Source organism: Lolium perenne, chromosome 6 (genome assembly GCF_019359855.2).
Source record: "Lolium perenne isolate Kyuss_39 chromosome 6, Kyuss_2.0, whole genome shotgun sequence".
Lineage (NCBI taxonomy): Eukaryota > Viridiplantae > Streptophyta > Magnoliopsida > Poales > Poaceae > Lolium > Lolium perenne.
Window position 1 is genome coordinate 201,184,814 of NC_067249.2, and position 72,089 is coordinate 201,256,902.

Here is a 72,089-nt window from a genome sequence, read left to right on the forward strand (position 1 = left end):
GTGATGACAAGCTAGGTAAAGCACATCAAGCAAGATAGATATAACAAGGTAAAGTGCATAGGTTAAGGAGTTCGGGTTGAGAAGTAATCGGTGCACGAGGAGACGACGATGTATCCCGAAGTTCACACACTAAGGTGCTACGTCTCCGCCTGGTGCGGTGATGTCTATGCACGCTTCTATTCCTGTAGACAGTGTTGGGCCTCCAAGAGCAGAAGTTTGTAGAACAGCAGCAAGTTTTCCTTAAGTGAATCACCCAAGGTTTATCGAACTCAGGGAGGAAGAGGTCAAAGATATCCCTCTCAAGCAACCCTGCAATCACGATACAAGAAGTCTCTTGTGTCCCCAACACACCTAATACACTTGTCAGATGTATAGGTGCACTAGTTCGGCGAAGAGATAGTGAAATACAAGTGGTATGAATGAATATGAGCAGTAGTAACGGCGCCAGAAAAGTACTTGCTGGCGTGCAGTTGATGGTAGTAATATTGCAGGAAGTAAAGATGCAGCAGAACAGTAAATAAGCGATGATTGCAGTATTTTGAAACAAGGCCTAGGGATCATACTTTCACTAGTGGACACTCTCAACATTGATCACATAATAAAACCACTCTACACTCTCTTGTGGGATGATGAACACCATGAGATCCAGGACATCACGAGGAGGTCCGGAATAGTCCGGAGAATAAGATTCATATAAGGGAAGTTGATTTCTGGGTTTCGAAAATGTTCGGGATTTTTCCGGTGGTTGACTGGAAGGTTCTAGAAGGTTCCAGAAGGGTCCACCATGGGGCCCACGACCTAGGAGGCCTAGCATGGGCCAAGGGGATGCTCCCTGGCCTAATGGGCCAGGGGCACATGGCCCCCAAGGCCCAGGCCGGCCAACCCCCTAGGGTTTCCTAGGGGGGGATCAACTTGGGGGAGGGGAAAGCCCTCTCCCCCCTCTTGGCCGCCGCCCCCCCAACCCTAGATGGGAAAGGGGGCCACCTTGGCCGGCTGGCCCCCTATATAAAGAGGGGAGGGGGTGGCCGGCCATACCCCCCATCCATTTCCTCCTCCTCTGGCCGCCTCTCCCTCCACCATACGCTGCTCTGGCTTAAGCGAAGCCCTGCAGCTTTTCTTCCTCCACTACCACCACCACGCCATCGTGTTGCTGGATTTTGGCGGAGATCTACCACACCTCCGCTGCCCGCTGGAACGGGAGAGGAAGGAGCTTCATCGACACTGTACGCGCGACCGAGTACGGAAGTGCTGCCGGATTGCAGCACCGGGGACGATCGTCTACACCAACAACGAGATTAATCTCGTAGGCTTTGGAATCTTCGAGGGTTAGTTTCATCTCCATCTCGTTGCTTCGATCTTGTAGATTAGATCTTGGGTGTTCCATAGATTAGATCTTGGATTTATTCGTCTTTGCGGTAGGAAAATTTTTGTTTTCTATGCTACGAACCCCTTCAGTGGTATCAGAGCCATGTCTATGCATAGATCTGTTGCACGAGTAGAACACAATGGTTTTGTGGGCGGTGATGCTTTTGTTGCTTTAGTTTGTGTACTTTGCTTCTTGCGGGATGGTGGGATGAAGCGGCCCGGGCTAACTTTACATGACCGCGTCTCATGAGACTTGCTCCACGCTTGACATGCAACTTGTATTGCATAAGTGGCTTTGCGGGTGTCTGTCTCTCCCACCATAGTGAAGATTGCAATTTGCACTTCTATTGTCAACACTAGTATCACCGTTGTGGTTCATGTTCGTAGGTAGATTGGATCTTACTCGAAAACCCTAAACCACGTAAAATATGCAAACCAAATTAGAGGCGTCTAACTTGTTTTTGCAGGGTTTGGTGATGTGATATGGCCATGATGTGATGATGATTATATTTGATGTATGAGATGTTCATTATTGTATTATGGCAACCGGCAGGAGCCTAATGGTTGTCTTTAATTCTTATTAAAGACCTGCGTGTCTATTCATCATGTAATAGCTTTATTTCAAGTAGTTGTTATAGTAGCTATAAGTGATGGACAACCATGAAGCGGCGCCACTGACCTTGACGCCTTGCTGGTGATGATGGAGATCATGTCCGTGCTTTGGAGATGGAGATCAAAAGCACAAGAAGAAAGGCCATATCATATCACACATTATGAATTGCATGTGATGTTAATCCTTTTATGCATCTTATTTTGCTTAGATCGCGACGGTAGCATTATAAGATGATCCCTCTCACTAAATATCAAGATAATAAAGTGTTCATCCTTAGTATGCACCGTTGCTAAGACTTGTCGTTTCGAAGCATCTCGTGATGATCGGGTGTGATAGACTCTACATGTGCATACAACGGGTGCAAGCCAGTTTTTGCACACGCGGATACTAAGGTTGCCTTGACGAGCCTAGCATGTACAGACATGGTCTCGGAACACGGAATACCGAAAGGTAGAGCATGAGTCATATGAATGATATTATGAACACTTTGAGTGTTCGCCTTTGAAGCTACATCTTTTCTCGTGAAGATCGGACTTGGTGTAGTGGATTTGGTTCGTGTAATCACTAAGACAATGCGAGGGATGTTGTTTTAAGTGGGAGTTCACCTAGTTAATTTAAGAATTAAAACTGAACTCAATTTATCATAAATTTAGTCTAAACTCTTTGCAAATATGTTGTAGATCATGGCGTCCCCCTCCATCAGTTTTAACCAATTCCTAGAGAAAGAAAAGCTTAAGAGCAACGGTAGCAACTTCACCGACTGGTTCCGTCATGTGAGGATTTTCCTCGCTGGTGGAAACTTGCAATATGTGCTCGATGCACCGCTGGGTGCCCCACCTGCAGAAACTGAATCCGATGAAGTAAAGAATGTTTACGAGACTCGGAAAATTCGGTACTCTCAAGTTCAGTGTGCCATCCTGTGCAGTCTGGAAGCCGATCTTCAAAAACGTTTTGAGCACCACGACCCGTATGAGCTGATGAAAGAGTTGAAGACTATTTTTGAAACTCATGCGGCCGTGGAATGCTATGAAGCATCGAAACACTTCTTCAGTTGCATGATGGAAGAGGGCAGCTCCGTCAGTGAGCACATGCTCTCTATGTCCGGGCATGCGAAGAAACTCAGTGACTTAGGGATAGTGATTCCTAACAAGCTGGGGATTAATCGTGACCTCCAATCACTGCCACCTAGTTACAAGAACTTCGTGATGAACTACAACATGCAGAACATGAACAAGGAGTTACCTGAACTCTTCTCCATGCTGAAATCTACTGAGGTTGAAATAAAGAAAGAGAACCAAGTGTTGATGGTCAACAAGACCACCAGTTTCAAGAAGCAGGGCAAGCCTAACAACAAGGGCAACTTCAAGAAGGGCGGCAAGAAAGTTGTTGCGCCTCCGGAGAAGCCCAAGGCTGGCCCTAAGCCTGATACTGTGTGCTATTACTGCAAGGAGAAGGGGCACTGGAAGCGTAATTGCTCCAAATACTTGGCTGATCTAAAGAGCGGCCTCATCAAAAAGAAAGGTATATTTGATATACATGTTATAGATGTCTATCTTACTGGTTCTCATAGCAGTGCCTGGGTATTTGATACTGGTTCGGTTGCTCACATTTGTAACTCGAAACGGGAACTGCGGAATAGACGAAGCCTGGCGAGGGACGAGGTGACGATGCGCGTTGGAAATGGATCCAAGGTCGATGTGATCGCCGTCGGCACGCTCCCTCTACATCTACCTTCGGGATTAGTTTTAAACCTCAATAATTGTTATTTGGTACCTGCGTTGAGCATGAACATTATATCTGGATCTTGTTTAATGCAAGACGGTTATTCGTTTAAGTCAGAGAATAATGGTTGTTCGATTTATATGAGTAATGTCTTTTATGGCCATGCACCTGAGATGAATGGTTTATTCTTGTTGAATCTCGATAGTAGTGATACACATGTTCATAACATTGATGCTAAGCGAATTAAATTGAATGATAATTCTACTTATATGTGGCACTGTCGTCTTGGTCATATTGGAGTGAAGCGCATGAAGAAACTCCATTCCGATGGACTTCTTGAGTCACTTGACTTTGAGTCACTTGACAGATGCGAAGCATGTCTAATGGGAAAAATGACTAAGACTCCATTTTCTGGTACAATGGAGCGAGCTACAGACTTATTGGAAATCATACATACCGATGTGTGTGGACCAATGAGTGTAGCATCGCGCGGTGGTTATCGTTATGTTCTAACCTTCACGGATGATCTGAGTAGATATGGGTATATTTACTTTATGAAACATAAGTCCGAAACTTTCGAGAAGTTTAAGGAATTCCAAAGTGAAGTAGAAAATCAACGTAACAAGAAGATCAAGTTTCTGCGTTCTGATCACGGAGGCGAATATCTGAGTTATGAGTTTGGCATGCATTTAAAGAAATGCGGAATACTTTCACAGTTGACACCGCCGGGAACACCACAGCGCAATGGTGTGTCTGAACGTCTGATACGTCCAAAACGTATCTACTTTCCCGAACACTTTTGCTATTGTTTTGCCTCTAATTTGTGTGTTTTGGATACAACTAACACGGACTAACGCTGTTTTCAGCAAAACTGTTCTGGTGTCTCGTTTTTGTGCAGAAATCCAACTTTCAGGAAAATCCTCGGAATTTATGCAGAAGGCCCTATTTTCTCAGAATACTGACGGAGCCAGAAGGACAAGTCAGGTGGAGGCCCGAGGGCCCCACACCATAGGGCAGCGCGGCCCAGGGGGGGCCGCGCGGCCATGTGGTGTGGCCCCCTCGGCTGGCCTCCGACGCCCTCCTTCGGACTACTTATCGCCCTTGACCTAAAAACGCACGGGGAGAAGTCGAAGTGGCCAGAAACCCTCCAGAACGCCGCCACATCGCGAAACTCCATCTCGGGAGCCAGAAGTCTCCGTTCTGGCACTCCGTCGGGACGGGGAATTGGAGGATATCATCGCCGCCATCACCACCGACGCCTCTCCATCAACCAGCAATGTTTCCCCCATCCATGTGTGAGTAATTCCCCCGCTGTAGGCTGAAGGGGATGGTAGGGATTGGATGAGATTGGTCATGTAATAGCATTAGATTGTTAGGGCATAGTGCCTAGTGTCCGTAATTGGTACTTTGATGATATTGTTGCAACTTGTTATGCTTAATGCTTGTCACTAGGGCCCGAGTGCCATGATCTCAGATCTGAACATGTTATTATTTCATCATGATATTCATTGTTTATGGTCTTACCTGCAAGTTGTATACACATGTCGCTGTCCGGAACCAATGGCCCCGAAGTGACAGAAATCGGGACAACCGGAGGGGATGGTAGTGACGTGAGGATCACATGTGTTCACGGAGTGTTAATGCTTTGCTCCGGTACTCTATTAAAAGGAGTACCTTAATATCCAGTAGATTCCCTTGAGGCCCGGTTGCCACCGGCTGGTAGGACAAAAGATGTTGTGCAAGTTTCTCATTGCGAGCACGTACGACTATAATTGGAACACATGCCTATTGATTGCTTTGTACTTCGACACCGTTTTATTATTATCTGCAAATGCCCTGCTATGATTGTTACATGAGTTTCTCTCATCCATGCAACGCCCGTTATCCGTCCCCGTGCCTACAATATTTTAATCCTGTTGTTTACTATAATCACTACTGCTTTCTCTGCTACTCTGCTGCTACTATTTCACTACTGCTACTGCTATAAAACTGTTACTACTGATAAACTCTTGCGAGCAAGTCTGTTTCCAGGTGCAGCTGAATTGACAACTCCGCTATTAAGGCTTTCAAGTATTCTTTGTCTCCCCTTGTGTCGAATCAATAAATTGGGTTTTACTACCCGCGAAGACTCTTTGCGATCCCCTATACTTGTGGGTCATCAAGACTGTTTTCTGGCGCCGTTGCCGGGGAGCATAGCTTTATTTGGAAGTTCACTTGGATTGATATTGTTCGCTGCAAATTCTCCATCATGGGTAAAACTCGCGATCCTAAAGTCGCCATATTACCATCCACTACAAGAAAAGGTACAACTCTGAGTACCTCTGCTACACTTGATTCACCATCTGTGATAAGTCAACTTGTTTCACCGCCGCAAGCTTCACTTGCTGGTACTTCTGCTGAATCTGAAAACTCTCATAATATTGATAATATTTCTGCTGTGTTTGATGATAGTGGTTCATTGGGATCCTTTCTAGATGCTACAATTATTAGGTCTAGACAAATTGAAAATGCTGAAACTCCTAATGCTGCTACACCTGTTAATTCACCTGAACTTGATTATTCTAGTGATGATCCTGATGAGGATTATGTGGATCTTAATGATGATTTTATTAATAGATGCAATGCTACTACTGATGCAAGAAAAATTAAAAAGTTTCTCGCACAATATACTGTTAGACATAAGTTATCTCCTGATCCTGAATTTGCCACATCTCCTATATGCATTAAGGATAAAGATTATGATTTTTCTCTTGATCTATCTCATATAGCTATTGTAGAGAAAACACCCTTTTGTGGTACTGAAAAAGAAAGTGTTGTAGAACACATGATTGAACTTTCTTCTATGAGTAGCTTGTTTTCTGATGATGTCAAGATGCGTACTTACTTTGTCGCTAAAATTTTTCCTTTCTCATTAAAGGATGATGCTAAAACTTGGTATAATAATTTGCCTCCTGGTTCTATTAAAAGTCCAACTGAGTTGCGTGATGTTTTCTTTCGAAAATACTTTCCCGCTAGTGCTCAACATATTGCTTTACAGAAAATTTATAGGTTTGACCAGGGAGATGAAGAGAAATTGCCTGAGGCTTGGACAAGATTTTGTTCTCTTATCAGAGCTCGACCTGGACATGATTTAGAAAAGAATGATCTACTTGATATATTTTATAGTGGACTAACCATTGAATCTAGAGCATATTTGGATAGTTGTGCTGGTTGTGTTTTCAGAAAAGAACTCTGCATTTAAGTCAAGAATTATTGGCTAGAATAAGCCGGAATTATGATGATTGGAATATACCTGAACCAACTCCAATGCCAATATTGAAGAAGAGGGGTTTAATTGAATTGAATGATGAAGATATGAGGGAAGCTAAGAAGTCTCTCAAGGAAAAAGGTATTAAATCCGAAGATGTGAAGAATCTACCTCCCATAGAAGATATATGTGAGATAATTCCCCCTTCATCCATGATCGAGGTAAACTCCCTCAACGCTTTACTAGGGAAGATATTCCGTATTCAAAACCTCCTGCTCAATGCTTAGATGAGTTTGATAATTATATTGTTAAGCAAGAAAATTTTAATATGAGAGTAGAGAATCATCTAATGGAAAATTCTCAAGCTATTAGTGAATTGCATGATATTGTGGAGAGAACCTCCAATGATGTTAAGATGCTTGTTAAACATTTTCAAATGGTTCAAACTCAAATTGATCAACTCACTAAAGTTCAAAATGACTTGTTAAAAAATAATTCTAAAGAGAAACATGCTTATGAAGTAACAACTAGAGGTGGTGTCTCTACCCAGGATCCTCTATATCCTGAAGGGCATCCCAAAAGAATTGAACAAGATTCTCAACGAATTGAACCTAGTGCTCCTTCTAAGAAAAAGAAGAAGAAACATAAAAAGGTTGTAGAATCCTCTGAACCTGTTAATGATCCTAATAGTATTTCTATTTCCGATGCTGAAACTGAAAGTGGTAATGAACATAATAATGATAATGATAAGAATGATGCTTCTGATAAAGAATAGGTTGAAGATGAACCTGAAAAGCATGCTAAAAATAAAAAGTATACTAAAGAAGATTTTATTGCTAAGAAACATGGTAATGAAAGAGAACCTTGGGTGCAAAAGCAAATGCCTTTTCCTTCTAAGAAACTAAAATCAAAGGAAGAAGAACACTATAATAAATTATGTGATTGGATGAAACCTTTATTCTTGCAAATCCCTTTGACTGATGCTATTAAATTGCCTCCTTATTCAAAGTATATGAAAGATATTGTTACTAACAAAAGGAAAATCCCCAATGAGGAAATTTCCACCATGCTTGCTAATTACTCTTTCAATGGCAAAGTTCAAAAGAAGTTGGGCGACCCAGGTATACCTACTATTCCTTGTTCTATTAAGAATAATTATGTTAAAACTGCTCTATGTGACTTGGGAGCCGGTGTTAGTGTTATGCCTTTTTCGCTTTACAAGAGACTTTATTTAGATAAGTTGATACCTACTGATATATCTTTGCAAATGGCTGATAAATCTACTGCTATTCCTGTTGGTATATGTGAGGATGTTCCTGTTCAAGTTACTACTAACTGCTTGATATTAACTGATTTTGTTGTGTTGGAAATGCCTGAAGATGATAATATGTCTATTATCCTTGGGAGACCTTTTCTTAACACCGCAGGGGCTGTTATTGATTGCAACAAAGGGAAGGTTACTTTCAATGTTGATGATAAGGAGCATACCGTTTATTTCCCCAAGAGGATTGATAAAGTATGTAGAGTCAATACTATTTCTAATGTGAGAACTATCAAAATTGGAACAATTGATTGTCCTATATATGAGCCTAAAGAAGAATATCAAACTCTTATGATTGGATCCATATCAATACAATTCAAGGTAACATGATTGATTTGAGGTTTATTTCTTCTTATGCTATGTAAAATTTATTTGGTGGCAAGACTTGATCAACCTTGTTAACAAATACTTTTTATATGCATAGAGGGGGTAAACAACATCTCTTTCTTCCTCCACTTGTTTTACTTGCTGTAGCACTTTTTGATTTGCAAGGTTCCTTAGTTAATTAGAGTTTCCAAAAAATTTCCTGGCCAGTAATAATAAACTTAATACCCAGAAATGTGCATTTTTCAAAGTTTTCAAAAATTCACAAAAATTATACCGTTGGTCCTATTTTTCGAAGAGGCACCTGGGAGCACCTGGGGATGACCAGTGGGGCACCCCAGGGGGCCACCCCACCAGCCGGCGTGGCCAAGGAGGGGGGCGCGCCACCCTGTGGTGTGGGCCCCTCCTTGCCCCACTTTGCCATCTCTTTCTCCCAGAATCTTCTCTCTCCCGAAAAAACTCGAACCAGCTTTCTCTCACTCGCGTTTTTGCTCAAGAGCTCACGATTTTTCGATCTCTTTGCTCAGCCCAGATTTCTTGCTGAAATTTGGTACATTTGCTCCTTGGTATGTTACTCCTCCAATGATCCAAGTAGAATTTTGTTTGGTTGAGTATATCTTGAATATTTTGCTGCTGTAGGTAACATGTTAAGTGAGCTTGCATGCTTGTTCTATGATGTATAAACTAGTTTTGATGCATGATTAGTACTCTAGCAAGTTCCTATAGTAGTTTCCCTTGATTATATGTCACCAAATCAAATTTTATAATGATTGTTGAAAAATTTCAGAAAATGGAGTGGAATAGATATCAACTGAACCAACAAGAATTGGAGGTGCAACAAGTCATGAGAGTGAACCGCGAAGAGGGAGTATACCCCTCTTACTACCCGTGCGCAGATTTCATGAGAAGCGCAGGAATATTGGAAGATGTTCAGAGTCTAATTTCTCGTGCAGGGTTGAGTGATTTTGTTGATGGAGAACCAAGCCAATATGCAAAATTAACTATGTCTGTTGTGCAGGACTTTAAGTTCAATTGGTCGCGATCTAACCCCACGGTTCAGTATAAGATTTATAATAAAGCTGTCAACTTGCCATTCAGTGATTTTTGTGCAGCAATTAGAGTACCGCAATGGGGATCGTGCGAAAAGATGAGGGGATCGCCGCAAGAGTTCTTGAATCTCTACAAGATGATTTGTCATGAAAGGAACTTCTCAGAGGATAGTGGTAAAATCAGTAGTATTCAACTCCCAGCTATTCGTTACTTTGCTTATTTCATCACCAAGTGCGTTCTTGCCAGAAAGAATGGAAGTAAGTTATCTATCCCGGATTTAGCCTTCTTAGCTGCTGCATTACAAGGTGATAGGACTTATAACTTAGGTGCTTTGATAGCCTATAGACTTGCTACTAACCGTGAGAAGGGAGGAATTTGTGGAGGTCTCATCGCCTCTCGTTTATTAGCTATGCATGGTGTAGAACCTCACCATCTTGATATTCCGTTCTCCGTAGAGAAACTTGACATAACCTCCATGAGTAAACATGAATTTGTTTCTAATTCATCTAACTTGGGTAACCTGTTGTACAAGATGACTTTTTATAAGAAAACTTGGAGATTAACTAAGAAAACTGAAAAACTAGTAAAATTGCCTGCGCCTGTTCTATTTAACCTTGATTCCAGGAATGATTGGTCAGTCACAGAAGGTGCGCTGAGTGCACACATAGAAGGAGGAGGCCACCATGCAAGAGACAACACGGAGGCCGAGGAACACCTCGACTCATCATCCGATGCAGCAAGTTCCTCGCATCAACATATTGGGCATGTGGAGCCTCCACGCTTTTCTTCTGCACAGGAACCTTACTATGACTATGCCATGCATTATCCACCGGCAAGGAACAACGACCCTCGCTGGGGTTGAACTCCACTTAGGCCAAAAGCCTAAGCTTGGGGGGAGGTATACCGGCATCACTCATTCTTTGCATATTATGGTTGCTGGATACTTGTATATACTTGTTTTGCTTCTTTGAGTGGATTTCTAATGAGAGGGAGATGATATTTGGGGAAGTGCTGATTGAAAACAGATTCTGGGCTGTCACCATAAAAATTCTCAAAAACAGCCAGATAGTTATTTTGCGAAGCCAATTTTTGAGCATGTTCCCCAGGTTGTTATCTAACTTTCATTAGTTGAACACTTTTCGATTTGAGCAGTGGAAGAATTTCTTAAAAATCGAGTACTGTACTGCTGTCAAGTTTGACGAATTTCTGCTGCTTTGTGTTTATGTGGCTCTTCTAGTTTGCCATTTCTTGTTTTCGCTTTGTTTCTTTCCTAAAACCCAAAAAGACCAAAAATATTTCTGTTGTTTCTCTTCACTATTTGTTTGTTTTGGTTTCTTGCATTTATCTTGCTTTATTTGCTATCGTTGGTTTGCTATAAGAAAATCCAAAAAGATTTTGCTTTGTTCGCTTGTTTCCTCTTGTTCTTGTTTCCAATTTGAAAATACCAAAAATATTTGCTGTTCTTCTTTGGTTTGTAAAGTTCATTTTGAGTTCAATGGTCTTCGGTGGCTGGAGCGTGGTTTTCATTTCATATTATCCAAGCTACACAAGTGAAAGGCAATAATGACGATCTACGACAATTGGATTATGGTGAGAGGCTGGTATGAACTCTATTTGTTTTCATTTTTGTACATATACTCATCCATGTGAGCATGCTTAATTGGTTCATGTGAGGTATATGTCATTTGAGAAAGTCTAGTAGTTCATGATCTCTCATGTTTAGCTCCAATTTATTAATATGAGTAGCATGTCATGGATGTTTGCTTGCATTGTTTTATTCATAAGTAGGTATGGCATTGTGGTGTCCTCCTCTGAATAATTCATTTATATCGACTTGGCACATGCTCACGCATGCATATGACTGAACAAAAGTCAATTAAGCCTCGATGATTTACATTGCTTCAGAGTTCTTGTATCAATTTTATGCCTCCGTTAATTTATTTTGCCGCAAGCATGATTATGACAGTTACTGCTCTCTTGATTTGTCGCTCCCCATTCTATTGCTAGCCTTCATTTGTACTGAGCGGGAACGCTGCTCGTGCTTCCAAACACCTGAAAACCAAGTTGTTCCAAAGTGTCCACCATAAATACCTATGCATGGCATTTCAAACCATTCCAAGTAAATTCTCATGCGCTACCTTTAAAACTTTCAAAATGCTTCTCAATTTGTGTTAATGTTTCATAGCTCATGAGGAAGTATGTGGTGTTTAACTTTCAACCTTGCCATTTACTCTTGACGGACTTTCATTATGGACTAGTGGCACATCCGCTTATCCAATAATTTTGCAAAAAGAGCTGGCAATGGGGTTCCCAGCCCCGATTAATCAAACTTCATTAATAATTCTCTTCACATGTTTTGCTCTGATTCATCAGTAAGCAACTTAATTTTGCAAATAGACACTCCTCCATGGTATGTGATTGATGGAAGGCACCCGAGGATTCGGTTAGCCATGGCTTGTGTAAGCAAAGGTTGGGGGGAGTGTCACCCATAATAAAACTAAAATACGTGTGTAAACAAAAGAGAAGAGGGATGATCTACCTTGCTGGTAGAGATAACATCCTTCATGGGAGCCGCTCTTGAAAGTCTGGTTGGCGAGGTAGTTGGTGTACCCATTACCATTCGTTGACAACAACAAACACCTCTCAAAATAATTTTACTCCTGCTTTAAAAAAATGAAAATCTCTAGCGCATGTTAATCCCTGCTTCCCTCTGCGAAGGGTCAATCTTTTATTTTTATGTTGTGTCTCCATCCTTTCTTTGAGCACTTTCTTGAGAGCACAACTGTCATTCTTAGTACAATATGCTTGTCTCAAAATATTATTGATTGTGGTATAACTTTGATGCTTTTATCTTTGACAATCTCTATTTCTAGTCTTTCTATGAACTTCAGAGGTGCCTGAGCATTTATGTTTTGCTGATCAAATATGGGCAAGCGAGATACCACTTTATCATACTCTTTTATGAACATTGCAATCCTGCTTATAGACATGATTCATGATGCTTATTATTAATTGTTGGTACCTCTCCATGATTGACATAGCTGTTAGATGATCTTATTTGCATGCATCTTATTATGAACTACCTAAGTGTTAGCCATAGCATGAGAATATATACATCATATGAACAAATGTGTTCGTAAAAGTTCTTTTATCGCTCAGTTGTTAACTGAATTGCTTGAGGACAAGCAATAAGCTAAGCTTGGGGGGAGTTGATACGTCCAAAACGTATCTACTTTCCCGAACACTTTTGCTATTGTTTTGCCTCTAATTTGTGTGTTTTGGATACAACTAACACGGACTAACGCTGTTTTCAGCAGAACTGTTCTGGTGTCTCGTTTTTGTGCAGAAATCCAACTTTCAGGAAAATCCTCGGAATTTATGCAGAAGGCCCTATTTTCCCGGAATGCGACGAGCCGAGAAGGACAAGTCAGGTGGAGGCCCGAGGGCCCCACACCATAGGGGGGCGCGGCCCAGGGGGGCTCGCGCGCCCATGTGGTGTGGCCCCCTCGGCTAGCCTCCGACGCCCTCCTTCGGACTACTTATCGCCCTCGACCTAAAAACGCACGGGGAGAAGTCGAAGTGGCCAGAAACCCTCCAGAACGCCGCCACATCGCGAAACTCCGTCTCGGGAGCCAGAAGTCTCCGTTCTGGCACTCCGCCGGGACGGGGAATTGGAGGAGATCATCGCCGCCATCACCACCGACGCCTCTCCATCAACCAGCAATGTTTCCCCCATCCATGTGTGAGTAATTCCCCCGCTGTAGGCTGAAGGGGATGGTAGGGATTGGATGAGATTGGTCATGTAATAGCATTAGATTGTTAGGGCATAGTGCCTAGTGTCCGTAATTGGTACTTTGATGATATTGTTGCAACTTGTTATGCTTAATGCTTGTCACTAGGGCCCGAGTGCCATGATCTCAGATCTGAACATGTTATTATTTCATCATGATATTCATTGTTTATGGTCTTACCTGCAAGTTGTATACACATGTCGCTGTCCGGAACCAATGGCCCCGAAGTGACAGAAATCGGGACAACCGGAGGGGATGGTAGTGACGTGAGGATCACATGTGTTCACGGAGTGTTAATGCTTTGCTCCGGTACTCTATTAAAAGGAGTACCTTAATATCCAGTAGATTCCCTTGAGGCCCGGCTGCCACCGGCTGGTAGGACAAAAGATGTTGTGCAAGTTTCTCATTGCGAGCACGTACGACTATAATTGGAACACATGCCTATTGATTGCTTTGTACTTCGACACCGTTTTATTATTATCTGCAAATGCCCTGCTATGATTGTTACATGATTTTCTCTCATCCATGCAACGCCCGTTATCCGTCCCCGTGCCTACAGTATTTTAATCCTGCTGTTTACTATAATCACTACTGCTTTCTCTGCTACTCTGCTGCTACTATTTCACTACTGCTACTGCTATAAAACGGTTACTACTGATAAACTCTTGCGAGCAAGTCTGTTTCCAGGTGCAGCTGAATTGACAACTCCGCTGTTAAGGCTTTCAAGTATTCTTTGTCTCCCCTTGTGTCGAATCAATAAATTGGGTTTTACTACCCGCGAAGACTGCTGCGATCCCCTATACTTGTGGGTCATCAACGTCGTAATCGAACTCTCTTAGATATGGTTCGTTCTATGATGTCTCTTACTGATTTGCCGTTATCGTTTTGGGGTTATGCATTAGAGACAGCCGCATTCACTTTAAATAGGGCACCATCTAAATCCGTTGAAACGACACCGTATGAATTATGGTTTGGGAAGAAACCTAAGCTGTCGTTCCTTAAAGTTTGGGGTTCCGAAGCTTATGTAAAAAAGTTACAACCTGACAAGCTAGAACCCAAAGCAGAGAAATGCGTCTTCATAGGATACCCTAAAGAAACAATTGGGTATACTTTCTATCACAGATCCGAAGGCAAAATCTTTGTTGCCAAGAACGGATCCTTTCTTGAGAAGGAGTTTCTCACGAAAGAAGTGACTAGAAGGAAAGTAGAACTCGACGAGGTTAATGAACCTTCTCTCATTGATCAGAGTAGCGCATTACCGGAAGATGTTCCTGTACAGCCTGCGCCGATAGGAGAGGAAGCAAATGATGATGATCATGAAACTTCGAACGAGGAAGCTGCTGAACCTCGCAGATCGACGAGGGAGCGTACCACTCCTGATTGGTATGATCCCTGTCTAAATGTCATGATTGTGGACAATAATGATGAGGACCCTGCGACGTATGAAGAAGCAATGGTGAGCCCAGATTCCAACAAATGGCAAGAAGCCATGAAATCCGAAATGGGATCCATGTATGATAACAAAGTATGGACTTTGGTAGACTTACCTGATAGCCGCAAGGCTGTTGAGAATAAATGGATCTTCAAGAGAAAAACAGATGCTGATGGTAATATTACTGTCTATAAAGCTCGAATTGTCGCAAAGGGTTTCCGACAAATTCAAGGAGTTGAGTACGATGAGACTTTCTCACCTATAGCGAAGCTAAAGTCTGTGAGGATTTTGTTAGCAATAGCTGCATTTTTCGATTATGAGATTTGGCAGATGGATGTCAAAATGGCATTCCTTAATGGTGACATTGAGGAAGAGTTGTATATGGTACAACCCAAAGGTTTTGTCGATCCTAAAAATGCTGACAAGGTATGCAAGCTTCAGCGTTCCATTTACGGACTGAAGCAAGCATCCCGGAGTTGGAACCTACGCTTTGATAGGGTGATCAAAGACTTCGGTTTTATACGGACTCATGGTGAGGCCTGTATTTACAAGAAAGTGAGTGGGAGCTCTGTAGCGTTCCTGATATTATATGTAGATGACATATTATTGATTGGGAATGATATAGAACTATTAAGCAGTGTTAAAGGTTATTTGAATAAGAGTTTTTCAATGAAAGACCTTGGTGAAGCAGCATACATTTTAGGCATCAAGATTTATAGAGATAGATCAAGACGCCTAATAGGGCTTTCGCAGAGTACATACCTGGACAAGATTCTAAAGAAGTTTAGAATGGATGAAAGCAAGAAAGGGTTCTTGCCTATGTTGCCAGGTAAGGTCTTGAGTAAGACTCAAGGTCCAGCTACGGCAGAAGATAGAGAGAGGATGAGCAAGATCCCCTATGCCTCAGCAGTAGGCTCTATCATGTATGCCATGCTGTGTACTAGACCGGATATCGCACATGCTGTTAGCTTGACCAGCAGATATCAAAGTGATCCAGGAATGGAACACTGGACAGCGGTCAAGAATATCCTGAAGTACTTGAAAAGAACTAAGGATATGTTTCTTTGTTATGGCGGTGACCAAGAGCTCGTTGTAACCAGTTACACCGATGCAAGTTGGAACACCGATCCTGATGACTCTAAGTCTCAGTCTGGGTACGTGTTTATATTGAATGGTGCGACGATGGGTGGAGTAGTTCCAAGCAAACGCACGGTGGCGAAATCTTCAACAGAATCTGAATATATAGCGGCTTCAGAGGCTTCATCGGAAGCGGTATGGATGAAGAGGTTCATTGTTGAGCTTGGTGTGGTTCCTAGTGCATTGGACCCGTTAGTCATTTATTGTGACAACACGGGTGCCATCGCCAATGCAAAGGAACCAAGGTCACACAAGAAGCTGAAGCATATCAAGCTGCGTTTTCATTCGATTCGCGAGTACATCGAAGATGGTGAAGTAGAGATTTGCAAAGTACACACAGATCTGAATGTTGCAGATCCGCTGACTAAAGCTCTCCCTAGGGCAAAGCATGACCAACACCAGAATGCTATGGGTGTTAGGTACCTTACAATGTAATCTAGATTATTGACTCTAGTGCAAGTGGGAGACTGTTGGAGATATGCCCAAGAGGCAATAATAAAATGGTTATTATAATATCTTTGTGTTTATGATAAATGTTTGCATACCATGCTATAATTGTATTAACCGAAACATTGATACATGTGTGTTATGTAAACAACAAGGAGTCCCTAGTAAGCCTCTTGTATAACTAGCTTGTTGATTAATGGATGATCATGGTTTCGTGATCATGAACATTGGATGTTATTAATAACAAGGTTATGTCATTAGTTGAATGAAATAATGGACACACACCCAAATGAGCGTAGCATAAGATCAAGTCATTAAGTTCAATTTGCTATAAGCTTTCGATACATAGTTGTCTTAGTCCTTCGACCATGAGATCATGTAATTCACTTACACCGGAAGGGTACTTTGATTACATCAAACGCCATTGCGTAAATGGGTGGTTATAAAGATGGGATTAAGTATTTGGAAAGTGTGAGTTGAGGCATATGGATCAATAGTGGGATTTGTCCATCCTGATGACGGATAGATATACTCTGGGCCCTCTTGGTGGAATGTCGTCTGATTAGCTTGCAAGCATATGATTTGATCATAAGAGATGACATACCGCGGTACGAGTAAAGATTACTTGTCACGAACGAGGTTGAACAAGGTATGGAGATACCAATGATCAAACCTCGGATAAGTAAAATATCATGTGACAAAGGGAATTGACATCGTATGTGAATGGTTCAATCGATCACTAAGTCATCGTTGAATATGTGGGAGCCATTATGGATCTCCAGATCCCGCTATTGGTTATTGCTCGGAGAGGAGTCTCGACCATGTCTGCATAGTTCGCGAACCGTAGGGTGACGCGCTTAAGGTTCAATGTCGCATAAGTAGATTTGAATATGGTATGGAGACGAAGTTTGTTCGGAGTCTCGGATGGGATCCAGGACATCACGAGGAGGTCCGGAATAGTCCGGAGAATAAGATTCATATAAGGGAAGTTGATTTCTGGGTTTCGAAAATGTTCGGGATTTTTCCGGTGGTTGACTGGAAGGTTCTAGAAGGTTCCGGAAGGGTCCACCATGGGGCCCACGACCTAGGAAGCCTAGCATGGGCCAAGGGGATGCTCCCTGGCCTAATGGGCCAGGGGCACATGGCCCCCAAGGCCCAGGCCGGCCAACCCCCTAGGGTTTCCTAGGGGGGGATCAACTTGGGGGAGGGGAAAGCCCTCTCCCCCCTCTTGGCCGTCGCCCCCCCAACCCTAGATGGGAAAGGGGGCCACCTTGGTCGGCTGGCCCCCTATATAAAGAGGGGAGGGGGTGGCCGGCCATACCCCCCATCCATTGCATCCTCCTCTGGCCGCCTCTCCCTCCACCATACGCTGCTCCGGCTTAGGCGAAGCCCTGCAGCTTTTCTTCCTCCACTACCACCACCACGCCGTCGTGTTGCTGGAATTTGGAGGAGATCTACCACACCTCCGTTGCCCGCTAGAACGGGAGAGGAAGGAGCTTCATCGACACCGTACGCGCGACCGAGTACGGAGTGCTGCCGGATTGCAGCACCGGGGACGATCGTCTACACCAACAACGAGATTAATCTCGTAGGCTTTGGAATCTTCGAGGGTTAGTTTCATCTCCATCTCGTTGCTTTGATCTTGTAGATTAGATCTTGGGTGTTCCATAGATTAGATCTTGGATTTATTCGTCTTTGCGGTAGGAAAATTTTTGTTTTCTATGCTACGAACCCCATCACTAATTGTGTAGGGCTACAAGAGAACCTCAATGCTGGAGTTAACAAGCTCCACAACATTCGATATTCATATTTAAATAACCTTAGAGTGCATGATAGACCAACGCAATTATACCAAGTACTAACATAGCATGCACACTGTCACCATCATACTATGAAAGGAGGAATAGATCACATCAATACCATCATAGTAATAGTTAACTTCATAATCTACAAGAGATCACAATCATAAACTACACCAAGTACTACATGATGCACACATTGTCACCATTACATCATGGAGGAGGAATAGAGTACTTTAATAACATCACTAGAGTAGCACATAGATTAATAGTGATACAAAACTCATCATATGAATCTCAATCATGTAAGGCAGCTCATGAGATCTCAATCATGTAGCACATATGTATTGAAGTACATGGGAGAGAGATTAACCACATAGCTACCGGTACAGCCCTTAGCCTCGATGGAGAACTACTCCCTCCTCATGGGAGACAGCAGCGTTGATGAAGATGGCGGTGGTGTCGATGGAGATGCCTTCCGGGGGCACTTCCCCGTCCCGGTGGCATGCCGGAACAGAGACTTCTGTCCCCCAGATCTTGGCTTCGCGATGACGGCGGCTCTGGAAGGTTTCTCGTACCGTGGCTTATTCGTATCGAAGATTTAGGTCAGGGAGGCTTTTATAGGCGAAGATGCGGAGTCGGAAGGGCTACGGGGCAGCCACACAACAGGCCCCCCCCCCCCTTGGGCCGCGCCGCCCTACTGTCTGGTGGCCCTGTGTCCCTCCTCTGGTCCCTCTCGGGTGTTCTGGAAGCTTCGTGGAATTTTAAGATTATGGGCGTTGATTTCGTCCAATTCCGAGAATATTACCTTACTAGGATTTCTGAAACCAAAAACAGCAGAAAACAGGAACTGGCACTTCGGCATCTCGTCAATAGGTTAGTTCCGGAAAATGCATAATAATGACATAAAGTGTGTATAAAACATGTGTGTATCATCATAAAAGTAGCATGGAACATAAGAAATTATAGATACGGTTGAGACGTATCAGCATCCCCAAGCTTAGTTCCTACTCGCCCTCGAGTAGGTAAACAATAACAAAGATAATTTCTTAAGTAACATGCTATCATAATCTTGATCAATACTATTGTAAGCATATGAGATGAATGCAGCGATTCGAAGCAATGGTAAAGATAATGACTAAACAACTGAATCATATAGTAAAGACTTTTCATGAATAGTACTTTCAAGACAAGCATCAATAAGTCTTGCATAAGAGTTAACTCATAAAGCAATAGATTCAAAGTAAAGGCATTGGAGCAACACAAAGGAAGATTAAGTTTCAGCAATTGCTTTCAACTTTCAACATGCATATCTCATGGATAATTGTCAACACAAAGTAATATGATGAGTGCAAATAAGCAAGTATGTAAGAATCAATGCACAGTTAACACAAGTGTTTGCTTCTAAGATAGAAAGAGATAGGTAAACTGACTCAACATAAAAGTAAAAGAATGGTCCCTTCACAGAGGGAAGCAGGGATAAAATCATGTGCTAGAGCTTTTCAAGTTTTGAAATCATAAAGAGAGCATAAAAGTAAAGTTTTGAGAGGTGTTTGTTGTTGTCAACGAATGGTAGTGGGCACTCTAACCCCCTTGCCAAGCAGACTTTCAAAGAGCGGCTCCCATGATTATTTTTATTTTTGGGTGACACTCCTTCCAACCTTTGCTTTCACAAACCATGGCTAACCGAATCCTCGGGTGCCTTCCAACAATCACATACCATGAAGGAGTGTCCGTTTATTTTAGTTTTATTTAGAGATGACACTCCTCCCCACCTTTACTTTCTCAAGCCATGGCTAACCGAATCCTCGGGTGCCTTCCATCAATCACATACCATGGAGGAGTGTCTATTAAGGTTAATTAATTTGGGGCTGAGAACCCCATTGCCAGCTCTTTTTGCAAAGTTATTGGATAAGTGGATGAAGCCACTAGTCCATTGGTGAAAGTTTCCCAACAAGATTGAAAGATGAAACACCACATACTTCCTCATGAGCTATGAAACATTGACACAAATAAGAGATGATAAATTTTGAATTGTTTAAAGGTAGCACATGAAGTATTTACTTGGAATGGCAGAAAATACCATGTAGTAGGTAGGTATGGTGGACACAAATGGCATAGTTTTTGGCTCAAGGATTTTGGATGCACGAGAAGTATTCCCTCTCAATACAAGGCTTAGGCTAGCAAGGTTATTTGAAGCAAACTCAAGTATGAACCGATACAGCAAAACTTACATAAGAAAATATTGCAAGCATTATAAGACTCTACACTGTCTTCCTTGTTGTTCAAACCCTCACCAGAAAATATCTAGACTCAGAGAGACCAATCATGCAAACCAAATTTTAACAAGCTCTACGGTATTTCTTCACTAATAGGTGCAAAGTACATGATGCAAGAGCTTAAACATGAGCACAACAATTGCCAAGTATCAAATTATTCAAGACATTATACCAATTACCACATGTAGCATTTTCTGTTTCCAACCATATAACAATTAACGAAGCAGTTTCAACCTTCGCCATGAACATTAAGAGTAAAGCTAAGAACACATGTGTTCATATGAACGAGCGGAGCGTGTCTCTCTCCCACACAAGCATTTATTCAGAGAATGAAAATAACAAAAACGAAAATAAAAACACACAGACGCTCCAAGTAAAGTACATAAGATGTGACGGAATAAAAATATAGTTTCAATAGAAGAAACCTGATAAGTTGTCGATGAAGAAGGGGATGCCTTGGGCATCCCCAAGCTTAGATGCTTGAGTCTTCTTGAAATATGCAGGGATGAACCACGGGGGAATCCCCAAGCTTAGACTTTTCACGCTTCATGATCATATATCATCCTCCTCGCTTGACCCTTGAAAACTTCCTCCACACCAAACTCAAAACAAACTCATTAGAGGGCTAGTGCATAATCAAAAATTCACATGTTCAGAGGTAACACAATCATTCTTAACACTTCTGGACATTGCACAAAGCTTCTGAAAGTTAATGGAACAAAGAAATCCATCCAACACAGCAAAAGAGGCAATGCGAAATAAAAGGCAGAATCTGTCAAAACAGAACAGTCCGTAAAGACGAATTTTTCTGGGGCACTAAACTTGCTCAGATGAAAATGCTCAAATTGAATGAAAGTTACGTACATATCTGAGGATCACGCATGTAAATTGGCATATTTTTCTGAGTTACCTACAGACGGGGCGACTCAAATTTGTGACAGTAAGAAATCTGTTACTGCGCAGCAATCCAAATCTAGTATCAACTCTACTATCAAAGACTTTACTTGGCACAACAATGCAATAAAATAAAGATAGGGAGAGGTTGCTACAGTATTAACAACTTCCAAGACTCAAATATAAAACAAAATTGCTGTAGTAAAATAAAAACATGGGTTATTGATACGTCTCCGACGTATCGATAATTTCTTATGTTCCATGCCGCATTATTGATGATATCTACATGTTTTATGCATACTTTATGTCATATTTATGCATTTTCCGGCACTAACCTATTAACGAGATGCTGAAGAGCCAGTTGCTATTTTCTGCTGTTTTTTGGTTTCAGAAATCCTAGTAAGGAAATATTCTCGGAATTGGACGAAATCAACGCCCAGGGGCCTATTTTCACACGAAGCTTCCAGAAGACCGAAGGGAAGAAGAAGTGAGGCCACGAGGTGGCCAGACACCAGGGCGGCGCGGCCTGGGCCTTGGCCACGCCGGCCTGCTGTGTGGGCCCCTCGTGACGCCCCTTTACCTGCCCTTCCGCCTACTTAAAGCCTTCGTCGCGAAACCCCCAGTACCGAGAGCCACGATATGGAAAACCTTCCAGAGACGCCGCCGCCGCCAATCCCATCTCGGGGGATTCAGGAGATCGCCTCCGGCACCCTGCCGGAGAGGGGAATCATCTCCCAGAGGACTCTTCACCGCCATGGTCGCCTCCGGATTGATGAGTGAGTAGTTCACCCCTGGACTATGGGTCCATAGCAGTAGCTAGATGGTTGTCTTCTCCTTATGTGCTTCATTGTCGGATCTTGTGAGCTGCCTAACATGATCAAGATCATCTATCTGTAATGCTATATGTTGTGTTTGTTGGGATCCGATGGATAGAGAATACTATGTTATGTTGATTATCAATCTATTACCTATGTGTTGTTTATGATCTTGCATGCTCTCCGTTATTAGTAGAGGCTCTGGCCAAGTTTTTACTCTTAACTCCAAGAGGGAGTACTTATGCTCGATAGTGGGTTCATGCCTCCATTATATGTGGTACTGTGTCAGATAGTTCTAAGGTTGTGGATGTGCTGTTGCCACTAGGGATAAAACATTGATGCTATGTCCGAGGATGTAGTTATTGATTACATTACGCACCATACTTAATGCAATTGTCTGTTGTTTGCAACTTAATACTGGAAGGGGTTCGGATGATAACCTGAAGGTGGACTTTTTAGGCATAGATGCATGCTGGATAGCGGTCTATGTACTTTATCGTAATGCCCAATTAAATCTCACTATACTCATCATATCATGTATGTGCATTGTCATGCCCTCTCTATTTGTCAATTGCCCAACTGTAATTTGTTCACCCAACATGCTATTTATCTTATGGGAGAGACACCTCTAGTGAACTGTGGACCCCGGTCCATTCTTTTAATCGAATACAATCTACTGCAATACTTGTTCTACTGTTCTCTGCAAACAATCATCATCCACACTATACATCTAATCCTTTGTTACAGCAAGCTGGTGAGATTGACAACCTCACTGTTTCGTTGGGGCAAAGTACTTTGGTTCTGTTGTGCAGGTTCCATGTTGGCGCCGGAATCCATGGTGTTGCGCCGCACTACATCTCGCCGCCATCAACCTTCAACGTGCTTCTTGGCTCCTACTGGTTCGATAAACCTTGGTTTCTTACTGAGGGAAAACTTGCCGCTGTACGCATCACACCTTCCTCTTGGGGTTCCCAACGGATGCGTGCTGTACGCGTATCAAGCTCTTTTTCTGGTGCCGTTGCCGGGAAGATCAAGACACGCTGCAAGGGGAGTCTCCACATCGCAATCTCTTTACTTTGTTTTTGTCTTGCTTTATTTTATTTACTACTTTGTTTGCTGCACTAAAACAAAATACAAAAAATTAGTTGCTAGTTTTACTTTATTTACTATCTTGTCTGCTATATTAAAAAAAAACACAAAAAAAAATTTACTTGCATTTACTTTACTTATTTCATCATGTTTCCTCCTAAGTTCACTTTGAAAGATATACCGGTAGGACAAGGGTCTATTATTGGGAGAGATAATATAGAAGAATTTTTCACTCTTGTTAGTATGGTTGAAGATTTTGAAGATAGACACTTGGTAGAACTTGCTCCTACTTATGAAATTGCTGCTGTTTCTTTAGTACACATGATAGAAGCTAAATTTGTTAATCTCAATCCTATAATACAACATATGTTTCTTACACTAGGAGATATGGAAGAAGGAGAAAAGAAAGATTTTGTTTTAGAAACCCTTCTCAAAGAATTTGGAGGTATAGCAAGAGAAGTTAGAAAAGTTTTTACTAAATATAATATGCTTGGCTCTTATACCAACTTTGCCAGTATCCTTGAAAAGATGGATATGGATAGAATAAAGTACACTAATAATGTTAATAATGGTGGGGAGATTAAAGTACCGATACCTATTAAACTCCTAGGAATGCATGAAGCACTAGAAAATAATTTTGATTGGATTGTTCCTGAAAATTTATTTGATGAGAGTAGCAAGCCTAAGGGTAATGAAAAGGGAGCCTCTGAAACTTACATAGATAAGATACAATGCATTGTAGAGAAAACTCCAAACCCCACTGTCAATGCTTCATCTCTTGATAATACTTGATATACACTTTCTGCGCCTAGCTGAAAGGCGTTAAAGAAAAGCGCTTATGGGAGACAACCCATGTTTTTACTACAGTACTTTTATTTTATATTTGAGTCTTGGAAGTTGTTACTACTGTAGCAACCTCTCCTTATCTTAGTTTTGTGCATTGTTGTGCCAAGTAAAGTCGTTGATAGTAAGGTTCATACTAGATTTGGATTACTGCGCAGAAACAGATTTATTTGCTGTCACGAATCTGGGTCTAATTCTCTGTAGATAACTCAGAAAATTATGCCAATTTACGTGAGTGATCCTAAGATATGTACGCAACTTTCATTCAATTTGAGCATTTTCATTTGAGCAAGTCTGGTGCCTCAATAAAATTCGTCTTTACGAACTGTTCTGTTTTGATAGATTCTGCCTTTTATTTCGCATTGCCTGTTTTGCCATGCTTGATGGATTTTTCGATTCCATTGACTTTTAGTAGCTTTGTGCAATGTCCAGAAGTGTAAAGAATGATTGTGTCACCTCTGAACATGTAAATTTTGATTGTGCACTAACCCTCTAATGAGTTGTTTTGAGTTTGGTGTGGAGGAAGTTTTCAAGGATCAAGAGAGGGAGATGATACAATATGATCAAGGAGAGTGAAAGCTCTAAGCTTGGGGATGCCCCGGTGGTTCACCCCTGCATATATCAAGAAGACTCAAGCGTCTAAGCTTGGGGATACCCAAGGCATCCCCTTCTTCATCGACAACATTATCAGGTTCCTCTAGTGAAACTATATTTTTATTCCATCACATCTTATGTACTTTGCTTGGAGCGTCGGTTTGTTTTTGTTTTTGTTTTGTTTGAATAAAATGGATCCTAGCATTCATTGTGTGGGAGAGAGACACACTCCGCTGTTGCATATGGACAAATATGTCCTTAGGCTTTACTCATAGTATTCATGGCGAAAGTTTCTTCTTCGTTAAATTGTTATATGGTTGGAATTGGAAAATGATACATGTAGTAATTGCTAAAATGTCTTGGATAATGTGATACTTGGCAATTGTTGTGCTCATGTTTATGCTCTTGTATCATATACTTTGCACCTATTAATGAAGAAATACATAGAGCATGCTAAAATTTGGTTTGCATAATTGGTCTCTCTAAGGTCTAGATAATTTCTAGTATTGAGTTTGAACAACAAGAAAGACGGTGTAGAGTCTTATAATGTTTACAATATGTCTTTTATGTGAGTTTTGCTGCACCGCTTCATCCTTGTGTTTGTTTCAAATAACCTTGCTACCCTAAACCTTGTATCGAGAGGGAATACTTCTCATACATCCAAAATCCTTGAGCCAACCACTATGCCATTTGTGTCCACCATACCTACCTACTACATGGTATTTCTCCGCCATTCCAAAGTAAATTGCTTGAGTGCTACCTTTAAAATTTCCATTCTTCACCTTTACAATATATAGCTCATGGGACAAATAGCTTAAAAACTATTGTGGTATTGAATATGTACTTATGCACTTTATCTCTTATTAAGTTGCTTGTTGTGCGATAACCATGTTCCTGGGGACACCATCAACTACTCTTTGTTGAATATCATGTGAGTTGCTATGCATGTTCATCTTGTCTGAAGTAAGGGAGATTTACCACTAAAATGGTTAGAGCATGCATAATGTTAGAGAAGAACATTGGGCCGCTAACTAAAGCCATGATCCATGGTGGAAGTTTCAGTTTTGGACAAATATCCTCAATCTCATATGAGAAAATTAATTGTTGCTACATGCTTATGCATAAAAGAGGAGTCCATTATCTGTTGTCTATGTTGTCCCGGTATGGATGTCTAAGTTGAGAATAATCAATAGCGAGAAATCCGATGCGAGCTTTCTCCTTAGACCTTTGTACAGGCGGCATAGAGGTACCCCTTTGTGACACTTGGTTAAAACATGTGTATTGCGATGATAATCCAGGTAATCCGAGCTAATTAGGACAAGGTGCGGGCACTATTAGTATACTATGCATGAGGCTTGCAACTTGTAAGATATAATTTACATAACACATATGCTTTATTACTACCGTTGACAAAATTGTTTCTTGTTTTCAAAACCAAAGCTCTAGCACAAATATAGCAATCGATGCTTTCCTCTTTGAAGGACCTTTCTTTTACTTTTATGTTGAGTCATTTCACCTATCTCTCTCCACCTCACGAAGCAAACACTTGTGTGAACTGTGCATTGATTCATACATACTTGCATATTGCACTTGTTATATTACTCTATGTTGACAATATCCATGAGATATACATGTTACAAGTTGAAAGCAACCGCTGAAACTTCATCTTCCTTTGTGTTGCTTCAATACCTTTACTTTCAATTATTGCTTTATGAGTTAACTCTTATGCAAGACTTATTGATGCTTGTCTTTAAGTACTATTCATGAAAAGTCTTTGCTTTATGATTCATTTGTTTACTCATGTCATTACCATTGTTTTGATCGCTGCATTCATTGCATATGCTTACAATAGTATGATCGAGGTTATGATGGCATGTCACTCCAGAAATTATCTTTGTTATCGTTTACCTGCTCGGGACGAGCAGGAACTAAGCTTGGGGATGCTGATACGTCTCCGACGTATCGATAATTTCTTATGTTCCATGCCACATTATTGATGATACCTACATGTTTTATGCATACTTTATGTCATATTTATGCATTTTCCGGCACTAACCTATTAACGAGATGCCGAAGAGCCAGTTGCTGTTTTCTGCTGTTTTTTGGTTTCAGAAATCCTAGTAAGGAAATATTCTCGGAATTGGACGAAATCAACGCCCAGGGGCCTATTTTCACACGAAGCTTCCAGAAGACCGAAGGGAAGACGAAGTGGGGCCACGAGGTGGCCAGACACCAGGGAGGCGCGGCCTGGGCCTTGGCCGCGCCGGCCTGCTGTGTGGGCCCCTCGTGATGCCCCTTTACCTGCCCTTCCGCCTACTTAAAGCCTTCGTCGCGAAACCCCCAGTACCGAGAGCCACGATACGGAAAACCTTCCAGAGACGCCGCCGCCGCCAATCCCATCTCGGGGGATTCAGGAGATCGCCTCCGGCACCCTGTCGGAGAGGGGAATCATCTCCCGGAGGACTCTTCACCGCCATGGTCGCCTCCGGAGTGATGAGTGAGTAGTTCACCCCTGGACTATGGGTCCATAGCAGTAGCTAGATGGTTGTCTTCTCCTTATGTGCTTCATTGTCGGATCTTGTGAGCTGCCTAACATGATCAAGATCATCTATCTGTAATGCTATATGTTGTGTTTGTTGGGATCCGATGGATAGAGAATACTATGTTATGTTGATTATCAATCTATTACCTATGTGTTGTTTATGATCTTGCATGCTCTCCGTTATTAGTAGAGGCTCTGGCCAAGTTTTTACTCTTAACTCCAAGAGGGAGTACTTATGCTCGATAGTGGGTTCATGCCTCCATTAAATGCAGGACGATGTGACAGAAAGTTCTAAGGTTGTGGATGTGCTGTTGCCACTAGGGATAAAACATTGATGCTATGTCCGAGGATGTAGTTATTGATTACATTACGCACCATACTTAATGCAAATGTCTGTTGTTTGCAACTTAATACTGGAAGGGGTTCGGATGATAACCTGAAGGTGGACTTTTTAGGCATAGATGCATGCTGGATAGCGGTCTATGTACTTTGTCGTAATGCCCAATTAAATCTCACTATACTCATCATATCATGTATGTGCATTGTCATGCCCTCTCTATTTGTCAATTGCCCAACTGTAATTTGTTCACCCAACATGCTATTTATCTTATGGGAGAGACACCTCTAGTGAACTGTGGACCCCGGTCCATTCTTTTAATCGAATACAATCTACTGCAATACTTGTTCTACTGTTCTCTGCAAACAATCATCATCCACACTATACATCTAATCCTTTGTTACAGCAAGCCGGTGAGATTGACAACCTCACTGTTTCGTTGGGGCAAAGTACTTTGGTTGTGTTGTGCAGGTTCCACGTTGGCGCCAGAATCCCTGGTGTTGCGCCGCACTACATCTCGCCGCCATCAACCTTCAACGTGCTTCTTGGCTCCTACTGGTTCGATAAACCTTGGTTTCTTACTGAGGGAAAACTTGCCGATGTACGCATCACACCTTCCTCTTGGGGTTCCCAATGGACGCGTGCTGTACGCGTATCAATTATCTCCCAAGAAGTGCTTTCATTATAGCCTTTAAGATGGGCTCAGCAATTTCAATGATGCACTCCCAAGAAATAAGAATTGAAGCAAAAGAGAGCATCAAAAAGCAAATTCAAAACACATTTAAGTCTAACCCACTTCCTATGCATAGGAATCTTGTAGATAAACAAATTCATGAAGCATAATGCAACAAGCATAGGAAGATAAAACAAGTGTAACTTCAAAATTTTCAGCATGTAGAGAGGTGTTTTAGTAACATGAAAATTTCTACAACCATATTTTCCTCTCTCATAAAGATTTTTTGTAGCATCATGAACAAACTCAACAATATAACTATCACATAAAGCATTCTTATCATGAGTCTCATGCATAAAATAATTATTACTCTCCACATAAGCATAATCAATTTTATTAGTAATAGTGGGAGAAAATTCAACAAAGTAGCTATCATTATTATTCTCATCAAGTGTAGGAGGCATAGTATAATCATAATAAAATTTATCCTCCATAGTAGGCGGCACCAAAAGACCACTATCATTATAATCATCATAAATGGGAGGCAAAGTATCATCAAAGTAAATTTTCTCCTCCATGCTTGGGGGACTAAAAATATCATGCTCATCACAACCAGCTTCCCCAAGCTTAGAATTTTCCATAGCATTAGCAATAATAGTATTCAAAGAGTTCATGCTAATAACATTGCTATTTTGCAAACAAAGTTCCATGGGTTTTTTAATTCTCTCTTCAAACACATCACGTCCTAATTCAAGATAAATTTCATAAAGATCTCTAATTTTTTTGTTGTTTTCCATTAAGCCTAACTAGTGAAAAAATAAAAACAAGAAATAAAAAGATGCAATTGCAGGATCTAAAGGAAATAGCTTCGAGCACTTACAACGGCACCAGAAAAGTACTTAGTTGCCTGGGACCAGAGTGTGAGTGCCTTTTACCTTTCCTCCCCGGCAACGGCGCCATAAAATAGCTTGATGTCTACGCACGCTTCTATTCCTGTAGACAGTGTTGGGACTCCAAGAGCAGAGGTTTGTAGAACAGCAGCAAGTTTCCCTTAAGTGAATCACCCAAGGTTTATCGAACTCAGGGAGGAAGAGGTCAAAGATATCCCTCTCAAGCAACCCTGCAATCACGATACAAGAAGTCTCTTGTGTCCCCAACACACCTAATACACTTGTCAGATGTATAGGTGCACTAGTCGGCGAAGAGATAGTGAAATACAAGTGGTATGAATGAATATGAGCAGTAGTAAAGGCGCCAGAAAAGTGCTTGCTGGCATGCAGTTGATGGTAGTAATATTGGAGGAAGTAAAGATGCAGCAGAACAGTAAATAAGCGATGATTGCAGTATTTTGAAACAAGGCCTAGGGATCATACTTTCACTAGTGGACACTCTCAACATTGATCACATAATAAAACCACTCTACACTCTCTTGTTGGATGATGAACACCACTAATTGTGTAGGGCTACAAGAGCACCTCAATGCCGGAGTTAACAAGCTCCACAACATTCGATATTCATATTTAAATAACCTTAGAGTGCATGATAGACCAACGCAATTATACCAAGTACTAACATAGCATGCACACTGTCACCATCATACTATGAAAGGAGGAATAGATCACATCAATACCATCATAGTAATAGTTAACTTCATAATCTACAAGAGATCACAATCATAAACTACGCCAAGTACTACATGATGCACACACTGTCACCATTACATCATGGAGGAGGAATAGAGTACTTTAATAACATCACTAGAGTAGCACATAGATTAATAGTGATACAAAACTCATCATATGAATCTCAATCATGTAAGGCAGCTCATGAGATCATTGTATTGAAGTACATGGGAGAGAGATTAACCACATAGCTACCGGTACAGCCCTTAGCCTCGATGGAGAACTACTCCCTCCTCATGGGAGATAGCAGCGTTGATGAAGATGGCGGTGGTGTCGATGGAGATGCCTTCCGGGGGCACTTCCCCGTCCCGGCGGCGTGCCGGAACAGAGACTTCTGTCCCCCAGATCTTGGTTTCGCGATGGCGGCGGCTCTGGAAGGTTTCTCGTACCGTGGCTTATTCGTATCGAAGATTTAGGTCAGGGAGGCTTTTATAGGCGAAGAGGTGGAGTCGGAAGGGCTACGGGGCAGCCACACAACAGGGGGGCGCGCCCCCCCATTGGGCCACGCCGCCCTACTGTCTAGTGGCCCTGTGGCCCTCCTCTGGTCCCTCTCGGGTGTTCTAGAAGCTTCGTGGAATTTTAAGATTCTGGGCGTTGATTTCGTCCAATTCCGAGAATATTTCCTTACTAGGATTTCTGAAACCAAAAACAGCAGAAAACAGGAACTGACACTTCGGCATCTCGTCAATAGGTTAGTTTCGGAAAATGCATAATAATGACATAAAGTTTGTATAAAACATGTGTGTATCATCATAAAAGTAGCATGGAACATAAGAAATTATAGATACGTTGGAGACGTATCAAGCGGTGTGGAGGCACGTGGCACTCCAATGAGCCACTAGGGCCACCGTATTCTCCTCGAGCCTTTCCACCAAAGGAAAGGCCTTGATCCACTAAAGGACCCTTGGGGTGGTCACCGAACCCTTACACGCTTGGGCAAACGCCAAGTATCGGCTTGAGGCAACTCCACAATGAGGAGGCTCTCAAGTACACGGCCACAAGAGGCTTACAACACACCACCAAGCCACCAAGATGCTAATGCGCCACAAGAGGCTAACACACTCCACCAAGGAAACCAACTCCACCAAGGATGGTAATGCGCCACAAGAGGCTAACACACTCCACAAAGGCCACAGCGCCACAAAGACCACCACGCCACTAAGACGATGGGATCACTAAGGCTACAAGGCCAAAAAGGAGACACGGCACCACAAGAGGCAACACGGCCACTAAAGGCAAGAGGGCCACTTAGGCAAGATGGCCACTAAGGCAAGATGGCCACTAAGGCAAGAACACCACTAAGGACGAACACGCACTCTACGAGATCGAAACCCCGGAGAGAACTCAAACCGATGCACCTAATGCAATGGCTAAGAACACCACTAGGATGCCCAAGTTCTTCTCTTCCAAATTCCAACAAAGCTAGAAGAAGCTATTGGGGTAATAAGGGAGGAAGAACAAAGAGTGGAGAAACACCAAGAAACTCCAAGATCTAGATCTAGCAAGATCCCCTCACTTGGAGAGGGATTCAATTGGTGAAGCTCTAGATCTAGATCTCCTCTCTCCTTTCCCCCAAAAATATGCAACAAATAGTGGGGGATCAAGAGGAGGAAGAAAGAACCCAAGGTCAACAATGGAGGAGAGAGAATGGAGGGGAAGGGTTGGTTTGGTCGGAGGTGGGAGAGAGGTATATATAGGGGGCCCAGAAATATGACTGTTGGGGCTGAAAAACGGTCAGATCCGCGCCCAAACCGGTACTACCGCTTGTCGAAGCGGTACTACCGCTCGCGCACGAACTGCGCAGAAAACAGATGGAAAACGCCCCAAACCGGAAGTACCGCTCCTCGGAGCGGTACTACCGCTTGTGTGTAAAACTGAGCAAAACTGAAATCAGAGAGAGAGAGAGAGTAGCAGCGCAGGGATGGTAGGCAGCATGCGGTAGCAGCAGCGCAGGGGCGTGGGGCCGGCCAGCTGCATGCGCGCGCGGCGCGAGCGGGAAAGCGCGTGGGGCAGCAGGCGGCGGGAAGCTGGCGAGGCGCGGGTCAACGCCCCGCTCTCCCGTGCGGGAGATCGAGCGAAGCGCGCTCGCAACGAGCGCCTGGCCAGCGGGCGGAGGTGGGCTGCGTGGCAGCGGCCCAAGCCGGAGTGGAGGTGGGCGCAGGACGCGTGTAACACCCCAAATTTCAATGAAAAAGAAAGTTAGAGAATTCCAGAAATACAAAATTTCAAACCAACAAAAACTTTTCTTTTGCATATAGTACCATGCATAGGACTTGTGCATTTGAGTGATATGCCATGATGATTGTTATTACTTGTATTTGTTATGCTCTAAAACCCTAGAGTGATCATGTGAAGATCACCAACCAAATAAATCAAAGTGGAAGAAATTCCCATAATTGAAAAACCCTAAAAACCCTCACATATGCCCTATGGCATTTTTCAAAATTTTAACCCTAGACCTATTTGGTCTTCACCAGTAGTTGAATAATGTTGTGAAACACTTATTACAACTTATCTCAACACTCACTTTTCAAAAAGGTTCACCATTTGAATTATTTCCATTTTGGATATTTTTGTATTTTCCAAAATTGAACACTATTCCTACACTATAGCAAATAGTGATCTACTCAAACTAACCTACTCTAACCAACCCCAAATGGTCCCCTGGTCCCCTCTCTCACTAACCTCAACATAGAAACCCTAGGGAGGGAGAGAGAACAAGCATGGCATGGCCATGCCGGCCACATGCCGGCCATGCCGCACCACCTCCTCTCTCCTTCATCGCCGACCCTGGCCACCATGTCCCTGCACTCCACCTCACTCTACTGGATCGCCTAGCACCGGCCGTTGTCGAGGAGGAACACAGCACAGGCCAGACAAGCACGCGTCCATGGCGCCCTGAACGCCGCTCGCGTCGCGCGTGGGCACGCCGCGGGCATACACTGGACACGCGCCGCGCCACGACCTCGAGCACGCCCTGGCCCCGCTTGCAACACGTTGAGCATCACCGTGACACCGCAACGCTCCCAGACACGCCCTCGACCACGACCCGCCACCGCCGTCGCCGGAGAAGAGAACCCTGGTCCGCCGCGGACGCGACGGACACGGAAGCAATGCGACCAATTTAGCCACCGCCCGACCCCGCTGTCGCCGCCAATAGCATCGCCAGGAGCCGTAGAACACTGCCACCACCTCGCCTAGCTCGATCGCTTGCCGGAGAAGCCGCGCCATGGTCGACTTCTTCACGGCCAAGCCGCACCCTTGGCCATCTATAAATACCGCGTTCCCTGGACGAAGCTGAGCACACCACCACGTTCACCACCCTCCACTGCTTCTCCTCCACCAAACCACTCGCTCGATTGTCGCCGGAGCTGCTTCAATTTGAAGATCGGAGCCCGCCAGTACCGCACCTCGCCGCCGTCGATTGGAGCCGATCCAGGAGTCGCCGCCGGTACCAGGAGAACCGCCGTCGTCCACATCGACATCACGCACACTGCCAGCCACCGCGGGAGCCCTGGTTAGCTCTCCCACCCCCTAGGCTCGCCGCCCGAACCTCTGCTTCTCGCCGGAGAAGACGACGACCGTGCGCCGTTGGATTGCCTTCTAATCCAACGCGCCACGTCGCTCGTACCGTTTCGGGTTTTAAACGCCGCTGACATGCGGGACCCCCCTGTCAGGCAGCCCACGCGGGCACAGACGCGTGGTGGGCTGAGGTGGGCCGTTTTATTTCAAATCGGCCCAGCTTCGTTTTCCCGCCGGCCTGTTTAATTCAAATTCGTTTTAAACATTTTCCAAACATTTTCAATACTGCCCAAACTTTGAAATTAAATAGTTTCCAATTGGCTAAACCAAATTTAGTGAATTTGATATTGTTGGAAAGCCACTGAAATTCTCTATCCAATGCCACTGGCCTCAGGGTCAAATTCTTTGTAGAATTAATGTGACAAAAATAACAAGCCAGGGACTTTTCCCTATTCAAATAATTCTTAAAAATCAACCAAAATAGATATTAAGTTAATTCCAACTCTAATAGCTCACTTTTGACTTACACTAATTGTTTATGCAATAAAATGGTGTGGTCACTTTGCATGATCATGCCATGGTTTAATGAATGGATATGTTGACTAGTTTAACTAGTTGATATTATCCAAAACTATTAGATTTAAATTGTGTGAAGTCTTACACTTCATTTAAACTTGTCTCACATGAATTCATGGGATGTTTGGACCCCTGGTTCCAAACTCTCTTATATGAATTACTTGAGTTTTAAATCAAAGGTAGAGTTATTTAAATGGTATGAGGTGATCCACCTCATTTAAATCATTCTCCCAAATGATGATGATGATGAACATTTGATCTAGGTCAAGATGAGTTCATCCATGATTGTTGGAGAAATTAAATCTTAAGAAGATTTCAATGAGAGGAAATTATTTCTCAAGAACCCTATGGAAACTATCATTTACATATAGAATACAAATCCTATTTAAATCCCACAACCCATGCACCCTAGTTTATTTATGTGTGTGCATAGAGTAGTTTGTGTGTTTATTTGTGATGTGTGGAATCGCCATGGAATTAGTGAGTAATTATACTCGTATTCAAATTTAGACGGTAGCACCGGAGAGTACGCCGAAGAAGAAGGTTGCTACCAGGAGGAGGAAGAGGAACAGTTTGAGAACTACCAAGGCAAGCTAAATTACTATGCAAGCTTTTATTCTTGCCAAGTGCAAAGCCCCTTGGGGCAAGGCACCATGTCTTACCTTTTCTTATGTGAACCCATCCCAAGTTTTTACCTGTTTTCCAAATGACTTTCCTTTTATAGTTAACTTTGGTCAAAATACAAGTTGGTTTTTAGAGTAGTGAGTTAGCCTTTTCCAAGCAAAGCAAGGTAGCACCCCTCATGAATTAGAGCTAGTGCTAATAAACTAAATTTGACTACTCTAGATGGGAACAACAGGTTTTTGAAAGGATTTTGAAACCTTGGAATGAAGATGCATTCCATTGAAGGATTTTTGAAGGTGAATATGACCAAGAGAAGATGGTGATTTTTGATAAAACTTGATGTTGGTTTGAATGCGATACCTTTCCAATTCTCAAGTACCCCCACAATACCTGATTATGGGTAGGGCTTAACTGGAAGTTTATGCGTCTTAGTATGGGTTCCCTCTAAACAAGCGTCATCGGGGTTATGCCAAAAGCTGCCTCTACCACAAAAGAAACGATACGATATGATGCGAAATGAGGTGAATGTCCGGCCCAAGCCCTGTGCAGTTCCCAGGTTGACAGTTGGTCTTCACTGGGAGGCCAAGCTCATGGGGAGAGGTGCTCATACTAGGATTCGTAAGTGAAAGGTTATGGTTGATGATCCGCGTACTGTGTTACGATTATTCGGGGAAATCCCGACGGATGAAATCAAATGTTGTGGCACAAGTGTGCAACCTCTGCAGAGTGTAAACCTATTCGAATAGCCGCGTCCACGGTTACGGACGGTTGGAAAGGCCATACAGTTTCCGATGTCATATCTTTGAAAATGATGTTGAAAGGTGATGGTGAATTGACTTGTGGTGAATTGAATTGAAATCACCACTTGAATGGTGGGAATGACACTAATGTTTCCCCTTGGGTTAGTTAGCACTTGAATAAGTTTTTCTCAAAACTTTGTGAACCAAAACTAGCTTTATGCAAATAAACTAGAGCTTAGCAAAACCTACTAGAATGTCTAGCACTTTTTCTTGAAGTAGTTTGCGAGTACTCAACGTACTCACGGCTTTGTCCCTGGCTATTCAAATGGCCAGAGTATGAAGATGAACAAGGAGATGACCAGCAGGACGCCTACGACAACTAAGCGCCTTCCGACGTCAAGCGTTGGCCTGTGGACTAGAGAGTCCTTGTATCTTACGCTTCCGCTATGTTGAACTATGAACTTGTGTTTGTTCGTTGATCAATAGATCAACTATTCGTGTAATATGGATCATGTGATTCCAATTTGTAAGACTTATGGGTTGTAATGAATGATGACTGTGATACTTAACTATTATGCCTCGCAACAACAATATTCCTGGGATTGCGATGTATGACATAATAGGCATTCGGACTTAAAAATCCGGGTGTTGACAACGCGGAGGTGGGCCGGGCGGCGGTTAGCTGCGGGCCGCGCGGCGTAGGAGAGAGGCAGCAGCGGCTGGAGGTGGAAGAACGGGCCGGCCGGTACTACCGGGCCCGGTACCGGTCTGGTACCGGTCCAGTTATGGTACTACCGGCCCAGTACCGCTTTGATACCGGACTGGGTCGAGTAAGCTTCGGAGGCTGATGCGGTACTGGGCCCGGTACCATCAGCGGTAGTACCGGGCTGGCCCAAAACGTTTTTCTTTTCTTTTTCCAAGTATGCAACACGGAAAATGCAATATCTTGAGCTAGGAAGATCGGAATGACATGAAACAAATTTTGTTTGAAAGAGGGTGACAAGACCTACATCTTTACAAGGTGAAAACATGCAAAGGAGTGAGTGATGATTTTCTCATGGTCATAGAGGTGTAACCTCTCAATACGGTATATCGGGAAAATCATCACCCTCGCACATGCAACATGCGATGCAACCGAAATCCGTTTCATGCATAAGAACCAAGAACACGATGCAATGCATGCAAGGTTTGAGCTCTCTCCGATGATGCGACCCACTATCCTATCGAGCACAAACCTTGTCCTTGCGCGTTCTTCTTGAGTCGGCAAGCTCCGTCTTCATACTCTTCATGATTGTACATGCCACCGTCTTCCTTCAGCATACACGCCACCATCTTCTTCTATCTTGTACGCACGCCACCGTCTTCATCCATCTTCAACGCCGTCTTCTCTCTTTCATCTTTAACACCATCTTCGTCATTATACTCCGTCTTCTCCATCTTACAACCTTGAGTCCAACACATAGCTATGGACTTGACCTAAGATTGATTCTCAATGCAACCGTTAGTCCATAGGGATTGTCATCAATTACCAAAACCACACATGGGGTAATGGACATGTTCTTACACTAGCCACTAGTCATAGGGGTGCTATCTAGCTTATAAAGCTCTTAGGCTAAGTTTGATACTCTTGTAACATTCTATACTTAGACCAAAGTTAACTATAAAAGTAAGCTTTGATAATCAAAGTAAAAGCTTGTAAGGGTAAAAACTTGGGATGGGATCATTGAATCATAAAGTAAAAGTGCAATGGTGCCTTGCTCTAGTAAAGCTTTGCACTTGCAAGAATATTAGCTTGCCTTGGTTGGTGTACTGATCAAAGTGGTCTTCTTCTTCCTGGAAGTAGACCTCCTCCTCCTGGTACTCCTCGGTACTAGCGTCTAAAAATGGATACGAGGTAACAATCACCAAACAAGGTTTAAGAGCTAGACTAAGCACACAATTGGTTTACACAAGCTATTCTAGCATCACAATACAAGTAACATGTTGGTTGGATTTGTTTCTTCTTTTATGAAAAATAATTTCCTCTCATTACAATTATTGATTAGGGCTTCTCTTTAGTTCTTGGAGAAATAATTTCCTCTCACTGAATCTTGTTAAGATTTAATGTCCTTAAATAAATAATGTATGAATCCATGTTGACCAAGGTCAACAATTCATCATTATCATTTGGGAAAAAGATTTAAGTGAGGTAAAGTACCTCATGCAATTTAACACTACCATACCTTATAATTTAATATCACCAAATAATTCAATATGAGATTAGGTAGACCATGGTCACTACCTCATGTTGAGTTACTTGAGACAAGATTTAAATGATGGAAAACCTCTCATATGATTTTATAAATAGTTTTGGAAAATTTAAATGGACTAGAAATAGCCATAGAGCCATTACTTATTCTAGCCCATGATCATATGAAGTAACTATGTCATATTTTTACATATTCAGATAGGCAATATGAATTGTGATTTTTGAGAGTTGGAATCAACTCAAAAGCATTTTTGGTTGATTTTTAATAAAAGTTTGAAGTTTGAAAAGGCTCTGCCTTGTTATTTTTATCACATTAATTATACAACGAATCTAGTGTCGAGACTAGTATAGTTATTTAGAGAATTTCATAAGCTTTCCAACAATATGAAATTCATCAAATTTGGTTTAGCAGATTTGATTCTATTAAATTTTGAAAATAGCATCTGCAAGCAATTTGAATTAAACTGAAAATCGGATTTTGAATTCCTGGGCCTGGCGGGAAAACGTAATGGGCAGAAACGGTTTAAAAACGTGAAAACTAGCCCACCACGCGTCTCGCACGCGTGGGCTATCTGACGAGGTGGGCTCCACCCGTCAGCAACCGTTACAACCTGAAATGGTAAGTTTGGTTCTGAGCCGCACGATTAGAACTCGATCCAACGGATCAAGTGTGTCGTCGTCGACGGCGAGAGGAGGGTACTGGCGCGGCGAGAGCAGGGGGTCGGCGGCTCACCGGTGGTGCGGCGATCGTCGGCGATGTGTTGCGGCGGCGTTGTGGACGACGGCGAGGCTCCATGAACAAACGGCAACTCCGGGGGTGGCTTCTGGCGTATCCTCCTTCCGCGGCGGCGTCACGGGCTCCGGTGATGAAATTGGAGGGCGGTGGTGGCTAATGTTGAGCAGAGAGTGGTCGAGGAGGTTGAGTGAGAGGAGGGGAAGCTTGCGGTGTGGAGAAATCGAGAGGGTGGTCCTTCTTTTATAGCGGCGGAGCGAGGCCGTGTACTGCGGCAAGGGTCGACCATGGCGACGTGTCTACAATGGCGGAGAGGGGTAGGCGAGGGCGCGGTGCTGTTCAACACGTCCTGGTGGTTCTCCTGGTGGCTATGGCGAGGCTGGGCGGTGCCTAACACGGTAGGGAGCATGCGATGTTCTGCGCGGCCATGGCGGGTTGCGGTTTCTTCTCCGGCGATGGCGGGCTACGGTCGGGGAAGAGAGGGTGTCTGGTGGTTCCCTGGTACTGTGGCGATGCTCAGGGCAGGCGCGGGGGTCCAGGCGAGGAGTGAGTCGACGGGGCGGCGCGTGTACTGTCGTTCCCGTGGGCGGCATCCATGCCAACCCTGGCACGTTCTGGGTGTCGCGGACATGGCGCGTTCCAGGCGCTGCGGTGCTCCTCTCCGACCAAGTCGAGCACGGGCAGGCTCAGTAGAGCTAGAGGGAGCAGAGGGACAAGGTTGGCGAGGCTAGATGAGTGAGGGGCTAGGGTTGCATGATGTGTGCATGTCATGGCCGGCATAGGCATGTCCATGCCACATTGGCCATGTCTAGGGTTGCAACGTAGGGGCATTGTGTTGGAGGGGACCAAGGGACAGTGCAGGATCAGATGGAGATCAAAATTTGGCCAGAACACTATTTGAAATAGTGATTTGTGTCTTGTGTGAATTCTGTCCACCAAGTGTTTGACACAATGGCCGCAAGAGAGAAACTTTCAAAATTTGAAATGAAATTTGGTGGAGTTGATTCATATAATATTTGGCACACAATGGTGGTGGTGGTGTGCAAAGTTGGGTTGGTTTGTGAAATTTCAAAAAGTGTAAGATCCTGTTTTTGTTTCAAAGTTGCCACTTGGCTTGATGATAATTTGAAATTGGGAAAGGATTTGCAGGGGTGTGCATCACCAAATTTTCTCACCTTGATGAGGTCTTTGATGAGGTTCAAAGAATTGGAATTGTTTGGTTTACAAATCTCTTAAACCAGGGGCTCAAAGTAGGCATCAGGTTATAAATGGCAGATTTGACCATTAGTGCATGTGAGCACAATTTGAATTCAAATTTGATTTGATTTGAGTTTCTTTGATTCCAAAAGTGTTTATAAGTGTTTAATAACATTCTCCAACCAATGGCACAAGCCAAATTGGCCAAGGTTAAAGATTTGCAAAAATGTCCATAAGCACATGTGAGGGTTTTTGTGATTTTCTACTTTCTTCCTTTTCTTCTTCTTTGTTCTTCTTTATGATCATCCAAGGATCAAAGGTAGGGTTTGAGGTTTTAGCACATGGTACAAGGTTGCAAACACTCATCATGGAAATCATGCAAGGAATTAAGCATGAGCACTATGCATGGCACAAACTTAATTAAAAGTTTTTGTTGGTTCTAAATTTTGAATATTGGAAACTTCTTGTCTTCATTGATTTGAAATTTAGATGTTACAAAACCTTCCCCCTTACAAAAGATCTCGTCCCGAGATCGTAAAGAAAACTAGGTACTAAAGAGATCTGGGAATTCCTTCCTCATATAGTCTTCTCGCTCCCAAGTGGCTTCTTGTTCGGTATGGTTACTCCATTGAATCTTCAGGAACTTGATACTCCTGGTGCGAGTGGTTCTGAAAGCTTCTTCCAGGATGCGAATAGGTACTTCGCGATAGGTCAAGTCTTTGTTGATATCCACAGCTCTGTGATTTATGTTCTTGAAAACCTCGGTCTTCTCGGGCACTTCCAAGCACTTCCGGAGTAGTGAGATGTGAAACACATTGTGCATAGCCGACATTTCTTCCGGCAGTTCCAGTTGATATGATACTTCTCCTCGGCGACTCAGAACCTTGAAGGGTCCAACATATCGGGGTGCAAGCTTTCCTCTATGCTGGAATCTCTGCATTCCTTTAAGGGGGGACACTTTGAGATAGACAAAATCTCTGATCTCGAAAGTCATCTCTCGGCGTCTCTTGTCGGCGTAACTCTTCTGTCTTGACTGCGCAGTCTTGAGGTACTCTCGGATCTTGTGCACCTTTTCTTCAGCTTCTCGGAGAACATCTGGTCTAAAAACTTGGCTCTCTTCGACTTCCGACCAATTCAGAGGGGTACGACACTTCCTTCCGTACAGGGCTTCAAAGGGGGCCATTTGTAAGTTGGCTTGGTAACTGTTGTTGTACGAGAATTCTGCGTAAGGTAGGCAGTCTTCCCACTTAGATCCATATTCCAGGACACAGGCTCTCAACATGTCTTCGAGTATCTGCTTGACTCTTTCAGTCTGTCCATCAGTCTGCGGGTGATATGCGGTGCTGAAATTCAGCCGGGTTCCTAGTCCTTCATGTACTTTCTGCCAGAATCTTGAGGTAAATTGAGATCCTCTATCTGACACAATTGACTTCGGGGTTCCATGCAGGGTGACTATTCTGGAGATGTATAACTCAGCTAGCTTTGGGCCTTGGTATGTGGTCTTGCCGGGGACGAAATGGGCTACCTTAGTTAATCTATCGACCACTACCCAAATAGAATCATTTCCTTTGCTTGATTTGGGCAAACCGGTGATGAAGTCCATTCCTACCGAATCCCACTTCCATTCCGGAATCTGCAGTGGCTGCAGCAATCCTACGGGTCGCTGATGTTCCGCCTTGACTCTCTGACAGATATCACACTTGGCGATGTAGCTTCCAATTTCTCTCTTCATTCCATGCCACCGGAATTGTTCCTTCAAATCTTGATACATCTTGGTCCCTCCGGGATGAATGGAGTAAAGGGTGTCATGGGCTTCCTTCAGGATGACTTGCTTCAACTCTGAATCTGCTGGCACACATAAGCGTCTGATACGCGTACAGCACGCGTCCGTTGGGAACCCCAAGAGGAAGGTGTGATGCGTACAGCGGCAAGTTTTCCCTCAGTAAGAAACCAAGGTTTATCGAACCAGTAGGAGTCAAGAAGCACGTTGAAGGTTGATGGCGGCGAGATGTAGTGGGGTGCAACACCAGGGATTCCGGCGCCAACGTGGAACCTGCACAACACAACCAAAGTACTTTGCCCCAACGAAACAGTGAGGTTGTCAATCTCACCGGCTTGCTGTAACAAAGGATTAGATGTATAGTATGGATGATGATTGTTTGCAGAAAATAGTAGAACAAGTATTGCAGTAGATTGTATTCGATTAAAAGAATGGACCGGGGTCCACAGTTCACTAGAGGTGTCTCTCCCATAAGATAAATAGCATGTTGGGTGAAAAAATTACAGTTGGGCAATTGACAAATAGAGAGGGCATGACAATGCACATACATGATATGATGAGTATTGTGAGATTTAATTGGGCATTACGACAAAGTACATAGACCGCTATCCAGCATGCATCTATGCCTAAAAAGTCCACCTTCAGGTTATCATCCGAACCCCTTCCAGTATTAAGTTGCAAACAACAGACAATTGCATTAAGTATGGTGCGTAATGTAATCAATAACTACATCCTCGGACATAGCATCAATGTTTTATCCCTAGTGGCAACAGCACATCCACAACCTTAGAACGTTCTGTCACTGTCCCAGATTTAATGAAGGCATGAACCCACTATCGAGCATAAATACTCCCTCTTGGAGTTAAGAGTAAAAACTTGGCCAGAGCCTCTACTAATAACGGAGAGCATGCAAGATCATAAACAACACATAGGTAATAGATTGATAATCAACATAACATAGTATTCTCTATCCATCGGATCCCAACAAACACAACATATAGCATTACAGATAGATGATCTTGATCATGTTAGGCAGCTCACAAGACCCGACAATGAAGCACAATGAGGAGAAGACGACCATCTAGCTACTACTATGGACCCATAGTCCAGGGGTGAACTACTCACTCATCAATCCGGAGGCGACCATGGCGGTGAAGAGTCCTCCGGGAGATGAATCCCCTCTCCGGCAGGGTGCCGGAGGCGATCTCCTGAATCCCCCAAGATGGGATTGGCGGCGGCGGCGTCTCTGGAAGGTTTTCCGTATCGTGGCTCTCGGTACTGGGGGTTTCGCGACGAAGACTTTAAGTAGGCGGAAGGGCAGGTCAAGAGGCATCACGGGGGGCCCCACACGCTAGGGCCGCGCGGGCCCCCTGTAGGCCGCGCCGCCCTAGTGTGGCGGCGCCCCGTGGCCCCACTTCGTCTCCTCTTCGGTCTTCTGGAAGCTTCGTGTGAAAATAGGCCCCTGGGCATTGATTTCGTCCAATTCCGAGAATATTTCCTTACTAGGATTTTTGAAACCAAAAACAGCAGAAAACAGCAAGTGGCTCTTCGGCATCTCGTTAATAGGTTAGTGCCGGAAAATGCATAAATATGACATATAATGTGTATAAAACATGTGAGTATCATCATAAAAGTAGTATGGAACATAAGAAATTATAGATACGTTTGAGACGTATCAAGCATCCCCAAGCTTAGTTCCTACTCGTCCCGAGTAGGTAAACGATAACAAAGATAATTTCTTAGTGACAATGCTACCAACATAATCTTGATCAATACTATTGTAAGCACATGTAATGAATGCAGCGATTTGAAACAATGGTAAATGACATGAGTAAACAATTGAATCATAAAGCAAAGACTTTTCATGAATAGTACTTCAAGACAAGCATCAATAAGTCTTGCATAAGAGTTAACTCATAAAGCAATAATTCAAAGTAAAGGTATTGAAGCAACACAAAGGAAGATGAAGTTTCAGCGGTTGCTTTCAACTTGTAACATGTATATCTCATGGATATTGTCAATGCAAAGTAATATAACAAGTGCAATATGCAAGTATGTAGGAATCAATGCACAGTTCACACAAGTGTTTGCTTCTTGAGGTGGAGAGAAATAGGTGAACTGACTCAACATAAAAGTAAAAGAATGGCCCTTCGCAGAGGGAAGCATTGATTGCTATATTTGTGCTAGAGCTTTGGTTTTGAAAACAAGAAACAATTTTGTCAACGGTAGTAATAAAGCATATGAGTTATGTAAATTATATCCTACAAGTTGCAAGCCTCATGCATAGTATACTAATAGTGCCCGCACCTTGTCCTAATTAGCTTGGATTACCGGGATTATCATCACAATACACATGTTTTAACCAAGTGTCGCAAAGGGGTACCTCTATGCCGCCTGTACAAAGGTCTAAGGAGAAAGTTCGCATTGGATTTCTCGCTTTTGATTATTCTCAACTTAGACATCCATACCGGGACAACATAGATAACAGATAATGGACTCCTCTTTAATGCATAAGCATGTAGCAACAATTAATGTTCTCATATGAGATCGAGGATATATGTCCAAAACTGAAACTTCCACCATGATTCATGGCTTTAGTTAGCGGCCCAATGTTCTTCTCTAACATTATGCATGCTCTAACCATTAAATGAGTGGTAAATCTCCCTTACTTCAGACAAGACGGACATGCATAGCAACTCACATGATATTCAACAAAAGAGTAGTTGATGGCGTCCCCAGGAACATGGTTATCGCACAACAAGCAACTTAATAAGAGATAAAGTGCATAAGTACATATTCAATACCACAATAGTTTTAAAGCTATTTGTCCCATGAGCTATATATTGCAAAGATAAAGAATGGAAATTTTAAAGGTAGCACTCAAGCAATTTACTTTGGAATGGCGGAGAAATACCATGTAGTAGGTAGGTATGGTGGACACAAATGGCATAGTGGTTGGCTCAAGGATTATGGATGCATGAGAAGTATTCCCTCTCGATACAAGGTTTAGGCTAGCAAGGTTTATTTGAAACAAACACAAGGATGAAGCGGTGCAGCAAAACTCACATAAAAGACATATTGTAAACATTATAAGACTCTACACCGTCTTCCTTGTTGTTCAAACTCAATACTAGAAATTATCTAGACCTTAGAGAGACCAATTATGCAAACCAAATTTTAGCAAGCTCTATGTATTTCTTCATTAATAAGTGCAAAGTATATGATGCAAGAACTTAAATATGAGCACAACAATTGCCAAGTATCACATTATTCAAGATATTATACCAATTACCACATATATCATTTTCCAATTCCAACCATATAACAATTTAACGAAGAAGAAACTTTCGCCATGAATACTATGAGTAAAGCCTAAGGACATATTTGTCCATATGCAACAGCGGAGCGTGTCTCTCTCCCACACATTGAATGCTAGGATCCATTTTATTCAAACAAAACAAAAACAAACCGACGCTCCAAGCAAAGTACATAAGATGTGATGGAATAAAAATATAGTTTCACTAGAGGAACCTGATAATGTTGTCGATGAAGAAGGGGATGCCTTGGGCATCCCCAAGCTTAGACGCTTGATTCTTCTTGATATATGCAGGGGTGAACCACCGGGGCATCCCCAAGCTTAGAGCTTTCACTCTCCTTGATCATGTTGTATCATTCTCCTCTCTTGATCCTTGAAAACTTCCTCCACACCAAACTCAAAACAACTCATTAGAGGGTTAGTGCACAATCAAAATTTACATATTCAGAGGTGACACAATCATTCTTTAGACTTCTGGACATTGCACAAAGCTACTGAAAGTCAATGGAATCGAAAAATCCATCAAGCATGGCAAAACAGGCAATGCGAAATAAAAGGCAGAATCTATCAAAACAGAACAGTTCGTAAAGACGAATTTTATTGAGGCACCAGACTTGCTCAAATGAAAATGCTCAAATTGAATGAAAGTTGCGTACATATCTTAGGATCACTCACGTAAATTGGCATAATTTTCTGAGTTACCTACAGAGAATTAGGCCCAGATTCGTGACAGCAAAGAAATCTGTTTCTGCGCAGTAATCCAAATCTAGTATGAACCTTACTATCAACGACTTTACTTGGCACAACAATGCACAAAACTAAGATAAGGAGAGGTTGCTACAGTAGTAAAAACTTCCAAGACTCAAATATAAAACAAAAGTACTGTAGTAAAAACATGGGTTGTCTCCCATAAGCGCTTTTCTTTAACGCCTTTCAGCTAGGCGCAGAAAGTGTGTATCAAGTATTATCAAGAGACGAAGTATCAACATCATAATTTGTTCTAATGATAGAATCAAAAGGTAACTTCATTCTATTTCTAGGGAAGTGTTCCATACCTTTCTTGAGAGGAAATTGATATTTAATATTACCTTCCTTCATATCCATGATAGCACCAACAGTTCGAAGAAAAGGTCTTCCCAATATAATGGGACAAGATGCATTGCATTCAATATCCAAGATAACAAAATCAATGGGGACAAGGTTATTGTTAATGGTAATGCGAACATTATCAACTCTCCCCAAAGATTTCTTCGTAGAATTATCAGCAAGATTAACATCCAAATAGCAATTTTTCAATGGTGGCAAGTCAAGCATATCATAAATTTTCTTAGGCATAACAGAAATACTTGCACCAAGATCACATAAAGCATTACAATCAAAGTCATTGACCTTCATCTTAATGATGGGCTCCCAACCATCTTCTAACTTCCTAGGAATAGAAGTTTCGCGATTTAGTTTCTCTTCTCTAGCTTTTATGAGAGCATTTGTAATATGTTTCGTGAAAGCCAAATTTATAGCACTAGCATTAGGACTCTTAGCAAGTTTTTGTAAGAACTTTATAACTTCAGAGATATGACAATCATCAAAATCCAAACCATTATAATCTAAAGCAATGGGATCATTATCCCCAATGTTGGAAAAAATTTCAGCAGTTTTATCACGAGCGATTTCAGGTTTTAGCAGATTTCAAGCGATTTTTCGCGCTTTGCATTAGAAGTGGAAACATTGTCAACACCAATTCTTTTAACATTATTAGTAAGAGGTGAAGCAACATGTGTAGCATTAGCATTGCTAGTGGTAGTAATAGTCCAAACTTTAGCTATATTATTCTCTTTAGCTAGTTTTTCATTTTCTTCTTTTTCCCACCTAGCATGCAGTTCAGCCATTAATCTTATATTCTCATTAATTCTAACTTGGATGGCATTTGCTGTAGTAACAATTTTATTTTCATTATCCCTATTAGTCATAACTTTCAATTTCAAAAGATCAACATCAGCAGCAAGACTATCAACTTTAGAAGCAAGTATATCAATTTTCCCAAGCTTTTCTTCAACAGATTTGTTAAAAGCAGTTTGTGTACTAATAAATTCTTTAAGCATAGCTTCAAGTCCAGGGGGTGTGTTCCTATTATTGTTGTAGGAATTCCCATAAGAATTACCATAGCCGTTGCCATTATTATAAGGATATGGCCTATAGTTGTTACTAGAATTGTTCCGGTAAGCATTTTTGTTGAAATTATTATTTTTAATGTAGTTTACATCAACATGTTCTTCTTGTGCAACCAATGAAGCTAATGGAACATTATTAGGATCAAAATTTGTCCTATCATTCACAAGCATAGACATAATAGCATCAATCTTATCACTCAAGGAAGAGGTTTCTTCGACAGAATTTACCTTCTTACCTTGTGGAGCTCTTTCCGTGTGCCATTCAGAGTAATTAATCATCCTATTATCAAGAAGCTTTGTTGCTTCACCAAGAGTGATGGACATAAAGGTACCTCCAGTAGCTGAATCCAATAGGTTCCGTGAAGAAAAATTCAGTCCTGCATAAAAGGTTTGGATGATCATCCAAGTAGTCAGTCCATGGGTTGGGCAATTTTTAACCAAAGATTTCATTCTTTCCCATGCTTGTGCAACATGCTCAGTATCCAATTGTTTAAAATTCATTATGCTACTCCTCAAGGATATAATTTTAGCAGGGGGATAATATCTACCAATAAAAGCATCCTTGCATTTAGTCCATGAATCAATACTATTCTTAGGCAGAGATAGCAACCAATCTTTAGCTCTTCCTCTTAGTGAGAAAGGGAACAATTTTAATTTTATTATGTCACCATCTACATCTTTATACTTTTGCATTTCACAAAGTTCAACAAAATTATTGAGATGGGTAGCAGCATCATCAGAACTAATAACAGAAAATTGCTCTCGCATAACAAGATTCAGTAAAGCAGGTTTAATTTCAAAGAATTCTGCTGTAGTAGCAGGTGGAGCAATAGGTGTGCATAAGAAATCATTATTATTTGTGGTTGTGAAGTCACACAACTTAGTATTTTCAGGAGTATTCATTTTAGCAATAGTAAATAAAGTAAACTAGATAAAGTAAATGCAAGTAACTAATTTTGTGTTTTTAATATAGCAAACAAGATAGCAAGTAAAGTAAAACTAGCAACTAATTTTTTTTGTGTTTTAATTTAGTGCAGCAAACAAAGTAGTAAATAAAATAAAGCAAGACAAAAACAAAGTAAAGGGATTGCGATGTGGAGACTCCCCTTGCAGCGTGTCTTGATCTCCCCGGCAACGGCGCCAGAAAAAGAGCTTGATACGCGTACAGCACGCGTCCGTTGGGAACCCCAAGAGGAAGGTGTGATGCGTACAGCGGCAAGTTTTCCCTCAGTAAGAAACCAACGTTTATCGAACCAGTAGGAGCCAAGAAGCACGTTGAAGGTTGATGGCAGCGAGATGTAGTGCGGCGCAACACCAGGGATTCCGGCGCCAACGTGGAACCTACACAACACAACCAAAGTACTTTGGCCCAACGAAACAGTGAGGTTGTCAATCTCACCGGCTTGCTGTAACAAAGGATTAGATGTATAGTGTGGATGATGATTGTTTGCAGAAAACAGTAGAACAAGTATTGCAGTAGATTGTATTCGATTAAAAGAATGGACCGGGGTCCACAGTTCACTAGAGGTGTCTCTCCCATAAGATAAATAGCATGTTGGGTGAACAAATTACAGTTGGGCAATTGACAAATAGAGAGGGCATGACAATGCACATACATGATATGATGAGTATTGTGAGATTTAATTGGGCATTACGACAAAGTACATAGACCGCTATCCAGCATGCATCTATGCCTAAAAAGTCCACCTTCAGGTTATCATCCGAACCCCTTCCAGTATTAAGTTGCAAACAACAGACAATTGCATTAAGTATGGTGCGTAATGTAATCAATAACTACATCGTCGGACATAGCATCAATGTTTTATCCCTAGTGGCAACAGCACATCCACAACCTTAGAACTTTCTATCACTGTCCCAGATTTAATGGAGGCATGAACCCACTATCGAGCATAAATACTCCCTCTTGGAGTTAAGAGTAAAAACTTGGCCAGAGCCTCTACTAATAACGGAGAGCATGCAAGATCATAAACAACACATAGGTAATAGATTGATAATCAACATAACATAGTATTCTCTATCCATCGGATCCCAACAAACACAACATATAGCATTACAGATAGATGATCTTGATCATGTTAGGCAGCTCACAAGACCCGACAATGAAGCACAATGTGGAGAAGACGACCATCTAGCTACTGCTATGGACCCATAGTCCAGGGGTGAACTACTCACTCATCAATCCGGAGGCGACCATGGCGGTGAAGAGTCCTCCGGGAGATGATTCCCCTCTCCGGCAGGGTGCCGGAGGCGATCTCCTGAATCCCCCGAGATGGGATTGGCGGCGGCGGCGTCTCTGGAAGGTTTTCCGTATCGTGGCTCTCGGTACTGGGGGTTTCGCGACGAAGACTTTAAGTAGGCGGAAGGGCAGGTCAAGAGGCGTCACGGGGGCCCCACACGCTAGGGCCGCGCGGGCCTCCTGTAGGCCGCGCCGCCCTAGTGTGGCGGCGCCCCGTGGCCCCACTTCGTCTCCTCTTCGGTCTTCTGGAAGCTTCGTGTGAAAATAGGCCCCTGGGCGTTGATTTCGTCCAATTCCGAGAATATTTCCTTACTAGGATTTCTGAAACCAAAAACAGCAGAAAACAACAACTGGCTCTTCGGTATCTCGTTAATAGGTTAGTGCCGGAAAATGCATAAATATGACATATAATGTGTATAAAACATGTGAGTATCATCATAAAAGTAGCATGGAACATAAGAAATTATAGATACGTTTGAGACGTATCAGCGTCCGTTGTACCAAAGAACTCCTGCTTCATCTTCGGTGAATCCATGTGCTTTCCCTGCAGCTATTTGGCTCTTGATTCCGTTGATGCTAGCATTTCCCTTCTGGGCTTCTTTGATCTGGCTAATCAAGGTAGGCTGAAGCTCTATGCTGGCTAGGAATCCTTCACTAACTAGCTCCAGTCTAAACTGCTCAATTTTTTTATATAGGCTAGGTTGCTCTTCTGCGATCATGGAGTTCAACTGACACGGCTGTCTACTCAGGGCATCCGCTACCACATTGGCCTTGCCTGGGTGGTAGTGAATTTCCATATCATAATCCTTGATTAATTCTATCCATCTTCTCTGCCTCATATTCAGCTCCTTCTGGGTGAAAATGTACTTCAGACTCTTGTGATCCGAATAGATCTCGCATCGATTACCCATGAGGTAATGATGCCAAACTTTCAGGGCTAAAACTACGGCTGCAAGCTCTAAGTCATGGGTTGGATAATTCTGCTCATGTTGCTTCAGTTGCCTTGACAGATATGATATCACTTTGCCTTCTTGCATCAGCACACATCCAAGACCAATCTTGGAAGCGTCGCAGTAAACGTCAAATGGCTTGGTGATGTCCGGCATGATTAATATTGGGGCTGAGGTCAATCTGCTCTTGAGCTGCTGGAAACTCTCTTCACATTTATCAGTCCATTCAAACTTCTAGTCTTTCTTCAACAATTGAGTCACGGGTCTTGCTATGCTTGAAAAGCCTTCAACAAATCTGCGGTAATATCCCGCTAATCCAAGAAATGCGCGGACCTCGGTCTGAGTGGTTGGGGCTTTCCATTCTGTAACGGTCTTGATCTTGGCAGGATCTACGGCAATTCCTCCTGCAGACAAGATATGTCCCAGGAATCCTACTTCCTTCAACCAAAACTCACATTTGCTGAACTTGGCATACAACTTGTGCTGTCTTAGGGTTTCTAAGATAATCTCCAAATGTTGCTCATGTTCTTCTTCGGATTTGGAGTAGATTAGGATGTCGTCGATGAATACAACGACAAACTTATCCAAAAAGTTCATGAAGATCTTATTCATGAGGTTCATGAAATAAGCTGGGGCATTGGTTAATCCAAACGACATGAAGTTGTACTCATACAACCCATATCTGGTGGTGAAGGCAGTCTTTGGGATATCTGTTGCACGAATCTTCAGTTGATGATAACCAGTCCTAAGATCAATCTTAGAGAACACTTTGGCACCGGTCAACTGGTCAAACATGTCTTCTATCTTGGGTAAGGGGTACTTGTTCTTGATGGTGACATCGTTAAGCTTACGGTAATCCGTACATAAACGAGTGGCACCGTCCTTCTTATCCACAAACAAAACTGGTGATCTCAAGGGTGATGCACTTGGTTGGATCAAACCTTTGGCTAACATATCATCTAGTTTCTTCTTCAGCTCCACTAGCTCTGCCGGGTTCATACTATAGGCTCTTTGGGCTATAGGTCCTGTTCCAGGGATTAACTCAATGATAAACTCGATATCCCGATCTGGGGGCATACCAGGTAGATCATCAGGAAACAAATCAGGGTATCGACAGACGACCCTGATCTGATCCAGAGTTGGCTTGGCTACACTTTGGTTGCAGGTAAACTTTCTGGGCAGCCTTTCAGATACGTGTTCTACTAACACACCGGTGCTACTTGTCATGGTGATGGCCTTTTTGGCACAGTCAATCAATCCATGGTGTTTTGACATCCAATCCATACCCAGTACTACTTCCAAACCTTTTGCTCCCAGAACAATCAAATTTGCATAAAAATCTACTTCATGTATTCTGATAGGCACATCTTTGCAAATTTTTCTAGCTTTTGTTGTTGAACCAGGTATTTGAACTATCATGACATGCTTCAAACTGATGAGTTGAATTTTACTAGTGCATGCAAAATCTTCAGTGACAAACGAATGCGATGCTCTAGAGTCAAACAACACTCTTGCAGGTACTGAGTTAACAGAAAACATACCCAGTACAATGATACGTCTCAAACGTATCTATAATTTCTTATGTTCCATGCTAGTTTTATGACAATACCTACATGTTTTGCTCACACTTTATAATGTTTTTATGCATTTTCCGGAACTAACCTATTAACAAGATGCCGAAGTGCCAGTTCCTGTTTTCTGCTGTTTTTGGTTCCAGAAAGGCTGTTCGGGCAACATTCTCGGAATTCGACGAAACAAAGGCCCACGATCTTATATTTCACGGAAGGTTCCAGAAGTCCGAAGGGGAGACGAGGAAGGGCAGCAGGGGACCCACACCGCATGGCGGCGCGGGTGGCCCCCAGGCCGCGCCAGCCTATGGGGAGGGAGCCCCCTAGCCCCTCCGACTCCGCCTCTTCGCCTATTTAACCCCTCGTGACCTAAAAACGCGACACCAATTGACGAAACTCCAGAAAGACTCCAGGGACACCGCCGCCATCGCGAAACTCCGCTTCGGGGGACAGAAGTCTCTGTTCTGGCACCCTGCCGGGACGGGGAATTTCCCCCGGAGTCATCTCCATCGACACCACCGCCATCTTCATCGCCGTTGCTGACTCCCATGATGAGGAGGGAGTAGTTCTCCCCCGAGGCTGAGGGCTCTACCGGTAGCTATGTGGTTCATCACTCTCTCCCATGTGATCTTTATATGATCCTGAGCTTTGTATCACTATTAATCTATGTGCTACTCTAGTGATGTTATTAAAGTAGTCTATTCCTCCTCCATGATGTAATGTTGACAGTGTGTGCATCATGTAGTACTTGGTGTAGGTTATGATTGTAATCTCTTGTAGATTATGAAGTTAACTATTACTATGATATTATTGATGCGATCTATTCCCCCTTTCATAGCTATTGTTGACAGTGTGTATGCTATGTTAGTACTCGGTCTAAATTGCAACGGTCTATTATGCACTCTAGAGGTTACTTTAATATGAACTCCGGAAGTTGTGGAGCTTGTTTACTCCGGCTTGAGGTGTGCTTTGTAGCCCTACACAATGAATGGTGTTTGTTATCCAACAAGAGAGTGTTAGAGAGTAGCATTTATTTATTCAGTTATGTGATCATTGTTGAGAGTGTCCACTAGTGAAAGTATGATCCCTAGGCCTTGTTTCTAAGCATTGAAACACCGTTTCCAACAAGTTCTGCTACATGTTCGCTTGCTGCCATTTTTATTTCAGATTGCAATTACTACTTATAATCATCCATATTACTTGTATTTCACTATCTCTTCGCCGAACTAGTGCACCTATACATCTGACAAGTGTATTAGGTGTGTTGGGGACACAAGAGACTTCTTGTATCTTAATTGCAGGGTTGCTTGAGAGGGATATCTTTGACCTCTACCTCCCTGAGTTCGATAAACCTTGGGTGATTCACTTAAGGGAAACTTGCTGCTGTTCTACAAACCTCTGCTCTTGGAGGCCCAACACTGTCTACAGGAATAGAAGCGTGCGTAGACATCAAGCTATTTTCTAGCGCCGTTGTCGTGGAGGTAAGGTAAAAGGTATTCACATCCTCTGACTACTAAGCTATTTCCTAGCACTGTTGCCGGTGTGTGAGTGCTCGAAGCTATTTCCTTTAGATCCTGCAATTGCATCTTTCTGTTTCTTGTTTTTATTTTTCACTAGTTAGGCATAATGGAAAACAACAAAAAATTTAGTGAGCTTTTTAATCTTTTTCCTGAGCTAAGACATGAATGGTTTGATGCGAAAATTAAAAAACCTATGGAACCTTATCTGCATGATAGTAGCAATTATATTAGTATGAATGCAATTACTGCTAATGCTATGGAAAAGTCTAAGCTTGGGGAAGCTAGTTTTCATGATCTTTTTAGCTTCCCATCTTTAGGGGAGAAAATTTGCTCTGATAATACTTTATCTCCCATATGCGATAACTCTAATGATGCTTGTGATATTCCAAATCCACCTGTTGAAAGTATTCCATATAAAATACCTATGAAAATTATTGAACGTGTTATGGATAACCGCTATGAAGGGGATGGAACTATCCATCCTGGAGATCATTTACTGTTTTTGCATGAATTATGCTGGTTATTCAAGTGTGCAGGTATCTCTATGGATGAAGTGAGGAAGAAACTATTCTCTATGTCGTTGTCTGGTAAAGCGGCGCATTGGTATAAATTGCTGAAGAATAGGCATTCTCTTGATTGGGAGGATATTATGCCTCTATTTTATTCTAAATTATATCCTCCAAGTGAAATTCACAAAGACCGAAACCGCATATATAATTTCTGGTCTCATGATGGAGAGAGTATTGCCCAAGCATGGGGGAGATTGAAGTCTTTAATGCTCAAGTGCCCCATTCATGAGCTTCCTGGTAATATCATCATTGATAATTTCTATGCAAGACTTTCTTTTCAAGATAAAACCTTGCTGGATGCTACTTGTTCTGGATCATTCACGCGCAATAAAGAAGAGTTTAAATGGGACCTTCTTGATCAGATTCAGGAGAACGCTGAAGATTGGGAGAACGACAAAGGTAAAGATGTAGGGATTCGTTGCATAGAAAACAAAAATTTTCCTACCGCGAGAACGCAATCCAAGCCAAGATGCAATCTAGAAGACGGGAGGAACGAGGATATGATCGAGATTCACCTTTGAAGATTTCCAAAGCCTACAAGATGAGGCTCTTGTTGCCGCGGTAGACGATCACTTGCCGCTTGCAAAAGCGCGTAGAAGATCTTGATCACGGTGCCACGATCGGGCAGCACCTCCGTACTCGGTCACACATTCGGTGTTGATGAAGACGACGTCCTTCTCCTCGTTCCAGCGGGCAGCGGAAGTAGTAGCTCCTCCTTGAATCCGGCAGCACGACGGCGTGGTGGCGGTGGCGATGGAGATCTCCGGCGAAGCTTCGCTAAGCGTTGCGGGAGAGGTGGAGGAGAGGGGGGCGGCTAGGGTTTGGGAGAGGGGGAGGTGGCCGGCCACTATGAGGGGGTGCGGCCACAATGGCTTTGGTGTGTCCGGCCCCCTCCCCTTGCTCCTCATTATATAGGTGGAACACCCAAGAGTTGCTCTACAAGTCTTCGAATAAGACCCCAAACCAAAACCTTCCATATGACATGAAACCTACCCAAGCTAGGATTCCCACTTGAGGTGGGATTCCCACCTTTCCTTGGGAGGGGGTGGCCGGCCACATTGGTGGAGTCCACCTGGGACTCCACCCCTCTAGGGTTTGCCGGCCATGGGTGGTGGAGTCCTTTCGGGACTCCGCCTTCCAAAGTGATTTCTTCCGGACTTTTCTAGAACCTTCTAGAACCTTCCATAAATGCACCGGATCATTTCCAAACTTGGAATATGACTTCCTATATATGAATCTTATTCTCCGGACCATTCCGGGACTCCTCGTGATGTCCGGGATCCCATCCGAGACTTCGAACAATACTTCGAACTCCATTCCTTATTCAAGTTCTACTATTACAGCATCAAACCTTAAGTGTGTCACCCTACGGTTCGCGAACTATGTGGACATGGTTGAGAACTCTCTCCTACCAATAACCAATAGCGGGATCTGGAGATCCATAATGGCTCCCACATATTCAACGATGACTTTAGTGATCGAATGAACCATTCACATACGATACCAATTCCCTTTGTCACGCGATATTTTACTTGTCCGAGGTTTGATCATCGGTATCACTCTATACCTTGTTCAACCTCGTCTCCTGACAAGTACTCTTTACTCGTACCGTGGTATGTGGTCTCTTATGAACTTATTCATATGCTTGCAAGACATTAGATGACATTTCACCGAGAGGGCCCAGAGTATATCTATCCGTCATCGGGATGGACAAATCCCACTGTTGATCCATATGCCTCAACTCATACTTTCCGGATACTTAATCCCACCTTTATAACCACCCATTTACGCAGTGGCATTTGATGTAATCAAAGTACCTTTCCGGTATAAGTGATTTACATGATCTCATGGTCGAAAGGACTAGGTACCTATGTATCGAAAGCTTATAGCAAATAACTTAATGACGTGATCTTATGCTACGCTTAATTGGGTGTGTCCATTACATCATTCATATAATGATATAACCTTGTTATTAATAACATCCAATGTTCATGATTATGAAACTAATCATCTATTAATCAACAAGCTAGTTAAGAGGCTTACTAGGGACTCATTGTTGTTTACATAACACACTGCTTGCGCACAAATGATGTGGGCGTAGTAGCTTCCTTGTGACGGTAAAGCACTCGTCCGTTGGGAACCCCAAGAGGAAGGTATGATGTGTACAGCAGCAAGTTTTCCCTCAGTAAGAAACCAAGGTTTATCGAACTAGTAAGAGCCAAGAAGCACGTTGAAGGTTGTTGGTGACGGAGTGTAATGCGGCGCAACACCAGGGATTCCGGCGCCAACGTGGAACCTGCACAACACAATCCAAGTACTTTGCCCCAACTTAACAGTGAGGTTGTCAATCTCACCGGCTTGCTGTAACAAAGGATTAGATGTATAGTGTGGAAGATGATGTTTGCAGAAAACAGTAAAACGAGTATTGCAGTAGATTGTATTCGATGTAAAAGAATGTACTGGGGTCCACAGTTCACTAGAGGTGTCTCTCCCATAAGAAATAGCATATTGGGTAAACAAATTACAGTTGGGCAATTGACAAATAACGAGAGCATAACAATGCACATACATGATATGATGAGTAGTGTGAGATTTAATTAGGCATTACGACAAAGTACATAGACCGCTATCCAGCATGCATCTATGCCTAAAAAGTCCACCTTCAGGTTATCATCCGAACCCCTTCCAGTATTAAGTTGCAAACAACAGACAATTGCATTAAGTATGGTGCGTAATGTAATCAATAAATACATCCTTAGACATAGCATTGATGTTTTATCCCTAGTGGCAACAGCACATCCACAACCTTAGAACTTTATGTCACTGTCCCAGATTTAATGGAGGCATGAACCCACTATCGAGCATAAGTACCCCCTCTTGGAGTTACAAGCAATGACTTGGCCAGAGCCTCTACTAGCAACGGAGAGCATGCAAGATCATAAACAACACATAGATAAATTGATAATCAACATAGCATAGTATTCATTATCCATCGGATCCCAACAAACGCACATGTAGCTTTACAGATAGATGATCTTGATCATGTTAGGCAGCTCACAAGATCAGACAATGATAGCACAATGAGGAGAAGACGACCATCTAGCTACTGCTATGGACCCATAGTCCAGGGGTGAACTACTCACACATCAATCCGGAGGCGACCATGGCGGTGTAGAGTTCTCCGGGAGATGATTCCCCTCTCCGGCAGGGTGCCGGAGGCGATCTCCTGAATCCCCCGAGATGGGATTGGCGGCGGCGGCGTCTCTGGAAGGTTTTCCGTATCGTGGCTCTCGGTACTGGGGCTATTATCGGCGGAGGCTTAAGTAGGCGGAAGGGCAGAGTCGGGAGGCTCACGGGGGCCCCACACGCCAGGGCCGCGCGGGCCCCCCCTGGGCCGTGCCGCCCTAGTGTGGCGGCGCCCCGTGGCCCCACTTTGTCTCCCCCTAGGTCTTCTGGAAGCTTCGTGTGAAAATAGGCCCCTGGGCGTTGATTTCGTCCAATTCCGAGAATATTTCCCTACTAGGATTTCTGAAACCAAAAACAGCAGAAAACAGCAACTGGCTCTTCGGCATCTCGTTAATAGGTTAGTGCCGGAAAATGCATAAATATGACATATAATGTGTATAAAACATGTGAGTATCATCATAAAAGTAGCATGGAACATAAGAAATTATAGATACGTTTGAGACGTATCGAGCATCCCCAAGCTTAGTTCTAGTCGTCCCGAGTAGGTAAACGATAACAAAGATAATTTCTTAGTGACAATGCTACCAACATAATGTTGATCAATACTATTGTAAGCACATGTAATGAATGCAGCGATTTGAAACAATGGTAAATGTAATGAGTAAACAAATGAATCATATAGCAAAGACTTTTCATGAATAGTACTTTCAAGACAAGCATCAATAAGTCTTGCATAAGAGTTAACTCATAAAGCAATAGTTTCATAGTAAAGGCATTGAAGCAACACAAAGGAAGATTAAGTTTCAGCGGTTGCTTTCAACTTATAACATGTATATCTCATGGATATTGTCAACATAAAGTAATATAACAAGTGCAATATGCAGGTATGTAGGAATCAATGCACAGTTAACACAAGTGTTTGCTTCTTAAGATAGAAGGAAATGGGTAAACTGACTCAACAATAAAAGTAGAAGAAAGGCCCTTCACAGAGGGAAGCATGGATTGCTATATTTGTGCTAGAGCTTTTATTTTGAAAACAAGAAACAATTTTGTCAACGGTAGTAATAAAGCATATGAGTTATGTAAATTATATCCTACAAGTTGCAAGCCTCATGCATAGTATACCAATAGTGCCCGCACCTTGTCCTAATTAGCTTGGATTTACATGGATTATCATAGCATAGCACATGTTTCAACCAAGTGTCACAAAGGGGTACCTCTATGCCGCCTGTACAAAGGTCTAAGGAGAAATCTCGCATTGGATTTCTCGCTTTTGGTTATTCTCAACTTAGACATCCATACCGGGACAACATAGACAACAGATAATGGACTCCTCTTTAATGCATAAGCATTCAACAACAGATAATATTCTCATAAGAGATTGAGGTTTGTTGTCCAAAATGAAACTTCCACCATGGATCATGGCTTTAGTTAGCGGCCCAATGTTCTTCTCTAACAATATGCATACTCAAACCATTTGATCATGATAAATCACTCTTACTTCAGACAAGACGAACATGCATAGCAACTCATATGATATTCAACAAAGAAATAGTTGATGGCGTCCCCAGGAACATGGTTATCGCTCAACAAGCAACTTATAAGAGATAAGACGCATAAGTACATATTCAATACCACAATAGTTTTTTAAGCTATTTGTCCCATGAGCTATATATTGCAAAGATAAAGAATGGAAATTTTAAAGGTAGCACTCAAGCAATTTACTTTGGAATGGCGGAGAAATACCATGTGGTAGGTAGGTATAGTGGACACAAATGGCATAGTGTTTGGCTCAAGGATTTTGGATGCATGAGAAGTATTCCCTCTCGATACAAGGTTTAGGCTAGCAAGGTTGTTTGAAGCAAACTCAAGTATGAACCGGTACAGCAAAACTCACATAAAAGACATATTGAAAGCATTATAAGACTCTATACCGTCTTCCTTGTTGTTCAAACTCTCACCAGAAAATATCTAGACTTAGAGAAACCAAACATGCAAAGCAGATTTTAGCAAGCTCTATGTATTTCTTCATTAATAGGTGCAAAGTATATGATGCAAGAGCTTAAACATGAGCACAACAATTGCCAAGTATCACATTATTCAATATATTATATCAATTACCACATATAGCATTTTCTGTTTCCAACCATATAACAATTTAACGAAGCAGTTCAACCTTCGCCATGAATATTATGAGTAAAGCTAAGGACATATTTGTCCATATGCAACAGCGGAGCGTGTCTCTCTCCCACACAATGAATGCTAGGATCCAACTTTATTCAAACAAAACAAAAAACAAAAACAAACAGACGCTCCAAGTAAAGTACATAAGATGTGACGGAATAAAAATATAGTTTCACTAGAGGAACCTGATAATGTTGTCGATGAAGAAGGGGATGCCTTGGGCATCCCCAAGCTTAGATGCTTGAGTCTTCTTGAAATATGCAGGGGTGAACCACCGGGGCATCCCCAAGCTTAGAGCTTTCACTCTCCTTGATCATATTGTATCATCCTCCTCTCTTGACCCTTGAAAACTTCCTCCACACCAAACTCGAAACAAACTCATTAGAGGGTTAGTGCATAATCAAAAAATTCATATGTTCAGAGGTGACACAATCATTCTTAACACTTCTGGACATTGCACAAAGCTACTGAAAGTTAATGGAACAAAGAAATCCATCTAACATAGCAAAACAGGCAATGTGAAATAAAAGGCAGAATCTATCAAAACAGAACAGTCCGTAAAGACGAATTTTTTAGAGGCACCAGACTTGCTCAGATGAGAAAACTTAAAACTAATGAAAGTTGCGTACATATCTGAGGATCACGCACGTAAATTGGCATAATTTTCTGAGTTACCTACAGAGAATTCAACCCAAGTTCGTGACAGCAAGAAAATCTGTTTCTGCGCAGTAATCCAAATCTAGTATCATCCTTCTATTAGAGACTTTACTTGGCACAACAATGCAATAAAACTAAGATAAGGAGAGGTTTCTACAGTAGTAACAACTTCCAAGACTCAAATATAAAACAAAAATACTGTAGTAAAATGATGGGTTGTCTCCCATAAGCGCTTTTCTTTAACGCCTTTCAGCTAGACGCAGAAAGTGTGTATCAAGTGTTATCAAGAGATGAAGCATCAACATCATAATCTATTATATATTAAAAGTACATTATGGGGTCATCAGAAAAAAGATAATTAGCTAGAAAATCCCACAATAATTAGAAACATCTAGCCATTAATTAGATAAAACAAAAAAATCATGGCCGTTAGATCTTAAACATAAAGTAATACCACTAAAGGTAAAATTAATTACCCACCTATGCCATTACTTAAAATACATCTCGTCCTAAGCCTAACCTAAAATTTTCTCCATAATCTCCTTGCCTCTCACGGTTTGACAGCCGCCATGGCCATGGCTATGCACCTGCCCTGTACGTATGAGTTTTCAGTCCAGCTACGGCCGGCCGGCCGGCCGACGAACAACATGCACGAGGTGCTCCAAGGCTGCTCAAATATATTGTTCGCTGCACTTCTCGACGGACTGAAGCCATGCGCCATAATCGTATCTTCGTTGTGGCCCTCCCAAATTGGAGCAGCGTGAGTCCATCCTTACATGCATCGCATCAGTTTCATGCGCCAACTCTCCTCAGATCTAAAACTCAATGGTTATATATGTTTGGTAGAGCCACAAACCACACCTTCTTGCCATCACCATCCGTCGCAATTGGAGGCGGCAACTGTCAGATCCAGCTGAGAGACAATCGTTTAATATGTGTGACCTATATGCTTCCTCCACGAGCTCCATTGGAGCGGATCCACTCGCTCAGGGCAGCTTTACCGGATTTTGAATCTCTGGCCGAGCTTTTCAGCTGAACCATCCATATTCACACATGTTGGAACCAGATCTTCGCCTGTAGGTAATCCGTTGCCGACGCAGAAACTAGACTGGCGTCAAGTTCTGAGATAGGTTCTTGGATGCGATCAGGGTACCAGGGACTTCGTCCTAAGCCTGCAGTCCGTCGGCAGCGACGAAGGAGCGAGGGCTGATGCACTAGGCCTATGCACCAACGACTTTCCGATGGTTTAGCAGAGCGGCCGCGGGATCGTCCGTAGGCGGCGACGAAGGGGTAGGGCTGATGCACTAAGACGATGCACCGAGCCACTTTCCGATCGTTTGGCTGGCGCGGCCGCAGAATCGAATTCTGGCTGGCGTAAGCAAATTTAATACGCATCATGCGAGCATGCAAAATCTGCAGAAAATGCAGGTATGCATCTCGATCATCAGTTTTTGGTCTCCCAGTTTTTTACGGGGCCTCCCCATGATCCTGAGTGCTTAGGACTCACGTGATGATACTAAAGAAGTACACACCAGACACTTATCCCGTTGGATGTATGCAACATGCATGTCTTCTCCCAGTTTGCATGTCTCATTCTGATTATCTCTTAGGTATGTCGTCATAATTAATAACATGATACTTGCATTAGTTATGCATTTTGATGGAGCTTAGTTAATTTTGTTTGTTATTATCTTCCTTCCATGCATATCCTCTATCTATATGCTGATAAATCGATTGTGAAAAGATATTGAACATTATCAGTGTCGCACACAAAGAATCAGACATGTATGCGAGTTTTTATAGACGTGAGGACGTGATAAGGAAGAGTTTGTGTACAGGCAACAACTAAATTGAATGCACAAAATTATATTTCATTATTTGTTTTACTCCAGTTAGAATAGATTTACTGGATCCAACATATTCGTCTACCTAATGGGATTGAAGTAAGCAATTTATTTCATAGGAATTCTCCAAGCCTACAAGCATAGAAGAATCAAACATTGCAAGTATTTTTGATGCTATGAATTCTGATTTTCCCGGAAAAATGTTATTGGCTATTTCTTCTATATATATCTTTTGCGTTGCACTGGACTTTGAGCTCTAATAAATTATGCATGGATAAAGTATAACATCTTAATATAACGTTGCAGTGTAAACTTGGGACCATAACATGTATTTCCGTTTGATATTCCGTTATGTGGACGGGGTGAATTAAGTTTCGAGGTAAATGAATGGTCATGTATAATGTTAGATATTTTATTTTTCAATAAATAGGTTCAATATGTTTTACGGATTGCTCAGACCATTCTTTGTTTTTCCTCATGAATAATACAAGTGGCACGGGATCTCACATCTGCCGCCATATGCTCGCACGTCTGCCGCCATATGCTCGGCCGGTCCACTAAGTTCTTGAGCATGCACATCATGGCGATTCAGTGGAAGGTCCCAAGGTACATCACGCACGCAGCCTGCAAAACCCATGCATCTCCAAAGGCTGGTAGGTTGATCCTTTTTCCCACACATGCATATCATCCCCGTGAGATTCAGACAACCCTTCAAGATCATTTGAAAACTTAATTTGTACATTCAGGAAACAGCTAGGTACTAGCCTGTTGACTGCTCAATCTACTTTCAAATAATGTGGCTTACAGTTCTCTATAAATTTTGTATCTGCTATTGTTTGATTCATGTTTTTTTTCATGGCTATTGTACACAGTGAGACACAATAAACGGTAGCATTAGATTTATCATTATGTAGGGAAAAAAGCTCTGCTGTGAGGTTTAAATTTTAAAGTATGCAAATGTATAGTTGTACTCGAAATACACATGAAATAGTGCATTTGACATAGTTAGTTTATTTTCTGGCAAAAGCATGCATACCATTTGAGGCTAGCAATTACGGCTTCCATATTTGAACATATATTTTATTTCAGTTTATTTCCATATTTCATCTTATGCACATGTGTCTTGGTAAAATTTTCTTTTATCATATCAGATATACCAAATGGATAATATGTTGACATGTATAATGCATATCGAGTAATGCTGATAATATGACATATTTGTGCTTAATAATTGTCAACAATACGTACTGGTCAATAGATAGCAATTTTTTACAATAAATATCTGTTATAAAAATCTTTTGTAAACTTTGCCAATAGAATTTGTAGGTACCTCACATCCCCATTGATGAGCTTAATTAGAACCCTGTATTAGGTCTGAGTTATTTAGTGTGTGTGTATATAGTGCCAGCAACCAATTTATTTACGAGTTTAGTACTATTGGGTTGATTAAATACTAATACGTCTTCCCCTCCGTGTCAGCGACGATGATATTATTGCTTATGAGAGTATCACACTGGCGTCAAAATATTTTCTCAACAATATAGCTTTGCTATAATAGATCAAAGTGTTCACGCTGTACATGTTCCAGTCTGAAGCTTTACTTACACACATGCTTTCAGAATGTCAACATAAAAACTTGCATTCTTAACTTGGTAAGTTTATATATTTTATAATGAATCATCTATAAGTAGTATATGATTATGGATCCAAATATCATTCTCGAATTAAGCACTAATTATAGACAATAGAGTACAAAAAGCTTTACCTTTTCCATCCAACATCAATCCTTATACAATATTCGATATCACCAGATTTTCTTCTTTATTCATAATATACAAATGTAGGAAAAACATTGTGCTTCTCATCTTGCTTATCCAATAATATAACATCTATAATCGAGATTCTGAAGTTACCTAAGAATTAGTGATCACATGTTGTCTCTCTTATTATTTTTAAATGTTAGATGAGTCATAAATGTAGTCAGGTATTTCTAGAGAGATTATGGCATGAAAAATGGGTTCCTTGGTTTTATAAAATTCATATGGAGCTAGAGATAGAAGGGCGGGCCTGGTGCAGCGGTAGAGCCTCACCGCCTGTGACCGAGAGGTCCCAGGTTCGAGTCGCGGTCTCCTCACATTGCACTTTGTGAGGGTAAGGCTTGCCACTAACACCTTCCCCAGACTCCGCACAGTGCGGGAGCTCTCAACACTGGGTACGTCCATATGGAGCTAGAGATACTTCAAAATATTTTTAGGTATTGGTTTTTATCCTTTCTTCTCATCACCATTTTGTGTATTTTTAGTGTTATAAAAGTAGACATGAAACTTGGTATGTTCTGTTGTGTACTACCACCAAGTCACACACAAATCCTTTTAGAATTATAAAGAAAACACTACTGGCATTGAACTTGAGAAATATAATACTATATTTATCATGCCATACGACATGTTCGTGTTAATTGATGGTTAACGTATAGTTTCATAGATTGAGTCTTAGTCTCTACATATAGTGCTCTGATTTATAAAAATCTTGGTTACGAATTGGTTGCCACAATAACTACTATATTATCTGATTTATGAAAATGAAATGTTCAACATTCTAGCTAGGACGTACTTTTTTCTCTCTAGCACAGGTGACCTCTCTTTCGTTATATCTTTGTTGGTATGAACCCCATATTTTTGAAACTAAATATACTTGTATAGAGAAAAAATAAATATATCAACGCTCTCCCTCTTAGAGTACTTATTATAAAATAATAAAAGGGAAAAGTTGCACCATGGATATAACATGCCGATAAATGCACAGAAAGATACAAACAAAATTTTAGGTTAAAAGATGTTCAAATTTTCCTTAAGTTCTCAAATTCTATCCCACGTTCTTGATATTTTCATGTTAATTGTTTCTAAAATTAATACAATATGTTTGGAGTCGATTAAAAAATTATATAATGCATGATATTATGGCAAACATTTATATTGTTATGCGCTAAATAAGTGTGTTGTAGGCTGCACCTTTTGTGGAGTACATATTGTGAATTTCGGAGCGATTTGAAAGCCGATTAAGAAGAAAAAATATATAATCCATATATATATACATATATATATGTTGCTTACCTTCTACGGTAACTTTCTTCTTGAAAAAAATAACAAATAGATGATACACATGCAAACCAAAATATGTCGGCCACAAGTACAAGAGAATATATACATACCAACTTCAAAAAATGCTAACAAAGATATATTTAGTATATTGAAGCATACATTGATTGACATAAATTTGTAAATTTTAACATTTTTAAATATTAATTGTACTTTACCTATATAGATGTCATGTAATTATTGTTGAGAGGCACACATTTTTCATGCGAGTAGTGCATGTAATTAGGAAAAAATATAATTGCAAAAAAATTATATTCTTATCATAAATACAGAAAATACAAAAATTCATAGTATCCCATTAAATATTGGGCAAGAAATTCATACCGGGCTAATTATACGTGAAAACTGAAACCTTTTATATACAACCCACATTTAAAGATCAATTAATTACCAGATCAACTAAATAAATGTTTTCACATATATAGGAAGAAATAAAAACTACTCATAGTGATTACCTTTATGTAATAATAATTAATAAAATCAAGAAATGTCATGAGCCATTAAAATGGTTATACTGCCAACTTGAAAAAGTGTCCATAAAGATGTTGCCTGCGCATGTGCGCGGGCCACTGTGCTAGTTCGTTCTAATGATAGAATCAAAAGGTAACTTCATTCTCTTTCTAGGGAAGTGTTCCATACCTTTCTTAAGAGGAAATTGATATTTAATATTACCTTCCTTCATATCAATGGTAGCACCAACAGTTCGAAGAAAAGGTCTTCCCAATATAATGGGACAAGATGCATTGCATTCAATATTCAAGACAACAAAATCAACGGGGACAAGATTATTGTTAACCGTAATGCGAACATTATCAACTCTCCCCAAAGGTTTCTTTGTAGAGTTATCAGCAAGATTAACATCCAAATAACAAATTTTCAATGGTGGCAAGTCAAGCATATCATAAATTTTCTTAGGCATAACAGAAATACTTGCACCAAGATCACATAAAGCATTACAATCAAAATCATTGACCTTCATCTTAATGATGGGCTCCCAACCATCTTCTAACTTCCTAGGAATAGAAGTTTCAAGTTTTAGTTTCTCTTCTCTAGCTTTTATGAGAGCATTTGTAATATGTTTTGTAAAGGCCAAGTTTATAGCACTAGCATTAGGACTCTTAGCAAGTTTATGTAAGAACTTTATAACTTCAGAGATGTGGCAATCATCAAAATCTAAACCATTATGATCTAAAGCAATGGGATCATTGTCCCCAATGTTGGAAAAAATTTCAGCAGTTTTATCACAGGCAGTTTCAGCAGTTTTAGCAATTTCAGGCAGTTTTGCTCGCTTTGCATTAGGAGCAGAAACATTGCCAACACCAATTATTTTACCATTGATAGTAGGAGGTGCAGCAACATGTGGAGCATTAGCATTACTAGTGGTGGTAATAGTCCAAACTTTAGCTACATTATTCTCTTTAGCTAATTTTTCATTTTCTTCTTTTTCCCACCTAGCATGCAGTTCAGCCATTAATCTTATATTCTCATTAATTCTAACTTGGATGGCATTTGCTGTAGTAACAATTTTATTTTCATCATCCTCAGGTTTAGCAGCCATTTTATTAATTAAGGAAGATTGTGACGCAGACAAGTATGAGATTCGGTTTTCAGTATTTGCAAGTCTAGTTTGCAACCCAGAGATCTCTTTATTCAGATTTTCAAGTTGATTTCCTATATTTTTCAACAAGGTAGATTGTTCATTCATAGTTTTAGTAAACAATTTATTTTGCTCATATTGGGATTGCATAAAGCTCTTAGTAGATCTTTCAATTTCTAACATATTTTCCTCATTAGGTGAAACATATCTACTATAAGAGTTACCATTAGCAGGATATGGCCTAGAGTTGTTACTAGAATTGTTCCGATAAGCATTGTTGTTGAAATTATTATTTTTAATGAAGTTCACATCAACATGTTCTTCTTGGGCAACCAATGAAGCTAACGGAACATTATTAGGATCAACATTAGTCCTACACTCACAAGCATAGACATAATAGCATCAATATTATCACTCAAGGAAGAGGTTTCTTCAACAGAATTTACCTTCTTACCTTGTGGAGCTCTTTCCGTGTGCCATTCAGAGTAATTTATCATCATATCATCAAGAAGCTTTGTTGCCGCCCCCAAAGTGATGGACATAAAGGTACCTCCAGCAGCTGAATCCAATAGGTTCTGTGAAGAAAAATTCAATCCTGCATAAAAGGTTTGGATGATCATCCAAGTAGTCAGTCCATGGGTTGGGCAATTTTTAACCAAGGACTTCATTCTTTCCCATGCTTGTGCAACATGCTCAGTATCTAATTGCTTAAAATTCATTATGCTACTTCTCAAAGAGATAATTTTAGCAGGAGGATAATATCTACCAATGAAAGCATCCTTACATTTAGTCCATGAATCAATACTATTCTTAGGCAAAGATAGTAACCAATCTTTAGCTCTTCCTCTTAATGAGAAAGGAAACAATTTTAACTTTATAATGTCACCATCTACATCCTTATAATTTTGCATTTCACATAGTTCAACAAAATTATTAAGATGAGCAGCAGCATCATCAGAACTAACACCAGAAAATTGCTCTCTCATAACAAGATTTAGTAAAGCAGGTTTAATTTCAAAGAATTCTGCTGTAGTAGCAGGTGGAGCAATAGGTGTGCATAAGAAATCATTATTATTTGTGTTTGTGAAGTCACACAACTTAATATTTTCAGGAGTATTCATTTTAGCTATAGTAAATAAAGTAAACTAGATATAGTAAATGCAAGTAACTAATTTTTTTGTGTTTTTAATATAGAGAACAAGACAGTAAATAAAGTAAAACTAGCAACTAATTTTTTTGTGTTTTGTTTTAGTGCAGCAAACAAAGTAGTAAATAAAAGTAAAGCAAGACAAAAAAAAGTAAAGAGATTGTAAGTGGAGACTCCCCTTGCAGCGTGTCTTGATCTCCCCGGCAACGGCGCCAGAAAAAGAGTTGTTGCCGTGGGAGTTGGCAATCTCTGTGGTGTAGTTTTCCTTCACGTCCCCTGCAACGGCGCCAGAAAAAGAGCTGCTTGCGCACAGTTGATGTGGGCGTAGTAGCTTCCTTGTGACGGTAAAGCACTCGTCCATTGGGAACCCCAAGAGGAAGGTATGATGTGTACAGCAGCAAGTTTTCCCTCAGTAAGAAACCAAGGTTTATCGAACCAGTAGGAGCCAAGAAGCACGTTGAAGGTTGTTGGTGACGGAGTGTAATGCGACGCAACACCAGGGATTCTGGCACCAACGTGGAACCTGCACAACACAATCCAAGTACTTTGCCCCAACTTAACAGTGAGGTTGTCAATCTCACCGGCTTGCTGTAACAAAGGATTAGATGTATAGTGTGGAAGATGATGTTTGCAGAAAACAGTAAAACGAGTATTGCAGTAGATTGTATTCGATGTAAAAGAATGGACCGGGGCCCACAGTTCACTAGTGGTGTCTCTCCCATAAGAAATAGCATATTGGGTAAACAAATTACAGTTGGGCAATTGACAAATAACGAGAGCATAACAATGCACATACATGATATGATGAGTAGTGTGATATTTAATTGGGCATTACGACAAAGTACATAGACCGCTATCCAGCATGCATCTATGCCTAAAAAGTCCACCTTCAGGTTATCATCCGAACCCCTTCCAGTATTAAGTTGCAAACAACAGACAATTGCATTAAGTATGGTGCGTAATGTAATCAAAAAATACATCCTTAGACATAGCATTGATGTTTTATCCCAAGTGGCAACAGCACATCCACAACCTTAGAACTTTCTGTCACAGTCCCGGATTTAAGGAGGCATGAACGCACTATCGAGCATAAGTACCCCCTCTTGGAGTTACAAGCAATGACTTGGCCAGAGCCTCTACTAGCAACGGAGAGCATGCAAGATCATAAACAACACATAGATAAATTGATAATCAACATAGCATAGTATTCATTATCCATCAGATCCCAACAAACGCACATGTAGCTTTACAGATAGATGATCTTGATCATGTTAGGCAGCTCACAAGATCAGACAATGATAGCACAATGAGGAGAAGACGACCATCTAGCTACTGCTATGGACCCATAGTCCAGGGGTGAACTACTCACACATCAATCCGGAGGCGACCATGGCGGTGTAGAGTCCTCCGGGAGATGATTCCCCTCTCCGGCAGGGTGCCGGAGGCGATGTCCTGAATCCCCCGAGATGGGATTGGTGGCGGCGGCGTCTCTGGAAGGTTTTCCGTATCGTGGCTCTCGGTACTGGGGCTATTATCGGCGGAGGCTTAAGTAGGCGGAAGGGCAGAGTCGGGAGGCTCACGGGGGCCCCACACGCCAGGGCCGCGCGGGCCCCCCCTGGGCCGCGCCGCCCTAGTGTGGCGGCGCCCCGTGGCCCCACTTTGTCTCCCCCTAGGTCTTCTGGAAGCTTCGTGTGAAAATAGGCCCCTGGGCGTTGATTTCGTCCAATTCCGAGAATATTTCCTTACTAGGATTTCTGAAACCAAAAACAGCAGAAAACAGCAACTGGCTCTTCGGCATCTCGTTAATAGGTTAGTGCCGGAAAATGCATAAATATGACATATAATGTGTATAAAACATGTGAGTATCATCATAAAAGTAGCATGGAACATAAGAAATTATAGATACGTTTGAGACGTATCACACACATGTATCAATGTTTCGGTTAATACAATTATAGCATGATATAAAAACATTTATCATAAACACAAAGATATGTATAATAACCACTTTTATTATTGCCTCTTGGGCATATCTCCAACAAAAGAATCAGGTATGAACTATGAATATGAATGCATTAAGTCTTTCATTGAAACTGTTGATTTTCAAGAGCTTAGTGCTAAATATGGTCTTGATCCTCAAATTATGGTCGATTGCTATAGTGCCTTTGCTTCTCATATTAATGTTCCTAAAGAAAATTGGTACATGTATCATGAACCTTTTAAAGACACTTGCACGGAAAATGAAATTGTTGTTAATGATTGCAATAAACATGCCCAAACTTCTGAAAATACTATTTCTTATAAGCATGATAATTTTTGTGGAATGCATAGACCTTGTGGAATTAATCAAATCGAAGATGAATATTGTATCCATCATAGGAATGAAAAAACTAGAAAGTGGTCTAGGGCTCTAGATGATCTTGGTGAAAAAGTTTGTGCCCTCTATCCTTTTATTTGTGAACTTTGCCATAGAGTAGGTCATTTTAATTTTCAATGCTCCTCCAATGATAATTCAAACCTCATGAGTGCTGCAAATTTGTATTGTGATAATGAAATTACTCCTAATCAGCATGATGAACTTACTTTATTTTTGTGGTGTGAAGAGTTATCAAGAAAAAATTCTTTGTTAAATATGAGTGATCTTGATATTAATAGTGTCCTGCATGGGTGTCTTTCTTATTGCATTGATAATTTCCATACAAATACTTACATACGAAATATTTTAGAAGATGACACTTTGCCAAAATATGATAGGACCACTGTGTGTTTTAAACTTATTAATGAAAAGGAGGAATCCTCCCAAGTTTCTTCTATTGTTTCTGGAAATAAATCAGGTTATGTGGAGAAGCCTCCCTTCAAGCCTCTTCCTCCTAAAGAAGGGAACGAGGAGAAGGAAAAGAAGAACAAGAAGGGAATGAAGAAGAATAAGAAGAAGAATAAGAAGAAGAAGAAGAAGAAGAAGAAGAAGAAGAAGAAGAGGGGGAATAAAAAGAAAGAGGTAACGGCATATCCCCGTGTGTATGAGATAACGATAGGTAACCGTAAGTATGTTGCTCCTAATGATTATTATGATAATGAATCTGAGTACAATGATCTTCCTATGCCCTTTACCTACATTAGTGATCATGATTTAGAAGAGCACACTACTTTTGATATTGAAAATCTCTGGGAAACTAATTCTGAAAATGATGATGTTAATAATTGCCATAGTATTAGTATTATCCATGCTTCTTCCCATAATAATATAGAAAGCTCTAAGCTTGGGGATGAGGTGTTTGAAAATCCTTTTGCTACTGATGATTATATGTTTGATACATCTCCTTCTAGTAACAATGATGGTATGGTTACAGATGAACATACTGTGGAAGATAACTATTCTATTTCTTATGATGACACTATGCCTCCAATCTTTGACAATTATTATAAAGAATGCTATGACATAAGTCATAATTATCCTTATGAAACTTGTAATAGTTATGATGAGATTGCCAAAAACCATTCCCTTAGTATGCAACTTGTTTACCATGTTCAAATTCTTGATAATGATCCTGCTCCAATTACTATTAATGAGAAGAGTTTTTCTCATGCCAAAATTAATGATACTTTTATGCATATGAACCATGATAAGAATGTTTTAAGTGATGGGTATATTGTAGATTTCATCAATGATGCTACTGAAAGTTATTATGAGAGAGGGAAACATGGTTATATGCATCTTAATAATATTAAGTTTCCCCTCTTTATGCCGAAAATTTTGAAGCTACTCGTGTTTTATCTTCCTATGCTTGTCACTTTGTTCTTCATGAATTTATTTTTGTACAAGATTCCTTTTCATAGGAAGTGGGTTAGGCTTAAATTTGTTTCATACTTGCTTTTTTGATGCTCTCTTTGCTTCAACTCTCATCCTTATGTGAGCATCATTAAAATTACTGAGCCCATCTTAATGGCTATAAAGAAAGCACTTCTTGGGAGATAACCCATGTTTTTATTTTGCTACTGTTTTGTTGTGTCTTGGAAGTTGTTACTACTGTAGCAATCTCTCCTTATCTTTATTTTATTGCATTTTTGTGCCAAGTAAAGTCTTTGATAGTAAGGTTGATACTAGATTTAGATTACTGCGCAGAAACAGATTTCTTGCTGTCACGAATTTGAGTAGCCCCCTCTGTAGGTAACTCACAAAATTCTGCCAATTTACGTGAGTGATCCTCAGATATGTACGCAACTTTCATTAAATTTGAGAATTTTCATCTGAGCAAGTTAAGTGCCTCTAAAAAATTCGTCTTTACGGATTGTTCTGTTTTGACAGATTCTGCCTTTTATTTCGCATTGCCTGTTTTGCTATGTTGGATGGATTTCTTTGTTCCATTAACTTTCGGTAGCTTTGAGAAATGTCCAGAAGTGTTAAGAATGATTGTGATACCTCTGAACATGTGAATTTTTGATTATGCACTAACCCTCTAATGAGTTTGTTTTGAGTTTTGTGTGAAGGAAGTTTTCAAGGGTCAAGAGAGGAGGATGATACAATATGATCAAGAAGAGTGAAAAGTCTAAG